Source organism: Bufo gargarizans, chromosome 1 (assembly GCF_014858855.1).
Source record: "Bufo gargarizans isolate SCDJY-AF-19 chromosome 1, ASM1485885v1, whole genome shotgun sequence".
In the NCBI taxonomy this organism is placed as follows: Eukaryota; Metazoa; Chordata; class Amphibia; order Anura; family Bufonidae; genus Bufo; species Bufo gargarizans.
The window spans coordinates 466242169-466314257 of record NC_058080.1 but is presented as its reverse complement, the minus strand read 5'-3'; positions in this window follow the sequence as shown (position 1 = coordinate 466314257).

Here is a 72089-nt window from a genome sequence, read left to right as displayed (position 1 = left end):
TTACCATCCGTCTTGCAAGGGGGGAGAGGGCTGCCTTGTGTAACCAAGAACTGCTTGCGGTGAAATGGAGAGACAAGCGTGACGTTTACATGCTCTCCTCCATTCACGCAGACACGACAATCCAAATTGAGCAAGCAACCAGTGTCATTGAAAAGCCCCTCTCAGTCCACGACTATAACCTTCACATGGGAGGGGTGGACTTCAATGACCAGATGTTGGCTCCGTATTTAGTTTCCCGACGCACCAGACGCTGGTATTGATCGATGTGAATGAAGAAATCTGTGCCGTTCATTTTTTTCTTTCAGCCCAGAGGCTGAACGGAAAAAAAAAATCTCATTACTTGTGTGCTCAATATAAGGAGAATAGCAGAAACTCCTAATGCTGGCCATACATGTATTGATTGCGGAGACCCTCAAATGCCAGGGCAGTACAAACACCCCACAAATGACCCCATTTTGGAAAGAAGACACCCCAAGGTATTCGCTGAGAGGCATATTGAGTCCATGAAAGATTGAAATTTTTGTCCCAAGTTAGCGGAAAGTGAGACTTTGTGAGAAAAAACAAAAAAAAAATCAATTTCCGCTAACTTATGCCCAAATTTTTTTTATATGAACTCGCCAGGCCCCTCATTGAATACCTTGGAGTGTCTTCTTTCCAAAATGAGGTCACATGTGGGGTATTTATACTGCCCTGGCTTTTTAGGGGCCCTAAAGCGTGAGAAGAAGTCTGGGATCCAAATGTCTAAAAATGCCCTCCTAAAAGGAATTTGGGCACCTTTGGGCATCTAGGCTGCAAAAAAGTGTCACACATGTGGTATCGCCGTACTCAGGAGAAGTTGGGGATTGTGTTTTGTGGTGTCATTTTACATATACCCATGCTGGGTGAGATAAATATCTTGGTCAAATGCCACCTTTGTATAAAAAAATGGGAAAAGTTGTCATTTGCCGAGATATTTCTCTCACCCAGCATGGGTATATGTAAAATGGCACCCCAAAACACATTGCCCAACTTCTCCTGAGTACGGCGATACCACATGTGTGACACTTTTTTGCAGCCTAGGTGGGCAAAGAGCACCTTTCGGATTTCACAGGGCATTTTTTACAGATTTTGATTTCAAACTACTTCTCACGCATCTGGGCCCCTTAAATGCCAGGGCAGTATAACTACCCCACAAGTGACCCCATTTTGGAAAGAAGACACCCCAAGGTATTCTGTGAGGGGCATGGCGAGTTCCTAGAATTTTTTATTTTTTTTCACAAGTTAGAGGAAAATGATGATTTTTTTAAATTTTTTATTACAAAGTCTCATATTCCACTAACTTGTGACAAAAAATAAAAACTTCCATGAACTCACTATGCCCATCATGAAATACCTTGGGGTGTCTTCTTTCCAAAATGGGGTCACTTGTGGGGTAGTTATACTGCCCTGGCATTTTAGGGGCCCAAATGCGTGCGAAGTAGTTTGCAATCAAAATGTGTAAAAAATAGCCTGTGAAATCCGAAAGGTGCTCTTTGGAATGTGGGCCCCTTTGCCCACCTAGGCTGCAAAAAAGTGTCACACATGTGGTATCGCCGTACTCAGGAGAAGTTGGGGATTGTGTTTTGTGGTGTCATTTTACATATACCCATGCTGGGTGAGATAAATATCTTGGTCAAATGCCACCTTTGTATAAAAAAATGGGAAAAGTTGTCATTTGCCGAGATATTTCTCTCACCCAGCATGGGTATATGTAAAATGGCACCCCAAAACACATTGCCCAACTTCTCCTGAGTACGGCGATACCACATGTGTGACACTTTTTTGCAGCCTAGGTGGGAAAAGGGGCCCACATTCCAAAGAGCACCTTTTGGATTTCACAGGCCATTTTTTACACATTTTGATTGCAAACTACTTCGCACGCATTTGGGCCCCTAAAATGCCAGGGCAGTACAGTATAACTACCCCACAAGTGACCCCATTTTGGAAAGAAGACACCCCAAGGTATTTCATGATGGGCATAGTGAGTTCATGGAAGTTTTTATTTTTTGTCACAAGTTAGTGGAATATGAGACTTTGTAAAAAAATAAATAAAAAAAATCATCATTTTCCGCTAACTTGTGACAAAAAATAAAAAGCTCTATGAACTCACTATGCCCATCAGCGAATACCTTAGGGTGTCTACTTTCCGAAATGGGGTCATTTGTGGGGTTTTTCCACTGTCTGGGCATTGTACAACCTCAGGAAACATGACAGGTGCTCAGAAAGTCAGAGCTGCTTTAAAAAGCGGAAATTCACATTTTTGTACCATAGTTTGTAAATGCTATAACTTTTACCCAAACCATTTTTTTTTTACCCAAACATTTTTTTTTATCAAAGACATGTAGAACAATAAATTTAGCAAAAAATATATATATGGATGTCGTTTAGTTTAAAAAAAATTACAACTGAAAGTGAAAAATGTCATTTTTTTGCAAAAAAATCGTTAAATTTTGATTACTAACAAAAAAAAGTAAAAATGTCAGCAGCAATGAAATACCACCAAATGAAAGCTCTATTAGTGAGAAGAAAAGGAGGTAAACTTCATTTGGGTGGTAAGTTGCAGGACCGAGCAATAAACGGTGAAAGTAGTGTAGTGCAGAAGTGTAAAAAGTGGCCTGGTCAGTAAGGGTGTTTGAGCTAGGGGGGCTGAAGTGGTTAAAGCCCTTTTTGGCGTGTATTAGTGGGGGGGGGGGGGGGAGGCTTATTAGATGTTGTGTAGTGAAGTGAGAAAATTACAGTCCTTTTTGGCGTGTATTAATGGCAAAAAAAATAATTATTATTTGCCGTTCACGGCCGCAGTTATATGTTCTAAAGACTCTTTTGGTGTGTATTGGGGGAAAATGAAAAAGGGCTTATTAGCCGTTGTGTGGTGTAGTGAGAAAATCAACGCCCTTTTTAGCGTGTATAAGTGGGGGGGGAGGCTTATTAGCTGTTGTGTAGTGAAGTGAGAAAATTACAGCCCTTTTTGGCGTGTATTAGTGGCAAAAAAAATTATGAATATTTGCCATTCACGGCCACAGTTATATGTTCTAAAGCTTTTTTTTTCTTGGCGTGTATTAGTGGGGAAAAAGAAAAAGGGCTTATTAGTAGTGTTGATTGAGCACCAAAGTGCTCGGGTGCTCCTGTGTTCTGGCCGAACACATCGGGATGCTCGGGTGCTCTACCGGGCACCCGAGTATATTAGAAGTCAATAGGAGAACCTGAGCATTAAACCAGGCAGCCCCTGCTTTGAAGAGGGGAGTGTGCCTGGTTAATAGAAAAAGGTCAGAAAATGATGAAAACACCACCTAAATGGTTCGGGAACAGCATGCGGAGGATGTCTGGATGCATCTTGGACTCCCAGGTTGCTGCTGGGAACGATGTTGTCCAATTAGTACGGCACTTTTACAGACTGACAATAATACGCATCAAACCGAAGATAAAATCGATTTTAGAGGAAAAATTGTTAGGAAACACTCTTTCCTGTATATTTACTTGTATAGAAAGTGCAAGTGCTGGCAAAAATTACAAGAAGGACCTATATATCACATAAAGGAGGGCCTCATTCACATTGTGGTACAATTTTTCAGGTAGTGGGGCTCCTACACTCATAAAGCCTATGCACTAAGTGAAAGGGCTGCCAAAAATTACAAAGTGAAAGGGCACTCCAATACACCCTTTGTTACACATAAAGGAGGGCATCATACACAGCTTGAAACATTATGATTGATGGTCTGTTGATGACCCTCAAAAACATTTGGAGCAAGAGCCTGCTTATCTGACCGTTCTAAAACATTATGGGCAAGGGCCTGCTGCCACTTTGCTGACTCTAGATAACCTGGGGCCGATCACACGTCCCCGTGACGGGGACGATTCATTTGGATGTCTGCCCTACTAACTTTCGATGTTATTTTCAGCCCAAACCATGTAGACCATGGATAACGGGGAAATCATGGTTCTATTCCGGAGAAGTTGCCTGAGAAACAGCTATGACTACCACATGCGTGCAAATTACCAATTAGGTATAATTAGGTGAGGGCCTGCAGGTGAGCTGATCCTGTAAAAGATTGTAGGTGAAGGCCTGCTGGTGACCCTCCAAAAAACTTGGCGCAAGGGCCTGCTGATCTGACCATCTAAAACATTATGGGCGAGGGCCTGTTGCCGCTTTGGTGACTGTCAAGGAACCATGAACCAGACGTACAACAAGAGATGAGTGGAAATAAGAAGGCTTTATTGAAAATAAAGCTGTAAGGCAAAAGTCCAAACGGATGGCTAAACCGAAGCAGGGTCTTGCGAAACCAGAGATCAGGAACCAGAAGGGTAGTCAGATGAAGCCAGGATCAGGAACCAACAGGGTAGTCAGACGAAGCCAGGATCAGGAATCAGCAGGGTAGTCAGACGAAGCCAGGATCAGGAACCAGAAGCAGCAGCAGTCTTAGAAGCATGTGAGCACAGGAGGACCAAGCAGGGAACTGAAGCCACAGACCTCCTATATATATGAGCTGGGCATCCAGCTCCTCCCAGTGGGAAGGAGGAGCCGCAGGGTGGGAGGCTACAAGAAACCCAGAAACCAAGATGGCCGCCAGCACATGTCAAACGAAGGAGAACAGCAAGGAGGTAAGACCATGACAGTACCTCCCCCTCAAGGGCCCCTCCTCCGCGGAGTAAGGAACGGTTTCTGAGGGAAGCGTGCGTGGAAGGCTCGGAGCAAGGCAGGAGCATGGACATCTGCGGAGGGAACCCAGGAACGCTCCTCTGGACCATAACCACGCCAATGGACCAAAAACTGCACCCGGCCGCGGACCAGGCGTGAGTCCAGGATATTGCTCACCTCATACTCCTCACGATTGCCCACTTGGACCGGACGAGGCCGAGGAATCGAGGAAGTGAAACGATTACACACCAGTGGCTTCAAGAGGGAGACATGAAACACGTTGGAGATCCGCATGCCAGGAGGAAGCGCAAGGGCATAGGCTACCGGGTTTACCCTGCGAAGCACTCGGAAGGGACCAACAAAGCGAGGCGCCAGCTTGGGAGTGGGCACTCGAAGGTTGAGGTTGCGGGTGGACAACTATACGCGGTCTCCGACCTGGTAGGAAGGAGCGGGCGCTCGTCTGCGATCAGCCTGGAGTCTCTGGCGCTGCGCAGAGACCTCAAGGGACCTCTGGATCTGTACCCAAGAAGCACGTAGGACGGAAAGGTGATCCTCCACAGCCGGAATATCCTGGGGAGAGAATACCTCCGGTAACACGGCAGGTTGGAACCCATAATTGGCCATGAAGGGAGACGTCCCAGAGGAAGAGTTCACCGCCGTGTTCCTGGCAAACTCAGCCCAAGGCAGAAGGTCAACCCAATTGTCTTGGTGATCGGAGACATAGCAACGAAGGAATTGCTCCAAGGCCTGATTGGATCGTTCTGCGGCCCCATTGGACTGAGGGTGGTAGGCCGATGAGAAAGAGAGATGAATCCCCAACTGGGAGCAAAAGGCGCGCCAGAACCTGGACACAAACTGACTCCCCCGATCCGACACAATCTCCTTGGGCAAACCGTGCAACCGGAAGACCTCCCTGGCAAAAATCGAGGCCAACTCTTGTGCAGAGGGTAACTTCTTGAGAGGTACACAGTGGCACATTTTGGAAAACCGATCCACTATCATGAGAATGACTGTATGGCCTCGGGATGCAGGGAGGTCCACAATGAAATCCATCCCCAGGTGTGACCATGGACGCTCCCCGGTGGCTATGGGTTGCAAAAGGCCCAACGGAAGGTGCCGAGGGGACTTACTCTGGGCACAAACGGAGCATGCCGCTACATATGCGGCGATGTCGGAACGTAGAGAAGGCCACCAGAACAGACGTGAAACAGCCCAGGACAGCTGATTCTTTCCAGGATGCCCCGCGGCCTTGGAGTTATGGTAGGTTCGCAACAACCGAGTGCGCAACTCCTCAGGCACAAAACACCTGCCGTTGGGTCTCCCAGAGGGAGCACCAGATTGAGCCGCCAAAATCTGCTCACCCAGGGGAGAGGTCAGGCTGGTGCGAATGGCGGCCAGGATCTGATTTGGAGGTATGACCGAAGTCGGAATCGACTCCTCCCCGGACAGCTCGGAGTACTGCCGTGATAAGGCATCCGCTCTGATGTTCTTGGAACCGGGTAGGTAGGAGACCACGTAATTAAAACGTCACAAGAACAGAGCCCATCTGGCCTGACGTGGTGTCAATCTCTTGGCCTCAGAGAGGTAGGTCAGATTCTTGTGGTCCGTCAGGATGAGAACCGGAACCACCGAGCCCTCGAGCAAGTGCCTCCATTCTTTAAGGGCCTGCACGATGGCCAATAACTCCCTGTCACCAATCTGATAGTTGCACTCCGCGGAAGACAGTTTCCGGGAGTAAAACCCACAAGGAAGCAGAGGACCCTCTGGTGTTCTACGCTGAGACAGGAGGGCGCCTACTCCCGTCTCAGACGCGTCCACCTCGAGGACAAACGGCAACCCAGGATTGGGATGCGACAGAATCGGAGCCGACACAAAGGCGGACTTTAGAGCCTCAAAAGCTCGGATGGCCTCGGGCGGCCAGACCTGGGGATTACTGCCCTTCCTAGTCAGATCCGTGAGAGGCTTGGCTAGCATGGAAAAGTCCCTGATGAACTTCCGATAATAATTGGCGAAGCCCAAAAAGCGCTGCAGGGCACGAAGACCACTGGGCTGGGGCCACTGTAAGACAGCCGAAACCTCCTCAGGATCCATGGAGAACCCCTCAGCGGAAATGATGTAACCTAAGAAGGTTACCTGGGATCGGTGAAATTCGCATTTCTCAAGCTTACCGAACAGCTTGTTCTCTCGTAACCGTTGCAACACTCGTCTGACATCCAGAATGTGGGCCTCCATGGATTCAGAATATACCAAGATGTCATTCAAATAGACCACCACACACTGCTGCAACAGGTCACGGAAAACATCGTTGATGAATTCCTGGAAGACTGCGGGCGCATTGCACAACCCAAAGGGCATAACCAAGGATTCATAATGACCGGTCCTGGTGTTAAACGCGGTCTTCCACTCATCGCCCGCCTTGATCCTTACCAGGTTATATGCCGCCCTCCGGTCGAGTTTGGTAAAGACCGTGGCCCCTTTGAGGCGATTGAACAGCTCGGAAATCAAGGGTATCGGGTAAGCGTTCTTGATCGTGATGCGATTGAGACCCCTGTAATCGATGCAAGGCCTCAACTCACCGCCCTTCTTTTTCACAAAGAAAAATCCAGCCCCTGCCGGGGACGAGGATTTGCGAATGTGTCCACGTGAAAGCGCCTCCCTCACGTACTCCTCCATGGCCTCATTCTCCGCTACCGACAGTGGATAGACTTTGCCACGAGGAGGAACGGCACCAGATTGTAACTCTATGGCACAATCGTATGGGCGGTGCGGAGGTAGGGCAACCGCACGCACCTTATCGAATACATCCCGGTACTCCTCGTATTCAGGAGGCAACAGAGAGTCCGAGGAAGTACACAGCAACTTGACAGGCCCATGGATGCAACTAGCCCCACACTGCGGTGACCACGAGAGGATCTCGGCCGATTTCCAATCGAAAGTCGGATTATGCTTCTGGAGCCAGGGGTACCCCAAGACCACCGAGTAGTGTGGAGACGAAATAACCTGGAGACAGACCGACTCTCTGTGAACGGCACCAATGGTCATCTCCACTGGAAGGGTCTCATGAGTCACGTGTGGCGGCAGAAGGGGTCTGCCGTCTATCGCCTCAAGAGCCAGTGGGGAACCTCGAGGCTGCAGAGGAATGGAATTGGCGGCAGCGAACACACTATCAATGAACAAACCACCAGCACCAGAGTCCACCAACGCCTGGGTCGTCACCGAGCCCCCGACCCAGGAGAGGACAACAGTAATCAGTGGTTTGTCAACACGGGAAACCGGGGACGAGGAGACTCCACCCAAGATCTGCCCCCGACAGGATCTCAGGTGCGAGCGTTTCCCGGACGGTTCGGGCATGCCAACCGAAAATGCCCACCGAGACCACAGTACATGCATCGGCCCTCGCGTCTCCGGAGTACCCTCTCCCCCTCGGACAGGCGAGCAAACCCCAGCTGCATGGGTTAACCCCCAGACAAGTCATCCCCAGGAGGCGTGGGAGGAGAGGGAGGCACGGGTGGGACAGCAAACGTAGGCGCCAATCTGTTAGAAGGCCTCCGCAGGCTCTCCTGAAAGGAAGGTCTCTCCCTGAGTCTGGTGTCAATCAAAATCAGGAAAGAAATAAGAGACTTGAGCTCCACAGGTAGGTCCTTAGCTGCAACCTCATCCTTCAAGGCATCCGAGAGACCATGAGAGAAAGCAGCGACCAGAGCCTCATTATTCCAGCCCACCTCTGCTGCCAGGGTACGAAACTCAATGGCGTATTCAGCTACGGATCGTGAACCCTGTCTGATGGACATAAGGAGCTTCGCAGCAGAGGCAGCACGAGCCGGCACATCGAATACCTTCCGAAGAGAAGCAACAAAACCGGAAAACTCGGCAACCACCGGATTGTTGTTCTCCCATAAAGGGCTGGCCCAGGCCAAGGCCTTGTCCGAGAGCAGCGAGATCAAGAAGCCCACCTTTGATCTCTCAGTAGGAAAGGCATGTGGCAGCAACTCGAAGTAAATGCCCACCTGGTTAAGGAAACCTCGGCACTGAGTTGGCTCTCCCCCAAAGCGCTGTGGAAGGGGGGCAGAACCGGTCATACCCCGAAACACCGCAGGCGCAGCAACAGGTGTCGGGGTAGACTCTGGCGCAACAACCGGAGCGGCAGTAGGAGCGGGCCCAGGAGCGACAACCGACCCATCGGCAACGGAAGCTAAATGAGCCGTGCGTTCAAGCAGGGTTTGCAACGCCACAGCGAACCGACCCAACAGGTGATCCTGCTGATCAAGTCTGGCAACCAGCGTAGGTAGCGAGGATGGCCCTGTACCGTCAGAATTCATGGCTTGGTCCTAATGTCAAGGAACCATGAACCAGACGTACAACAAGAGATGAGTGGAAATAAGAAGGCTTTATTGAAAATAAAGCTGTAAGGCAAAAGTCCAAACGGATGGCTAAACCGAAGCAGGGTCTTGCGAAACCAGAGATCAGGAACCAGAAGGGTAGTCAGATGAAGCCAGGATCAGGAACCAACAGGGTAGTCAGACGAAGCCAGGATCAGGAATCAGCAGGGTAGTCAGACGAAGCCAGGATCAGGAACCAGAAGCAGCAGCAGTCTTAGAAGCATGTGAGCACAGGAGGACCAAGCAGGGAACTGAAGCCACAGACCTCCTATATATATGAGCTGGGCATCCAGCTCCTCCCAGTGGGAAGGAGGAGCCGCAGGGTGGGAGGCTACAAGAAACCCAGAAACCAAGATGGCCGCCAGCACATGTCAAACGAAGGAGAACAGCAAGGAGGTAAGACCATGACAGTGACTCTAGATAACCTGGGGCCAATTGCATGTCCCCATGACGGCAATGATCAATTCAGATATCTGCCCTATCAACTTTCGATGTTATTTTCAGCGCAAACCATGGTGACCATGCATAACGGGGGAATCATGGTTCTATTCCAGAGAGGGAGCCTGAGAAACAGCTATGGCTACCACATCAAGCAAGGCAGCATGCGTGCAAATTGCCTATTAGGTATAATTAGGCAGGGGCCTGCAGGCGAGCTGACCCTGTAAAAGATTGTAAGTGAAGGCCTGCCTTGTGAGCTGACCCTGTAAAAGATTGTAAGTGAAGGCCTGCTGGTGAGCTGACCCCGTAAAAAATTATATGCGAGGGCCTGCTGGGGAGCTGAGCCTGTAAAAGATTGTAAGTGAAGGCCTGCTGGTGAGCTGACCCTGTAAAAAATTATATGCAAGGGCCTGTTGGTGAGCTGACACTGTAAAAAAGGCAGCATGTGCGCAAATTACCTATTAGGTATAATTAGGTGAGGGCCTGCAGGTGAGCTGACCCTGTAAAAGATTTTAGGTGCAGGCCTGCTGGTGAGCTGACCCTGTAAAAGATTGTAAGTGAAGGACTGCTGGTGAGCTGACCCTGTAAAAAATTATTTGCGAGGGCCTGCTGGTGAGCTGACCCTGTAAAAATTATATGCGAGGGCCTGCTGGTGAGCTGACCCTGTAAAAGATTTTAGGTGCGGGCCTGCTGGTGAGCTGATCCTGTAAAAGATTTTAGGTGCGGGCCTGCTGGTTAGCTGACCCTCTAAAAGGTTGTAGGTGAGAGCCTGCAGGTGAGCTGACCTTCTAAAACATTATATGCGAGGGCCTTCAGGTGAGCTGACTTTGTAAAAGATTGTAGGTGAAGGCTTGCTGGTGAGCTGACCTTGTAAAACATTATATGTGAGGGCCTGCTGGTGAGCTGACCCTGTAAAACATTATATGCAAAGGGCATATATTCAAGGGCATTATATTCGACGAATAAGCATCTTTTGATATAATGGAAGAGGAGAAGGAGGATGAGAAAAGGAAGATTCAACCATATACCTTTATGTTCATCAGCTTTCCTCTGGTAGAGTCGAGAAGTCATAGTCAATCCAGGCGTTGTTCATTTTTATAAGAGTCAACCTGTCAGCATTTTCAGTTGACATGTGTATACAATTATCTGTTATAATGCCACCAGCAGCACTGAATACCCGCTCAGACAATTCACTGGCAGCAGGGCACCCAGTAGTTGTAAGGCACTGAGGGATCATTTAGGACGCTGACACGGTCTGCTATGTACTCCTTCACCATCTTCCAAAATGTTTCCCTCCTTGTGACACTAGGCCACGCATCAGGGTGAGGGTGCTGGCGGGGTGTCATGAAACTGTCCCAGACTTTGGAGAGTGTTGCCCTGCCTCTGTTGGAACTGCTGTGTGTTCCCCTTGTCTCCCCTCCTTGGTTGGCCAAGGAAGTACGGACTCTGCCGCCAGCGTTGTCAGATGGAAATTTTTGGAGCAACTTTTCAATAAGGATCTTCTGGTATTGCACCGTTTGCTCATCCTCTCCACCAGAGGAATGAGAGATGAGAAGATCTCTTTGTAGCAGGGGTCGAGAAGGGGGGACAACCAGAAATCCGTGTTATCTAAAATGCGTATAACGCACGGGTCGCTGGAAAGGCAGCCTAACATGAAGTCAGCCATGTGTGCCTGAGTACCAACAGGCAAGACTTCGCTGTCATCATCAGGAGGATCACTCTCAATCTCCTCTTCCTCCTCTTCTGCCCACCTACGCTGAACAGATGGAGTTAAACTTACATGGGTACTACCTTCTGTAGCAGAGGCAACCGTCTCCTGCTCCTCCTCCTAATCTTCATTATCCAATTCGCTCTGAGAAGACGAACTGAGGGTGTTCTGGCTATCACTCTGTGTAATGTCTTCCCCCATTTTCCACCTCTTCCACATGCAAAGTTTCGTCCTTAATTGTGAGCAGCGAGTGTTTGAGTAGACACAGAAGTGGGATGGTTACGCTGATAATAGCGTTATCGTCACTCACCATCTGTGTTGATGCCTCAAAGTTCCATAAAACCTCACAGAGGTCAGACATCCATGCCCACTCCTCGCTTGTGAATAGGGGAAGCTGACTGGAAAGGGGACGACCATGTTTCAGCTGGTATTCCACTACTGCCCTCTGCTGCTCACAAAGCCTGGCCAACATGTGGAACGTCGAGTTCCAGTGCGTGCTCACGTTACACAACAGCCGGTGAGCTGGCAATTTCAAGCGCTGCTGCAGCATTGACAGACCGGCTGAAGCTGCCGATGACTTGCGGAAATGTGCACACACGCGACGCACCTTCACCAGTAGCTCAGGCAAAATGGGGCAGGTTTTGAGAAACCGCTGAACCACAAGGTGGAACAAGTGTGCTAGGCATGTGATGTGTCTGAGCTTGCCAAGCTCTAAAGCCGCCACCAAGTTATGGCCATTATCAGACACAAGTATGCCTGGTTCTAGGTTGAGTGGCAAGAGCCACAGCTCAGTCTGGTCTCTTATCCCCTGCCACAGCTTTGTGGTGGTGTGCTGTTTGTCCCCTAAGCATTTCAGCTTCAGCACGGCCTGTTGCTGCTTCCCCACTGCAGAAGGGATGAGACAGAGGGGATATGATAGAAACTTTTAAATACATAAAGGGAATCAACAAGGTAAAAGAGGAGAGAATATTTAAAAGAAGAAAAACTGCTACAAGAGAACATAGTTTTAAATTAGAGGGGCAAAGGTTTAAAAGTAATATCAGGAAGTATTACTTTACTGAGAGAGTAGTGGATGGAATAGTCTTCCTGCAGAAGTGGTAGCTGCAAATACAGTGAAGGAGTTTAAGCATGCATGGGATAGGCATAAGGCCATCTTTCATATAAGATAGGGCCAAGGGCTATTCATAGTATTCAGTATATTGGGCAGACTAGATGGGCCAATCCTTGGTGTCGGTAGCATCTGTGCCATCCCAGCGTATGACTCGGGCCTCCACAACATTCACCCAGTGTGCCGTGAGGGAAATTAAGCGTCCCTGGCCGAATGCACTTGTCCATGTGTCCGTGGTTAAGTGGACCTTTCCAGTAACTGTGTTGGCCAGGGCATGTATGATGTTATGGGACACATGTTGGTGTAAGGCGGGCACGGCACACCTTGAAAAATAGTGGCGGCTGGGGACTGCGTAACGCAGGACAGCCGCCGACATCAGGCTGCGGAAGGCCTCAGTGTCCGTGGCAACATTTCCAGGGCCAGTAATTTGGAAAGCTGTGCATTTAGTGCTATGGCCTAGGGGGGGTATTTGTGCTTGCGTTCAAATGCTTGGGGTAAGGACATTTGTACGGTGCGCTGGGACATGGAAGTGGACGTGGTCGCTGATGGTGCTTGCGAAGGTCCAGGTGCAGGGCGGGAGGTATCCGGGCATGCGTCTTGGACAGGGGATTGGCCAGCACTTAACACAGGGGAAGAGGAGGCAGTGGTGTGACCCGCAGACACAGATTGTGATCCCAGGTGTTCGGCTTACCTATTACGGTGCTTTGATGCCATGTGGCGGATCTTTCTGGTGGTGGTGAGGTTGCTAATGTTCACGCCCCTGCTCATTTTTGTATGGCACAGGTAGCAAATGACAATTCTTTTGTCGTCTGCACTTTCCTCAAAAAATACCCAGACTGCGGAACACCTACCCCTTGGCAAGGTAGATATCACCAAGGGGGTGCTCTGTGGAACAGTTGCGGGCCTGTTTGGTGTGGCCCGCCTTCTTACTTTTGGTAGCCCATTGCCTTTTTCAGCCTGTTGCGGGGCTGCAGATCCCTCCCCATCTGTATTGCTATCCTCGCTCGGCTTTCCACCTTCTCAGGTTGGGTCAGTGACTTCATCGTCCACACCTCATCTTCCACTTCCTCACTCTGCTCATCCTCCTGACTTGTTGACCTAACCACAACCTCGGTCATTGACAACTGTGTCTCATCCTCTTCCTCAACCTCTTAAGATAGTAATTGCTGTTGAGTTATTGGCAACTGTGTCTCATCATCATCCACCTCAATAAACAGTAATTGCCGTTCCCCACCGTCATCTTCTTGTGACTGTGGATGCTCAAGAGTTTGGGAATCAGGGCACAAATCTGTCCCTCTTCAAGCATGCTTGGCAAGAGGGCCAAATCAAGAAATGGCGAGGAAAAGATCACTTGTTTAGTGGAAGACAGGGTGGTGCTTAACCGACAGGAAGCATTATCTGCTGCAATCCAACCGACCACCTGGTCGCACTGGTCTGACTTCAATAGTGGTGTCCTGTGCTGCCCTGCAAACTGGGACATGAAGCTAGGTATCGTGTATGATTGTTTTTCTTGTGCTTTGTTAGCAGGCACAGTTTTTAACCGCCCCCAGGGCCACAGTCTCTGCATGCACCATCAGCATCACAGCCACTTCTCCGTCTCTTACTGCTTGCCTTTTTCATTTTAAATGTGATATATGCTTGAAAGTATGTCACACGTATAGTAGCGTAGGATTTAGAAGTGTATGCGCAAAAAAATCTAAAAAGGTATTTGGGATGTGGAAACGTCACACATGAGATATCCCGCAGATAATGTCAATGCTGTCACCAGCGGCTAATAAAAAAATTACAGAGAATGTCACAGGTATTTGGGATGAGGAAATGTTATACAGGAGAAGTACCACCAGTAATGTCACTGTCCAAAGCGTCTACGTAAAAAGTACACTGTATGTCACAGATAAAAATTTTAGGCGCACAAGTTACAATGGAGATGTGGCACTGGAAATGTCACTGTCCGCAGCGGACACCGTCTACGGAAAAAGTACACTGGATGTCACAGATATTTTTTAGATGCGCAAACTTTACACTGAAGTTGTGACGCAGCTAATCTCACTGTCCGCAGCAGACACCGTCTTTTGAAAAAGTACACTGGATGTCACAGATATTTTTGGTATGCGCACACGTTACACTGGAGATGTGGCACAGCTAATCTCACTGTACGCAGCGGACACCGTCTATTGAAAAAGTACACTGGTTGTCAGAGATATTTTTGGGATGCGCACACTTTACAATGGAGATGTGGAGCAGCTAATCTCACTGTCCGCAGCGGACACCGTCTATTAAAAAAAGTACACTGGATGTCATAGATATTTTTTGGATGTGCACACTTTACACTAAAGATGTGGTGCATGTGGCAGATGCAGCACTATGAAGTGACTTTTGCGCTATGGCATTAGATGAATTTTGATATCTTGGACTTTTTAGTCTAACCAGACTGTCTATTGCTCTATAATTCCTCTAGTGCCATTCTATGGAAGCAGTAGGTTTAAAGAGCACACCAAATGCTTGAAATAACTTCTTTATTAACTTCAACTTTTCTTCATATATAACACTGCCGCCTCCGCAGCAGATAGTCCATGTACAAAACACGTGTTATATAAACTATCATAAAATGGCAGTATGCATAAGATGGTGGTTCAACTGTTAAATCTTGTCATTCAACATAAAATGGTGGCTATATTTCTCTCTTCAGTATCTGTACTCTCACTTTAAGTTATTTAAGCACTTTGTGATCTCTCTGAGAGGTATATCTGAGGTTAAAAAATACAAGTAGTGAATAGGATGCACAGAGGTGTTGGTCCCCCAAAAAAGGGTGCTCACAGTCCCACAGTGTCACCCCACTGTTAAATGGAATAGAAAGAATATTTAAATAAAAGGACTGGGCACACCTGGGATATTGGGTCGGTCACTTTAATTAAATAATGTAATTATGATATAATATCAAATATTGAAATAGCAATACAATAAAACCTTAAATACAACCTTAAATAAATAACTCAGTGTTAGACAAGAGCATCGAATCATCAATAATAGCAACTGCACAATATAAATAGGTTAAAAATGTTTGGCATACGAGATTATAGCAGCAAGTTGATAAAATGTATCCATGTAGCAACAAAGTTCATTAGATAAAGTTCATTAGATGCAATGAAACATATAAATAGCAGCACTGGTATGTCCACCTATAAAAAAGGTTCGATACTTTGTACGATGCACAGTTCTAAATTAACCCCAAATGTTCCATAAAAAAAAGGAGGGGGGGGGGGGGACTAGTTCTGGTGCGGTTTCATAAGAATGCGATTTTCCCCCACCAAGTTATTCCAAATGTCCTCAACGTTGATGTTAGGTCCTTTGGTCAGATTTTTTATAGATATGGGCAGCCAATACACATTATAGATGGCAGTAAATAGTCTGTAATTATGGTAAAAGGCGGCAAATACATGCAGTGTTCCTGGCCTGGCGGCGTCCCGCTTACGGTCAGTATTGAAGCTGAGCTGGTATTGCCGGCTTTTAAATTTTAACGGTCTTACCGGTGTAGGAGGTCTCCGGTCTTTAGTGTTGGCGGTTTCTTCTGTCCAAGAGAAGCTTGCTCAGGTCCCTTCCTTCAGTCGGGAGGGTGACGTGTCCACAGCGCTCTGTGTTCACTCCACATGAGATCGCTTGTTTGAGTGTGGGCGCCGTCTATTTCTCACCTCTCGAGCTTAACCTCTCAAATGGCTTCCGCAATATTCGTTGGTGTATATCATGTGGTGCACTCACATATGTTCAGGGGTCTGACCAGACGCATTTCGGGGTTGGAGTATCCCCTTCCTCAGTGGTTACTCCAACCCCGAAACGCGTCTGGTCAGACCCCCGAACATATGTGAGTGCACCACATTATATACACCAACGAATATTGCGGAAGCCATTTGAGAGGTTAAGCTCGAGAGGTGAGAAATAGACAGCGCCCACACTCAAACAAGCTATCTCACGTGGAGTGAACACAGAGCGCTGTGGACACATCACCCTCCCGACTGAAGGAAGGGACCTGAGCAAGCTTCTCTTGGACAGAAGAAACCGCCAACACTAAAGACCGGAGACCTGCTACACCGGTAAGACCGTTAAAATTTAAAAGCCGGCAATACCAGCTCAGCTTCAATACTGCATGTATTTGCCGCCTTTTACCATAATTACAGACTATTTACTGCCATCTATAATGTGTATTGGTCGCCCATATCTATAAAAAATCTGACCAAAGGACCTAACATCAACGTTGAGGACATTTGGAATAACTTGGTGGGGGGAAATCGCATTCTTATGAAACCACACCAGAACTAGTCCACACCCCCTTTTTTTTATGGAACATTTGGGGTTAATTTAGAACTGTGCATCATACAAAGTATCGAACCTTTTTTATAGGTGGACATACCAGTGCTGCTATTTATATGTTTCATTGCATCTAATGAACTTTATCTAATGAACTTTGTTGCTACATGGATACATTTTATCAACTTGCTGCTATAATCTCGTATGCCAAACATTTTTAACCTATTTATATTGTGCAGTTCCTATTATTGATGATTCGATGCTCTTGTCTAACACTGAGTTATTTATTTAAGGTTGTATTTAAGGTTTTATTGTATTGCTATTTCAATATTTGATATTATATCATAATTACATTATTTAATTAAAGTGACCGACCCAATATCCCAGGTGTGCCCAGTCCTTTTATTTAAGTATCTGAGGTTAACCAATAGTTCACTTGCTCTACTTGGTTTGCAGTTTGCTCTATACAATTGTTTATGATCTGGTATGAGTAGTTCAAATTTTGGATTGTATGATGGTATGGCTCAGTAGTTCGTTTGTATGGTGGAACTGTAAGTAAACACACCTATAACTGGTTCAATATACAGTTCTAATTCCTATATTAGGAACAGTAGGAACATTATATAACTGTTTTAAATACCTATTTTGGCCCCTCTGCTTCCATAAAACACAGCTCTTAGTGGAGTGAATGTCTGTTCAGCTTCTCTCTCTGGTGAATAATGATTTCAGCAGCTCCTGCTAGGGGAATTTCCCACACAAGCTGTGTGTGAGGCTGGCTGTAATTGGTCAAAACTCCTGCTGTGTGTGAGGCTGGCTGTGATTGGTGTAGACTCCTGCCCAGCAACAACAGTTTAACTCTATGCTTTCTGTTGTTTCTGCGGTGTCATTGAGCTTACCTCACATTCATATAATGAATCTTAAAGGCATATTATCTTTTCTGCTTCTGTGAACACAATATATATATAACAGTTATATGACATCCAAACATAAAGTCACTGTAAATAACTCTGCTTTTGACTTTAACACACAAACATAGGAACTGTATTAATGTTATTGCAGTCTAGCTGTATAAACATATAAGCTATATTAGCAACCTAGGACAGGCCTATTGAAAAACTACACTGGATGTCACAGATATCTGTGGGATGCGCGCACTTTACACTGGAGATGTGGCACAGCTTATCTCACTGTCCGCAGTGGACACCGTCTATTGAAAAAGTACACTGGATGTCACAGATATTTTTTGGATGCGCACACTTTACACTGGATATGTGGTGCAGCTAATCTCACTGTCTGTACCGGATACCGTCTATTGAGAATGTACACTGGATGTCACTGATATTTTATTGATGCGCACACTTTACACGGAAGATGTGGAGCGGATAATTTAACTGTCCGCAGCGAACATCGTCTACGGAAAAAGTACACTGAATGACACTGATATTACAGGGATGCGCACACTTTACACAGGAGATGTGGCATGGATAATTTAACTGTCCGCAGCTGATACCATTTATTGAAAAAGTACACTGGATGTCACAGATATTTTTTGGATGCGCACACTTTGCACTGGAGATAAGTACACTGGATGTCACTGATATTTCAGGGATGTGCACACTTTACACCAAAGATGTGGTGCATGTGGCAGGCGCAGCACTATGAAATACCTTTTGCGCTATGGCATTAGATGAATTTTGATATCTCTGACTTTTTAGTCTAACCATACTGTCTATTGCTCTATAATTCCTCTAGCGCCATTCTATGGAAGCAGTAGGTTTAAAGAGCACACCAAATGCTTGAAATAACTTCTTTATTAACTTCAACTTTTCTTCATATATAACACTGCCGCCTCCGCAGCAGATATATTTTTTGGGATGCGCACACTTTACACTGGAGATGTGCGCAGCTAATCTCACTGTCCGCAGCGGAGACCGTCTATGGATAAAGTACACTGGATGTCACTGATATTTTAAGCATGCGCACATTTTACACAGGAGATGTGGCGCTGATAATTTCACTGTCCGCAGTGGCCTATTAGACGCTATTTAGCACAGGATGCGCTAAAAATATATATTGCTGCTGTCATACACAATAGTCCTTAAAATGACTTTTGGGTCTCTGAAAAGTTTTTCTAATAAAAATCTTTCAATAACACTCCCTACACTCTGTCCCTTCCTATGCACAGTTCTCTCTAAGACTGAGAAATTTAGCGCAGGTTGCGCTACAAACATATACAGTATTGCTGCTGTCACACACAATAGTCCTTAAAAGGACTTTTGGGTCTCTGAAAAGTTTTTGTAATAATAATCTTCCAATAACACTCCCTACACTGTCTTTCCCTTGCTATGCTCAGCTCTCCCTGACTAACACTGAGCCAAACACGTGTCATCGGGTGCTTTATAGCACCCGATGACGCGTTCCGGCCAGCCAATCACTGTAATGACAGTAGCAAACATGGCTACGGCATTACTGTGAAGTGCAGTACTTATCCGCACGTTTATTGGCTGCGTAGCATCCAAAAAAAACTGCGGGCAGGAGTCTCGAGCATTGCGCTCGAGCACATGCGGTACTCGGCCGAGTACCGCCACGTGCCATGCATCGAGATAATCGAGCCGAACCAGTGTTCGGCCGAGCATGTTCGATCATCACTACTTATTAGCCGTTGTGTGGTGATGTGAGAAAATTAAAGCCCTTTTTGCCGCGTATTAGTGGCTCAAAAAAATATTATTTGCCGTTCACAGCCGCAGTTATATGCTCTAAAGCTTTTTTTTGTGTGGATTAGTAGGGGGGGAAAATGGGCTTATTAGTAGGGTTGAGTGAACCCCTGTAAAGTTCGGGTTCGTACCAAACTTTAGGATTTTTGGCCCCCGGCCCCGAACCTGAACTTTTCAGTAACAGTTCGAGTTTGGTGTTCGGCGAGTTAATGGCACTTTTTAAAAGGCTGCAGAACAGCCAATCAAAAAGCATTTACCTCGTGTGCCCTTAGAAGCCATCACAGCCATGCCTACTAATGGCATGGCTGTGATTGGCCAGTGCAGCATGTGACCCAGCCTCTTTATAAGCTGGAGTCACTTAGCGCTGCTCGTCACTCTGCTATTACTAGTGTAGGGATAGGATGCTCCTGCTGTGAGGGAGAGAAAAGGAAAGAATCTGTCTGTTACAGAACTTGATGTTAGCTCTGCGATCTACAGCAATTTATTTTTGTGTGGGTGCAATGCAACATTTTTGTACCCTGCCCTGAGCCCAGTGACACAGAAAAATAAGTTTTATCCGTCTGTTAGTTAGGTGGGCGTCGGCGGCCATTTTGTGCAAGTTCAGTGTACCAGCACTGCATATGTGCCAGGGACAATAATTTAATCCTGTTCTTTTACGTCAGTGGGCAGCAAATACACATTTTTTAAGTGCACCTGCAGTGCATATGTGCCAGGGGAAGGGAAAATAACATAGGGAATCCGTCTGTGAGTTCAGGGACCCAGGGGGTGACATATTTACATTTTTTTCTGTAAAGTACAATCCAAGTAAATCCATATGTTAGATTCTGTTGGGACAAGTTATTATATTTTTTTCTAAAAAGTACATTTGCTCCCTGAAAGAAAATTAGTTAAATCCATCCGTTTAATTGTGGGTAAAAAAATCATATTTTTTTTTTCATAAAATACTTTGCGGCCTGCACTTCAAATCTGATAGTGAAATAGATTCAGTAAATTCATCTCTTTGACTGTGAGTGAAAAAATTATTATTTTTTGCCAGAAAATACCTTTGCCGTCTGCACTGCAAATCTGGGATTGAAATAAAATCAGTAAATCCATTTTTTTAACTGTTGGTGAAAAATATATCTGTAAAGAATAATTCAAGGCAACTGGACGTACTGTAGATTTCTTGAAAACGTTTCACTCGTTCTTCCAACGAGCTTTCTCAATTCTGAGTGATTGTACAAAAATTCTGGGAATAAATATGTAACTGAATCCACATCTGGTAATTATAGCATTGGGTCAAAGGTGTTGATTCCATTATCCTAATTGGAGTCAGTAGGTAATAAAGACTTCCCAGAAAAAGGTGTCAAGACAGCATTGTATGTGGCAGACAATAGATGTCTAACCCCCCCACCTCTATTCAAGCTTGGCTTCTCCATTTTTACGTAGATGGCCTCCTTCACGCCTCGTTTGTACCAATCGGCCTCCTTATCCAAAACACGTACTTGACTGTCTTCAAAGGTGTGACCTGTTCCTTTTAGATGTAAGTACACGGCTGAATCTTGACCAGAGGTTTTGGCTCTTCTATGCTGAGCCATACGCTGATGTAGTTGTTGTTTTGTTTTGCTGATATACAGTTCTGAGCATTCCTCATTGCACTGGACTGCGTACACAATGTTGTCCATCTTGTGTTTAGGCGTTGGGTCTTTGGGGTGAACCAGTTGTTGCCTCAGTGTGTTGCTGGGTTTAAAGCAAACAGGAATGTGATGTTTATTAAAAATCCTGTGGGTGAAAATTTTTTATTTTTTTTCCATAAAGTACCTTTGCAGTCTTTGCTGCATTTGTGACAGTCCAATACAAGCGTTAGATACCGCTGTTATATTCTGGTTTTAAAAAAACACCCATTTTGTGCAAGATAATACATTTGCGGCCTTTGCTGCATTTATGACAGTTCAATACAATCGTTAAATACTGCTGTTTTATTCTGGTTTAAAAAAAAACACCTATTTTGTGCAAGATAATACATTTGCGGCCTTTGCTGCCTTTGTGACAGTCCAATACAAGCGTTAGATACTGCTGTGATATTCTGGTTTTAAAAAAACACCCATTTTGTGCAAGATAATACATTTGCGGCCTTTGCTGCCTTTGTGACAGTCCAATACAAGCGTTAGATACTGCTGTTATATTCTGGTTTTAAAAATACACCCATTTTGTGCAAGACACTACATTTGGGGCCTTTGCTGCATTTCTGACAGTCCAATACAAGCTTTAGATACTGCTGTTATTTTCTGGTTTAACCCCTTAAGGATCGGGCTCATTTTCACCTTCAGGACCAGGCCATTTTTTGCAAATCCGACCAGTGTCACTTTATGTGGTGATAACTTTAAAACGCTTTGACTTATCCAGGCCATTCTCAGATAGTTTTTTCATCACATATTGTACTTGACATGACACTGGTAAAATAGAGTCAAAAAAAATCATTTTATTTATAAAAAATACCAAATTTAAAAAAAAAATGGAAAAATTAGCAAATTTTAAAGTTTCGATTTCTCTACTTCTGTAATACATAGTAATACCCCCAAAAAGTGTGATGACTTTACATTTCCCATATGTCTACTTCATGTTTGAATTGTTTTGGGAATGATATTTTATTTTTTGGGGATGTTATAAGGCTTAGAAGTTTAGAAGCAAATCTTGAAATTTTTCTGAAATTTACAAAAACTCAATTTTTAGGGACCAGTTCAGGTCTGAAGTCACTTTGCGAGGCTTACATAATAGAAACCACCCAAAAATGACCCCATCTAAGAAACGACACCCCTCAAGGTATTCAAAACAGATTTTACATACATTGTTAACCCTTTAGGTGTTGCACAAGAGTTATTGGCAAATGGGGATGAAATTTGAGAATTTAATTTTTTTGTCTAATTTTCCATTTTAACCCATTTTTTCCAGTAACAAAGCAAGGGTTAACAGCCAAACAAGACTGTATCTTTATTGCCCTGACTCTGCCGTTTACAGAAACACCCAATATGTGGCCGTAAACTACTGTACGGCCACACAGCGGGGCGTAGAGTGAAAGGTACTGCTGTTATATTCTGGTTTTAAAAAAAACACCCATTTTGTGCAAGATACTACATTTGCGGCCTTTCCTGCATTTATGACTGTTCAATACAAGCGTTAAATAATGCTGTTATATTCTGGTTTTAAAAAAACACCCATTTTGTGCAAGATACTACATTTGCGGCCTTTGCTTCCTTTGTGACAGTCCAATACAAGCGTTAGATACTTCTGTTATATTCTGGTTTTAAAAAAACACCTATTTTGTGCAAGATAATACATTTGCGGCCTTTGCTGCCTTTCTGACAGTCCAATACAAGCGTTAGATACTGCTGTTATATTCTGGTTTTAAAAAAACACTCATTTTGTGCAAGATACTACATTTGCTGCCTTTGTGACAGTCTAATGCAAGCGTTAGATACTGCTGTTATATTCAGGTTTTTAAAAAAAAAAACATTTTGTGCAAGATACTACATTTGCTGCCTTTGTGACAGTCTAATGCAAGCGTTAAATAATGCTGTTATATTCTGGTTTTAAAAAAACACCCATTTTGTGCAAGATACTACATTTGCGGCCTTTGCTTCCTTTGTGACAGTCCAATACAAGCGTTAGATACTGCTGTTATATTCTGGTTTTAAAAAAACACCCATTTTGTGCAAGATAATACATTTGCGGCCTTTGCTGCCTTTGTGACAGTCCAATACAAGCATTAGATACTGCTGTTTTATTCTGGGTTTAAAAAAACACCCATTTTGTGCAAGATACTGCATTTGCGGCCTTTGCTGCATTTGTGACAGTCCAATACAAACGTTAGATACTGCTGTTATATTCTGGTTTTAAAATAACACTCATTTTGTGCAAGATACTACATTTGCGCCCTTTGCTGCCTTTGTGACAGTCTAATACAAGCGTTAGATACTGCTGTTATATTCTGGTTTTAAAAAAAACACCCATTTTGTGCAAGATACTACATTTGCGGCCTTTCCTGCATTTATGACTGTTCAATACAAGCGTTAAATAATGCTGTTATATTCTGGTTTTAAAAAAACACCCATTTTGTGCAAGATACTACATTTGCGGCCTTTGCTTCCTTTGTGACAGTCCAATACAAGCGTTAGATACTGCTGTTATATTCTGGTTTTAAAAAAACACCCTTTTTGTGCAAGATAATACATTTGCGGCCTTTGCTGCCTTTGTGACAGTCCAATACAAGCATTAGATACTGCTGTTTTATTCTGGGTTTAAAAAACACCCATTTTGTGCAAGATACTGCATTTGCGGCCTTTGCTGCATTTGTGACAGTCTAATACAAGCGTTAGATACTGCCGTTATATTCTGGTTTTGAAAAAACACCCATTTTGTGCAAGATACTACATTTGCAGCCTTTGCTGCATTTGTGACAGTCCAATACAAGCGTTAGATACTGCTGTTATATTCTGGTTTTAAAAAAACACCATTTTTGTGCAAGATAATACTTTTGCGGCCTTTGCTGCATTTCCGACAGTCCAATACAAGCTTTAAATACTACTGTTATATTCTGGTTAACAAAAAAACACCCATTTTGTGCAAGATACTACATTTGCGGCCTTTTTTTGCATTTGTGACAGTCCAATACAAGCGTTAGATACTGCTGTTTTATTCTGATTTAAAAAAACACCAATTTTATGCAAGATACTACATTTGCGGCCCTTGCTGCCTTTGTGACAGTTCAATACAAGCGTTAGATACTGCTGTTATATTCTGGTTTTAAAAAAACACCCATTTTGTGCAAAACACTACATTTGCGGCCTGTGCTGCATTTCTGACAGTTCAATACAAGCGTTCAATACTGCTGTTTTATTCTGGTTTAAAAAAAACACCCATTTTGTGCAACATAATACATTTGCGGCCTTTGCTGCCTTTGTGACAGTCCAATACAAGCGTTAGATACTGCTGTTATATTCTGGTTTTAAAAAAAACACCCATTTTGTGCAAGATAATACATTTGCGGCCTTTGCTACCTTTGTGACAGTCCAATACAAGCGTTAGATACTGCTGTTATATTCTTTTTTTTTTTTAAACACCCATTTTGTGCAAGATACTACATTTGCGGCCTTTGCTGCATTTCTGACTGTCTAATACAAGCGTTAGATACTGCTGTTATATTCTGGTTATAAAAAAACACCCATTTTGTGCAAAATACTACATTTGCGGCCTTTGCTGCCTTTGTGACAGTCCAATACAAGCATTAGATACTGCTGTTATATTCTGTTTTAAAATAACCCCCATTTTGTGCAAGATACTACATTTGCGGCCTTTGCTGCATTTGTGACAGTCCAATACAAGCGTTAGATACTGCTGTTATATTCTGGTTTTAAAAAAACACCAGTTTTGTGCAAGATAATACATTTGCGGCCTTTGCTGCATTTCCGACAGTCCAATACACGCTTTAAATACTACTATTATATTCATTTTTTTTTTTTTAAACCCATTTTTTGCTAGATACTACATTTGCGGCCTTTCTTGCATTTGTGACAGTCCAATGCAAGCGTTAAATACAGGTGTTTTATTCTGGTTTTAAAAAAACACCAATTTTATGCAAGATAAAAATTTGCGGTCTTTGCTTCCTTTGTGACAGTCCAATACAAGCGTTAGATACTGCTGTTATATTCTGTTTTAAAATAACACCCATTTTGTGCAAGATACTACATTTGCGGCCTTTGCTACAATTGTGACTGTCCAATACAAGTGTTAAATACTGCTGTTTTATTCTGGCTTAAAAAAAAACACCCATTTTGTGCAACATAATGCATTTGCGGCCTTTGCTGCCTTTGTGACAGTCCAATACAAGCGTTAGATACTGCTGTTATATTCTGGTTTTAAAAATACAACCATTTTGTGCAAGACACTACATTTGGGGCCTTTGCTGCATTTCTGACAGTCCAATACAAGCTTTAGATACTGCTGTTATTTTCTGGTTTAACCCCTTAAGGATCAGGCTCATTTTCACCTTCAGGACCAGGCCATTTTTTGCAAATCTGACCAGTGTCACTTTATGTGGTGATAACTTTAAAACGCTTTGACTTATCCAGGCCATTCTCTGATAGTTTTTTCATCACATATTGTACTTCATGACACTGGTAAAATAGAGTCAAAAAAATTCATTTTATTTATAAAAAATACCAAATTTTTTAAAAAAATTGAAAAATTAGCAAATTTTAAAGTTTCGATTTCTCTACTTCTGTAATACATAGTAATACCCCCAAAAAGTGTGATGACTTTACATTTCCCATATGTCTACTTCATGTTTGAATTGTTTTGGGAATGATATTTTATTTTTTGGGGATGTTATAAGGCTTAGAAGTTTAGAAGCAAATCTTGAAATTTTTCTGAAATTTTCAAAAACTCAATTTTTAGGGACCAGTTCAGGTCTGAAGTCACTTTGCGAGGCTTACATAATAGAAACCACCCAAAAATGACCCCATCTAAGAAACGACACCCCTCAAGGTATTCAAAACAGATTTTACATACATTGTTAACCCTTTAGGTGTTGCACAAGAGTTATTGGCAAATGGGGATGAAATTTGAGAATTTAATTTTTTTGTCTAATTTTCCATTTTAACCCATTTTTTCCAGTAACAAAGCAAGGGTTAACAGCCAAACAAGACTGTATCTTTATTGCCCTGACTCTGCCGTTTACAGAAACACCCAATATGTGGCCGTAAACTACTGTACGGCCACACAGCGGGGCGTAGAGTGAAAGGTGCGCCGTTTGGTTTTTGGAGGGCTGATTTTTATGGACCGGTTTATTTACACCGTGTCCTGTTTCAACCCCCCTGATGCACCCCTGGAGTAGAAACTCCATAAAAGTTACCCCATCTAAGAAAGTACACCCCTCAAGGTATTCAAAACTGATTTTACACACGTCGTTAACCCTTTAGGTGTTGCACAAGAGTTATTGGCAAATGGGGATGAAATTTGAAAAATTTATTTTTTTGCCAAATTTTCCATTTTAACCCATTTTTTCCACTAACAAAGCAAGGGTTAACAGCCAAACAAGACTGTATCTTTATTGCCCTGACTCTGCCGTTTACAGAAACACCCAATATGTGGCCGTAAACTACTGTACGGCCACACAGCGGGGCGTAGAGTGAAAGGTGCGCCGTTTGGTTTTGGGAGGGCTGATTTTTATGGACCGGTTTATTTACACCATGTCCTGTTTCAACCCCCCTGATGCACCCCTGGAGTCGAAACTCCCTAAAAGTGACCCCATTTTGGAAACTACGGGATAAGGTGGCATTTTTTGGGGGACTATTTTTAGGGTACATATGATTTTTGGTTGCTCTATATTACATTTTTGTGAGGCAAGGTTACCAAAAATTGAAATTCTGAAATTTCATCTCCATTTGCCATTAACTGTTGAGGAACACCTAAAGGGTTAATAAAGTTTGTATAATCAGTTTTGAATACCTTGAGGGGTGTAGTTTCTTAGATGGGGTCACTTTTAGGGAGTTTTTACTCTAGGGGGGCATCAGGGGGGCTTCAAAAGGAACATGGTGTCAATAAAAAAGGCCATCAAAATCGGCCTTCCAGAAACCATGTCGGTCCTTTCCTTTTGCGGCCTCCCTTTTACTGATACAGCAGTTTATGACCACAAATGTGGCATTTCTGTAAACTGCAGTATCAGGGTGATAAATATTAACTTTTGTTTGGTTGTTAACCCTTGCTTTGTTACCGGAAAAAACGGATTGAAATGGAAAAGTGCCAAAAATTGCGTTTTTGGCACCATTTTATTTTATTTTTTTAACCGTGTTAATCTGGGGGGTTAGGTCATGGGATATTTTTATAGAGGAGATTCTTACGGACGCGGCGATACCTAATAAGTCTACTTTTTTTTACAATTATTTAGGTTTTTGACTATATTATCCTTTTTGATACAAAAATAAAATTTTTGTATCTCTAAAGTCTAGGTGTCCTATTTTTATTTATTTTTTATCCGATTATCTTATGTGGGGGCTCATTTTTTGCGGGACAAGCGGACAGTTTTATTGGCACTATTTCGGGGGCTATATATCTTTATGATCGCTTGCTATTAAACTTTTTGTTATGTAAGGTGACCCAAAAAATATTTTTTTGCACCTTTTTTTTTTTTTTTTCCTTGACCGTGTTAATCTGGGGGGTTAGGTCATGGGGTATTTTTATAGAGGAGATTATTACCGACGCGGCGATACCTAATATGTCTACTTTTAATAAATTATTTTCGTTTTTTTGGGTGTCTCAAGTCTGAGAACCAGTTTTTTTATCCGATCTCAGTGCTAAATTGGGATATAAATTTAGTACTCCATGGAAGTGTGATACTCCCTGAAGCAACCAATAATGCAGAGGCCCGGATGATCGGGGCACGTGTCACATTGAGTAGTGGTGTCCTTCCGTATCCCCCTCCTGTGACACACTCTGCACCTTTTTTGGGTTTGTCCCTTCTTTCCAGTATGGGGGACCACACCTGGAAAGTGTTGGCCAGGGACGATCCGGGCACCTACAGTTCCCGAGGTACTCCGGCCTGCTCTTTCCCGGTCCGAAAAGATCAGGGCCAAGAGGACTGCCTCATAGAACTGGAGGAATGTCCCTGTGCTGCCAGCGCTTCGGGATAGTACAAAAGAGTTGTACATGGCAACCTGCACCAAGTAGACCGCAACTTTTTTGTACCATGCCCGGGTTTTGCGCATGGCGTTATATGGCTTGAGAACTTGATCCGAGAGATCAACTCCTCCCATATACCGATTGTAGGCGACGATACAATCGGGCTTGAGGACCGTTGCCGCGGTACCTCGCACAGGGACAGGGGTGATGCCGTTACCATGAATTGTGGACAGCATAAGGACATCCCTCTTGTCCTTATACCTGACCAGCAACAGGTTTCCAGTGGTAAGGGCACGGGTCTCACCCCTGGGGATAGGTACCTGGAGGGGGAGGGCAGGGAGGCCGCGTTGATTTTTCCGCATGGTCCCACAAGCGAACGTGGATCTGGCGGCAAGGGACTGGAACAAGGGGATACTGGTATAAAAGTTATCCACGTACAGGGGCCACTTCCGGTTCCGGCGCTGTGATGCAGGGCACGGAGGACTAGAGCTCCGGACACCGTTCACTGAAACCGAGCCCCTGCTCCAGCACCAAGGCATTTTTCAGGGGCTGGAACGTGAGAGGTCCAGTCTGCTGTACTCGTGCACAAAGTGGTCCATGGACCGATACCTTCTACGGAGCGGGAGCAGAATAATGACCGGAGGCAAAGGTGCGCGTGAGGTGACTACCCCGGACAAAATGGAGGATTCCCGCCCGATCGCATCGGAGACCCTGCCGCACTCACAAGCGGAGGTGCAAGCACCTACATCATCTCAGCCGGATGCCTCAGCAATCAACTACCAGATGCTGGCAATAGAAGTGGCAAGGTATTTGGCGCCGGATATTAGAGAGACGCTGGCAAAGACTCTAACGTAGTCCCTGCATGAATTCCGGGAGACATTGTCCCAGCATGAGTCGCGCATAGAAGAGGTGGAAAAGAGGTTAGTGCAGGTGGAAGAGGCGCTTGAGAGGAATGATGGTGAGGCCCAAGAACTGTTCAGGCAGAACATTATTTTAAAAGACCGCCTGGAAGACCTTGAGAATAGGTCTAGACGGAACAATGTTAGACTCCTGGGCCTACCTGAGAGCGTGAAACCTCAGGATCTGATGGAAATATGTGAGCAGGAGCTACCAGAGGCTCTTGGCCTTGTGGGCAAACATAAAGTGGAAAGGGCACACCGAATAGGCCCGATGCCAGATAATATTAATAACCACAGGGGAAGCAATAAAGCAACTGCGGGTGGCAGGCCGCGACAAGTGATAATGCGGTACTTAGATTACTGTGACAAAGAGGCAATCCTACGTGCCTTTCGCACCCGCAAAAGGCCACTTAAAATCCGGGGCCAGACGATCCTTTTATTTGCGGACTATTCAGCGGCGGTTGCTCGCCAACGCAGGGATTTCAGCCGAATATGCTCGGAACTTTATAAGCGGGAGATCCGCTTCCAACTGCAATATCCAGCCCGCTTGAAGGTGGTCATGCGTGATGGCTCAGTGCGTTTCTTCAGGGACCCTCAGGAAGCAGAACAGGTGTTATTGCGGTCCAGGGAGGGTCGGGACTATCAACGGGGGATGGAATATTCTGGACCTAGATCACCGAGCGCTCCCTCGGGAGGACAGGAAGGGGACCCATCCCGGGACCAGAACCGGGAAATGCAAGACGGAGGAAGCCCATCGAGGGATCAGAGTTCCCAGAGAGGCCGCAAAATGGCGGCGAGTAAAAGCTGATCATGTCAACAAGTGTTACACATGAGAAGCTGTGTGTTGAGATATGTCATACTATCGCTTTGTTTAGAGTGATGTGTTAAGTTTAAGGGACCTGACAGTTCACAGTCCTAAGTTTATTAATGGGAGTGGGATATGTTTGATATGAGAGCTGAGAGTTAACGGCCCATTAGGGGAATATTGAATATTGAAATTTGATGTTTAAACATAACCTAGGGTCGAGATACTGTCGAGAAGTGGCGGTTATGCTCCTGCAGCTCAGAAAAAAGGGAGTTATAAGTTACTGTGGTAAGGGAGGGAGAAGTGTAGTTTTAAGGGTGACATATTTCTACGCTTAGGACATTTTGTTACTCAGAGGTTAGGGGGAGTTTATTATAAGTTTAGTTTATCAGAACAGCCTAGGAGGTGCTCAGTCTAGATTACTCTAATTATCTTATTTTAGCTAGTTAAAATGAAGGTGGTCACTTGGAACGTCCATGGTTTACGTTCACCGCAGAAGCGTTGGAGAATACTTAGACATCTTAAGAAGATGAAACCCGATATAGCTCTAATTCAAGAATCGCATTTAGGCCAGGAGGATTTTTTTAGGATGAAGAAATTGTGGGTCATGGAGGTGCTAGGTTCACCAGCTATTGGCAAAAAGGCGGGGGTGTTGATCCTTATTAATGGGCAGTTTAACTGTCAAATTCTGAATTCTGAGTCGGATAATCAGGGCAGATGGGTTCATGTACTGCTGAAGGTTCAGGAGACCCAGTATAGCTTATATAATATATATGGCCCGATCCATAGCAACACACGATTTTACAGGGAACTTGAGGAACGAATTTTGCGTGATAATTGCCCCAACAAGATAATAGGGGGGGGACTTCAACGCGGTCCTCAGCACGCTAGAGGACAGAAAGAGTAATGCTGGTGGGAGGTTGGGCGTCAGTCATCGAGATGGAGTAATGTCAAAACTGATGCAAAATACTGGGATTGTGGACCCCTGGCGACAACTCCATCCTGATGAAAGATGTTATTCCTTCTATTCGCATGCAAAAGATTCATGGTCGCGAATAGATTACATCCTAGTACATGGCTCACTGAGAGGGAAGGTGGAACAGTCAACGATAGGAGACCTGGTGATAACGGACCATGCGCCTGTAGAACTAGTCTTGAGTGAGGATTATCCTAGGGGCCCGGATTACCTGTGGAGATTCCCTTCCCAGCTATTATCCCGAGAGGATTTCCAAAACAAGTTAGTAGGTTGGTGGGAGGAGTACCGGGAGGCTAATCAGGAACATATGGAGGACCCAGGGCTATTTTGGCGCGCCTCTAAGGCAGTGATGAGAGGAAGAATAATTAATTATATGTTTGGGATTAAGAAGAAGGTGGCCGGTCAACAGGAAAATGCAAGTGCAAAGGTCAGGTCCTCTTATACGTCTTTTTTAGGGAATCCCACTGAAGAAAATAGGAAAAATTGGATGGAAGCGAGACGTGATTTTGATGTGATCACTAGGGAGAGAGAATCATTACGGTTTGTGGCTTTTGAAGCTATCCTACACAAGTTTGGTAACAAATCGGGTCGTCTGTTAGCAAACCTGGCAAAGGGTAGGAGGCGCCTACAATTCATCTCGGCCCTCAAAGATTCTGATAGTAAGGTGATCACTGATCCGGAGGGAATTAGCAAATTGGTAGGGGAATATTACAAAAATCTATATGTGGACCAGACCAGGCCTAACCTGGTGGATACCCTTTTAGATAAGGTACAATTACCATTAGTTACAAAAGATCAGGTAGCACAGTTGAATGCTGAAATATCCAAAGAAGAACTCCAAGCGGTTATTAGCAATCTGAGTAACTCCAAAGCCCCAGGCCCTGATGGATATACAGGGGAGTACTATAAAGCGTTGCTCACTCAGGTATCTCCAGTCTTGCTAAAAAAATTTAACAAGGTGTTAGAGGGGAAAGAGCTTCCTGACAAAGAGAATATGTCCTATATAAAATTACTACCAAAGGCAGGGAAAGACACGCTACATCCAGGGTCATATAGGCCCATTTCCCTCATTAATGTGGACACAAAAATATTGTCAAAAGTAATGGCAAATCGTTTAGCGACCATACTGCCTACACTTATCGCCCCTGAACAAGTTGGATTTGTGCAGGGACGGTCTGCGGTCACAAATCTGCGGACTGTATTAACAGTATTAGATAGGGTGAGCCAGGTTCAGGAAAGGGGAGAGACTCCAGCCATGCTCACTATTGACGCGGAAAAGGCTTTTGATAATGTCAGGTGGGCATGGCTGGAGGCGGTGCTAGATAAAATGGGGTTTGTGGGCCATTTTAGGAATTTTATATCCAAATTATATGTTAATCCCAAAGCTAGAGTATACACACAGGGTTTTCTTTCAAGTCCTTTCTCTTTACAGAAAGGCACACGCCAGGGCTGCCCCTTATCCCCTCTCCTTTTCAATTTGGCTTTAGAGCCGTTAGCCAGAAGATTGAATCATTTGGATCTCTTCGAGGGGATCAGGGTGGGGAAAAAATGTATAAAGGCTGCCCTGTTTGCGGACGACATTATTCTTTTTTTAAATAAGCCCAAAGAACAGGTAATGACAATTTTTGAGGAACTCGAAAAGTTTGGTGCTTACTCAGGATACAGAGTTAATTTTGCAAAATGCGAATTGTTAATGTTGCGCCATGATGCGAGAAAAACCCAGCTCTGGATAGAAAAACTCCCGGTAACCAAGGCCAAATCACATATTACGTACTTGGGCATCAAGGTGGGAAAGCAGCCTCACTCGCTATATCAGCTGAACTTTCCGGCATTGATTGCTAAGATATTAGCAGATCTAGATAGATGGATCAACCTTCCGCTTTCCTTGATGGGGCGATGTCACCTCATAAAGATGATGGGGATGTCCAGATTACTTTATCCGCTGCAGACCATTCCCCTTCTGCTTAGACATGCTGATGTACAAAGATTGGAAAAGGGATTCACAAGGTTTTTGTGGAGAGGAAAAAGACCACGTATTTCTCTAGACAAGTTAAAGTTGAGAAAGGAGCATGGGGGACTGAATTTCCCTGATGTAAGGGGCTATAATCTGACATGCTTGAGCCGTCACCTGCTTGATTGGGCTAACAAAACCTCCTATTATTCTAATCTGAAATTGGAGGAGCAATTGGCCTCACCTTGGGACCTTATGGCTTTAGTGCTCACGAGTATACCCAAGCTCCCAATATTCATTAAGAGGTCACTTATGTTAAGGGACACTATCCTTACATGGAAAATTTTGAGGAAGCAGTTTCAGTTGTGCTATTAATTTTCCAAGCATTTTCCACTATCTCATAACCCAGGATTCCAAGCAGGTGACGGCAGCAGGTTAATAGGTATGTGGATCCAGAAGGGATTAACTAAGGCAGGGGACCTGTTCAGAGAAGGAGAGAATCGATGGGCCACCTTACAGGAACGAGAAGAGAAATGGGACCTACAGAAGTCAAATTTTCTGCCCTATTTACAGATTAGGAGGTATAGTGAAAGTCTAGTGAGGGATTTGACTAGGGAGTGGAATAAGAATGAGTTTGATATATTCCTCAAGCCCTCAGGCAGGCCCACAATTACTTCATTGTATCAGGCACTTAGGGACAAGTGGAGAGCGAAAGATAGGAAAAAGATATTCGATAAATGGAAAGTCTGGTTGGGGGGGGGGAAGATATATATCCTCACATATGTGCAGGTTTAGCTGACTTGTATCGAGCAGTTACTAACGAGCAGTGGCGTGAGACGCAGTTCAAAATACTTCACCATGCAATCTATGGTTTTAACATACCAGCTAGACAAGGTGATACGGACAGGTTGATAGCCTGCCCCAAATGTAAACTAGTGGGGTCAGATTTGTTTCATGGGCTTTGGATGTGCCCGTTGCTTGAGGATTTCTGGGTGCAGATGGGTAAAATTTTGAATGACATCAGCAGCTTTAAAGGGAAAATTTCTCCAAGGCTGGCCATCACCCACACAATCGCCCAATCTAGCCCGACAGCAGAGGAGGGCAGAGAGGGTGGAGCTTCACACCTAACTTTACTAGGCCATAAACTTCTGATGGTGGCAATTATGGTTAGAACCAAAAATGTGGCAGCACCCCTGGGGGGTCTAGGGTCACACAGTGGACCCCAGACACCCTAACTCAGGGTGATGTAATTAAAGTTCAGAAAAGTTCAGAAACTAACTTTCCCTTTTTTTTCCCTGCCTAAACCAAACTTTCCCTGTGCTGTCCCTATGTACCTGATGGGGGGTGCTGGGGCACAGATCGGGTCCTGGGGGCAGAGATGGGGTCCTGGGGGTGCTGGCAGCGATGGCGGACACACGTGCAGGCAGCTCCTCTCTCTTCCGGCTCCGGAACACAAAAGGAGGAGGAGAGGAGTGCCTGCCTCTTTTGAATCTGCCGCCCTACCGCCCACAGACCAATCAGAAAGCGATCCTGAGTGGTGATGTCACCATCACCACTTAGGATCGCTGGATGGTGATTGGTGGAGTGAAATCACACCACCATCACCATCCTGTTCCGGGTTATCGGGTCTTCAGAGACCCGAATATCCCGGAAACGCAGAAAACCGCAGGTCTGAATTGACCTGCGGTTTTCTGCGATCGCCGACATGGGGGGGTCACAGGACCCCCCGGCGCATTTGCCCCAGGTGCCTGCTCAATGATTTGAGCAGGCACCGGGTTCCGATCACCGCCCGCCGAGCGGCGGTGATCGGAACCATTCATGACGTACCGGTACGTCATGTGTCCTTAAGTACCAGGACTTCATGACGTACCGGTACGTCATGTGTCCTTAAGAGGTTAATGCCATGACGAGTATACTCACCATGGAGCGCTAAGTAGCAGTGCTCCATGACGAGTATACTCGTCATAGGTCCTTAACGTGTAAAAAAAAAACACCAATTTTGTGCAACATAATGCATTTGCGGCCTTTGCTGCCTCTGTGACAGTCCAATACAAGCGTTAGATACTGCTGTTATATTCTGGTTTTAGAAAAACACCTATTTTGTGCAAGATATTACATTTGCAGCCTTTTCTGCATTTCTGACATTCCAATACAAGCTTTAGATACTGCTGTTATATTCTGGTTTAAAAAAAAACAAACCATTTTGTGCAAGATAATACATTTGCGGCCTTTGTGACAGTCCAATACAATCAGTCAATACTGCTGTTACATTATTGGTTGACAAATTAAAAAAATTTGTGACCGTGAAGTAATTGTATAAAATTCACCTGACCTCAAGAAATTTTTCCTATTTATGACACAGGCACAGCCTTACTGTCAGTGAACTTAATTGTTGACTATTGGTGGTTACATTGTCGCCTGACATAAACCATCTGTTAGTTTGGTTGTTGAACGCAAAGAATGAGGAGAGCGTCAAATAAGGGACGTGGCCCCCGGTCATGGTGCTGCTGGTGTTGGTGGAGCTCCTGTTGCAGGGAGAGGACGTGGTCGATTTGTGCCAGCTACAGGCACAAATGAAACCCCTTCCTCAGGTGCGAGTAGGCGACAGAACCTTTAGCGTTATTTGGTAGGGCTCTATGAATAGTGAGGCCAGAACAAGTACAGGCGATAGTAGATTTTGTGGCTGACAGTGCCTCCAGTTCCTTTACATTGTCTCCAACCCAGTCTCCTGCTGAAAGATCAGAGTTGGCACCTACAGCCCATGGCCATCTGTCTTTCAACTCACCCCATTGCAAATCAGGCAAGCATTCTGAGCCCCAAGTCATGCAGCAGTCTCTTCTGCTTTTTGATGACTCTGCTGGCAGGGTTTCCGTGGGCCATCCACATAGCCCTGCCCCAGAAGTGGAAGAGATTGAGTGCACCGCCACTTCCACCTACACCGCCACATCCACCTTATCATGTTACACATGCATGGTTTGCCTTTTCATTATGTATGTCCCTTCTATCTTCCCCTAGCTTCTGCTCTCTCTCTTGTCTCCTCCCCTCTTCTTCCTCATCTCAGCTACTTGCTCTGTTAGCTGCTCACAGCATGATTTTTTGACCTATCCATTTGTTCATCGGTGTATAATCTGCACAGTTTGGAATAAATTTCTTCACGATCTACAAGGTGTCGTTTGGATCGAGTCACTGTCAGCCAATTCACCCAAGATTGATGGGTACCACTATCTCAGCAGAACTGTAAGTTACAGAGATCACACATTCAATGCTTAGATTGGAGAGGCAGAACACACCTCCTCCTAAACCTATTACTCCATATGGACCTCCTCCTCCAAGATCAAGATTATAATTTTTTACTTTTACATATTTTATGTTATTTGAAGTCATTTCCCAATCCTCATTTGTTTGCAGAGCACTTGCCATGCTGTTAAGGCTACTTTCACACTAGCGTTCATGGGTCCGTTCGTGAGCTCCGTTTGAAGGAGCTCACGAGCGGACCCAAACGCCTCCGTCCAGCCCTGATGCAGTCTGAATGGATGCGGATCCGCTCAGACTGCATCAGTCTGGCGGCGTTCAGCCTCCGCTCCGCTCGCCTCCGCACGGACAGGCGGACAGCTGAACGCTGCTTGCAGCGTTCAGCTGTCCGCCTGGCCGTGCGGAGGCGAGCGGATCCGTTCAGACTTACAATGTAAGTCAATGGGAACGGATCCGCTTGAAGATGAGCCCATATGCCTCAATCTTCAAGCGGATCCGTCCCCCATTGACTTTACATTGAAAGTCTGAACGGATCTGCTCAGGCTACTTGCGCACTTGCGAAATTTTTCTAAGTTATTAATGCAGACGGATCCGTACTGAACGGAGCCTCCGTCTGCATTAATATGATCGGATCCGTTTAGAACGGATCCGATCAAGCGCAAGTGTGAAAGTAGCCTAACCACATTTTGCTGCCCTTTGAAGCCCTCTAGACCTTTCCATAACTTTTTTATAGCCATTTTAGTGCTCCAAAGTTCGGGTCCCCATTTACTTCAATGGGGTTCGGGGTCAAGTTCGGGTCCCGAACTCAAACTTTTTTATGAAGTTTGGCCAAACCCGTCGAACCCGAACATCCCGAACTTATTAGCTGTTGTGTGGTGAAGTGAGAAATTTACAGCCCTTTTTGACGTGTATTAGTGGCATAAAAAAAGTATTATTTGTATTATTTGCTGTTAACGGCCGCAGTTATTTGTGTCACGAGGGTGTCAAGAGTTACGCCTGACTCCGTTGTACCCGGGGTCAGGAGGTCGCAGCGGTTGGCTGCACGCTCTATGTCAGATAGGGAAGTTTCCTTATTGTAGCTTTCTGGGTTTGCTTTACAAACCCTTTTGGCTCACTCAGGGATCCGTAGCTCCTTCTCTCAGCTGTTCCTTGTCCAGCACTCCCAATCCTCCTTATATTCCCCTCTCACACTTCTCTGGTTGCCAGATATAGAGCTTCCTGCCTGGACATCTATTCTGACCCACTGGAGCTGTGTTGCTGCGTTCTCTGAGTGTTGCCTTAGAACGCTACCCTCCGGATCCCTGTTGGACCTTTGTGGACATTGTTGCCGTCCACCTGGGTGTTTGTGTTTGTCTGTGTTTGTCTGTCCTCTCCCTGGTGTTTCCCTCTTAGTGCAGTGGTGAGGACTAGCGATCCCACCGGCCCGTTCATTATCTAGGGCTCATTTCAGGGAAAGCCAGGGTTTAGGCACATGATCGCCGCACGGGTGAGGAACCCGTCTAGGGACGTCAGGGCAGGCAGGTGCCAGCTGCAAGGTGAGTTAGGGGTCACCACCTTTCCCTCTCCCTTGGGCAGGGCTTTCCCTGTTTTCCTCCCTGTGCGTGTTGCCGGTCATTACATTATATCTGGCCCTTATTTTTGTGTAGGTAAAAAAAAAAAAAAATTTTTTACCTACTTAGAATCCAGTATGGATCCAATTGCTGCTCTGTCCGAACAATTTCATGGCCTGTCTTTGGAGGTGGCAGGATTGAAGGCGTCGGTCCTCCAGCAACAGCAGCAATTACAACAGACCACAAGCCCAGCGGTTGCTACTGGTAACCAGGTTGTTGCGGAACCCAAGGTCCCTCTCCCTGACAGATTTTCTGGGGGAAGGGACAAGTTTTTGACGTTCCGTGAGGCCTGTAAACTATACTTTAAACTGCGTCCTTACTCCTCTGGTAATGAAGAACAGCGGGTGGGTGTTGTTATTTCCCTGCTGCAGGGGGACCCGCAGTCCTGGGCGTTCTCTTTACCTACTGATTCCCAGGCTCTTCGGTCAGTGGATGAGTTTTTCGGGGCCTTGGGTCTCATATATGACGACCCTGACCGAGTAGCACTGGCTGAATCAAGATTACGGAGACTCTTACAAGGAGAGCGGCCGGTAGAGGAGTATTGCTCTGACTTCCGTAGGTGGGCTACGGATACCTTATGGAACGACCCGGCTCTCAGGAGTCAGTTCTGCTCTGGATTATCCGAAAGGGTTAAGGATGCGCTTGCATTGTATGAGACCCCCTTTTCCCTTGATGCAGTTATGTCCCTTTCTATCCGTATAGATAGACGCCTTAGGGACAGGTTGAAAAAACCGGAGCCATTGGTAACCCCTCCCAAGCAGCAGTTAGTCTGTACGGACTTAGACGAGCCTATGCAGCTAGGAGGAACTACTCGTCAGGTCCGTCCTCCTGAGGTTCGCCGTAGGCTTGGGGGTTGTTTTTTTTGTGGGGAGAGGGGTCATTTCATTAACGTCTGTCCTTCTTTCCTCAGAAACAAAAAAACCGTCGGAAAACTACTAACCCCAGGCTGTGTGGAGGATGTCAGCCGGGGGGTATACGTTTCCTCCATACGTACATCGCAATTTGTGTTGCCAGCGGTTATTGTTTTTGGTGATAAGACAGAGACTGTTTCTTTCTTTCTAGACAGTGGAGCAGGGGTAAATTTGATAGATGCCCATTTTGCCCGCACTATGGGTTTGTCTCTCTGTACGTTACAGAGACCTATTCCCATATTTGCTATAGATTCTGCTCCTCTGTCTCAGAGAAACCTCACCCACATCGTTCATAATTTACAATTTCGGGTAGGGGACCACCATAACGAGATGCTCTCATGTTATGTTCTGGAGGGGCTTCCCACTCCGGTGGTGCTGGGCCTTCCCTGGTTGGTAGCGCACAATCCAGTGGTGGATTGGCAGGCCAGGGAGATATTGGAGTGGAGTGAGCCGTGCAGAGAAAATTGCTTAAATAGCAATTGCTTAGTCGCCTCCATAACTACCCTACCTACATTTGTTTCGGACTTTGAGGACGTTTTTTCTGAAAAGGGTTGTCAGAAGTTACCACCTCATCGTCCTTATGATTGCCCGGTTAACCTTATTCCCGGCGCAAAATTACCCAAGACCAGGTTATATAATCTTTCAGGTCCAGAGAGACAAGCCATGAAGGATTATATCTCCGAGAGCTTGGCTAAGGGACACATCAGACCCTCTTCTTCACCCGTGGCTGCAGGGTTTTTCTTTGTTAAAAAGAAAGATGGGGGCCTGCGTCCTTGCCTAGATTTTCGTGAATTAAATCGGATAACCATCCGAGACCCATACCCTCTTCCTCTCATTCCTGACCTGTTTAACCAGATTGCGGGTGCTAGGTGGTTCTCCAAACTCGATCTTAGGGGGGCCTACAATCTGATTCGTATTAAAGAGGGGGATGAGTGGAAAACAGCTTTTAACACCCCTGAGGGGCATTATGAAAATCTAGTTATGCCTTTCGGCCTGACCAATGCTCCTGCCGTCTTTCAACATTTTGTTAATGACATTTTTAGTCATCTAATCGGCAGGTTTGTGGTAATATACCTAGATGATATCTTAATTTATTCGTCTGATCTGAAAACACATGAGGAGCATGTCAGACAAGTACTACAGGTCCTACGGACGAATGAATTATATGCTAAAATTGAAAAATGTGTTTTTGCCGTTCAGGAGATACAATTCCTAGGTTATTATTTATCTGCGTCAGGTTTCCGTATGGATCCTAGGAAGGTCCAGGCAATTTTGGATTGGGATCTTCCTGAGAACCTCAAAGCACTACAACGGTTCTTGGGCTTTGCGAATTTCTATAGGAAATTCATTAAAAATTATTCGGTGATCGTAAAACCCCTTACTGACATGACTAGGAAGGGGACTGATTTTTCTAAATGGTCTGACGCCGCTAAAGTTGCTTTTTCCTCTCTAAGGGTCTATTCACACGTCCGTTTTTTCTTTCCTGATCTGTTCCGTTTTTTGCTGAACAGATCTGGACCAGATCTGGACCCATTCATTTTCAATGGGTCCTGAAAAAAAATCAGACATTGTGCTGTCCGTTTTTTTTCAGGACCCATTGAAAATGAATGGGTCCAGATCTGGTCCAGATCTGTTCAGCAAAAAACGGAACAGATCAGGAAAGAAAAAACGGACGTGTGAATAGACCCTTAAAGAGAGGTTTACCTCAGCACCTGTACTAGTCCAACCTGATGTCTCTCAGCCTTTTATTGTTGAAGTCGATGCATCAGAGGTGGGAGTGGGGGCTGTGCTGTCTCAGGGTCCGTCTCCTGGCAAATGGCGTCCTTGTGCTTTCTTTTCTAAAAAACTATCTGCAGCAGAACAGAACTACGATATTGGCAATAGGGAACTGTTAGCTATTAAACTTGCGTTTGAGGAGTGGCGTCACTTTTTAGAGGGGGCAGTCCACCCCGTCACTGTGTTTACGGACCACAAAAATCTGCTGTACCTCGAATCAGCTAAGCGTCTCACCCCTAGACAGGCTAGGTGGTCGCTTTTTTTTACCAGGTTTAATTTTGTGATTACCTATCGTCCTGGGGTAAAGAATACCAAGGCTGATGCACTATCTCGTTGTTTCCCTGGAGGGGGTAATGTGAGTGATCCGGTACCCATTCTACAAAGAGGAGTGGTTGTCTCTGCGGTACACTCTGCTTTGGAGGGGAAGGTGTTAGAGGCCCAGGGGGACGCTCCGGTCTCTTGCCCCTCAGAGAAATTGTTTGTACCGTTGAACCTACGTCTCGAATTATTAAAGGAACATCATAATTCGGCACTTGCTGGGCACCCGGGTAGTAAAGCAACCTTAGAGCTATTGTCTCGTCGTTTTTGGTGGCCAAGGTTGCGTCAGGATGTATTGGATTTTGTGTCTTCTTGTTCTACCTGTGCGCGCGCAAAAGTTTCACATACACGTCCTGCAGGGTCTCTATTACCACTCGTCATTCCCAATAGACCATGGACACATCTGTCTATGGATTTTATCACTGACTTACCTTTGTCTGTGGGTAAAACAGTGATTTTGGTAGTAGTGGACAGGTTTAGCAAAATTGCACACTTTATTGCGTTACCCGCACTACCTAATGCTAAAACTCTTGCTCAGGTATTCGTCAGTGAGATCGTGAAGCTTCACGGGGTCCCCTCCGATGTTGTTTCGGATCGGGGAACCCAGTTTATTTCTAAATTTTGGAAAGCTTTTTGTTCCCGTTTGGGGGTTCACTTGTCCTTTTCCTCAGCTTTCCATCCTCAGTCGAATGGACAGACTGAGCGAACCAACCAAAACCTGGAGACATATCTAAGATGTTTTGTGTCTGAAAACCAAGAGTTGTGGTCGTCATATTTACCGTTAGCTGAGTTTGCCATAAATAATCGCCGTCAGGAATCCACTGGCAAGTCACCTTTTCTTGGTGCATATGGTTTTCATCCCCAATTCTGTACTTTCAAAGAGGGGGGGTCTTCTGGGGTTCCCGAAGAGGAACGGTTTTCGTCATCTCTTTCATCAGTATGGCAGAAGGTGCAAGCTAACTTGAAAAATATGGGAGGTAAATACAAATGCATGGCTGATAAGAGACGGTCGCCAGGTCCGGACCTAGGAGTGAATGACTATGTGTGGTTGTCTACTAGGAATATCAAGTTGAAGGTTCCCTCTTGGAAACTGGGTCCTAGGTTTATTGGTCCTTACAAGATTGTAGCCATCAAAATCCATAATGTCTTTCATAAGTCGTTACTCAAAAAATATGTTCCACCTCTAGAACCGTCACCGCTGCCACCCCCTCCTGTTGTCGTGGATGGTAGTTTGGAATTTCAGATATCCAAAATTGTTAATTCTCGTCGGGTCCGCCGCTCTCTCCAATATCTGGTGCACTGGAGAGGTTACGGTCCCGAGGAAAGAATGTGGGTTCCTGCGTCTGAGGTAAACGCCGACAGGCTAGTCCGGATTTTTCATGCCTCTCATCCTGAGAGACCTGGTCCTGAGTGTCCGGAGGCCCCTCGTAGAGAGGGGGGTACTGTCACGAGGGAGTCAAGAGCCACGCCTGACTCCGTTGTACCCGGGGTCAGGAGGTCGCAGCGGTTGGCTGCACGCTCTATGTCAGATAGGGAAGTTTCCTTATTGTAGCTTTCTGGGTTTGCTTTACAAACCCTTTTGGCTCACTCAGGGATCCGTAGCTCCTTCTCTCAGCTGTTCCTTGTCCAGCACTCCCAATCCTCCTTATATTCCCCTCTCACACTTCTCTGGTTGCCAGATATAGAGCTTCCTGCCTGGACATCTATTCTGACCCACTGGAGCTGTGTTGCTGCGTTCTCTGAGTGTTGCCTTAGAACGCTACCCTCCGGATCCCTGTTGGACCTTTGTGGACATTGTTTCCGTCCACCTGGGTGTTTGTGTTTGTCTGTGTTTGTCTGCCCTCTCCCTGGTGTTTCCCTCTTAGTGCAGTGGTGAGGACTAGCGATCCCACCGGCCCGTTCATTATCTAGGGCTCATTTCAGGGAAAGCCAGGGTTTAGGCACGTGATCGCCGCACGGGTGAGGAACCCGTCTAGGGACGTCAGGGCAGGCAGGTGCCAGCTGCAAGGTGAGTTAGGGGTCACCACCTTTCCCTCTCCCTTGGGCAGGGCTTTCCCTGTTTTCCTCCCTGTGCGTGTTGCCGGTCATTACAATTTGTTTCTAAAGCCCTTTTTGGCGTGTATTAGTGGGGAAAAAAAGGGCTTATTAGCCGTTGTGTGGTGAAGTGAGAAAATGACAGCCCTTTTTGGCGTGTATTAGTGGCAAAAAATATATATTATTTGCCGTTCATTGCCGCAGTTATATTTTCGAAAGCCTTTTTTTGTCTTGCATTAGTGGGGGAAAAAAATATTTATTAGCTGTTGTGTGGTGAAGTGAGAAAATTAAAGCCCTTTTTGAAGTGTATTCATTTCCTTTTTATTTAATTATTTGATCTAACAATATGTGAAATAGAGATGTGCCAGGCCCTGCACAGGGGAGGGGCACAGGCCTAAATGTTTCTGATGCAGGCACAGGTCGCAGTAGAGTAAGGGGGCGGGGCAGAGGGGGTCACTTTGAGAGGACTGAGCTTCCAGAGGCCGGCGTAGCGTGCGTATCTTGACCAGCAACCATCAGTGACGTGCAGACAGTACTTGATGATGATGTAGCCAATCGCAATTGAGAGCAGGGTGACGAAGGGGCTTCATCATCATCGGGAGAAGAGGGTGGAAGCTTGCGCGTGAGGTAGCGGTGGAGCCAGCAAGTCGGTAGCGTAGCCGGGAGACAGCGAGTGGCAGCAGTGGGAGGTCGAGAGCCAAGGCAGGTCCTGCCCAGGGTCGAGCCTACCGGCCCGGAAAGTTATGGTGCAGGGGTTCACGGAGGCAGTGGCAGTAGCAGTCAGTCAGTGCGGAGTGTTAGTGGTAAAATCACCTACTCGACAGTGTGGCAGTTTTTTGTTAAGTCGCCGGGGGAGGTGAACATGGCCATTTGTTGAATCTGTGGGCAGAAGGTGAAGCATGGCCAGAGTGCCAATGTTGGCACCACGGCCCTGCGTCAACATATGCAGTGTCACCATAAAGTGGCCTGGGAGAACCGTGGCTCCAATGTGGTGGTCCAGCCTGTCGCAGCAACCGCTGCATCACCCAATGGCACACAGCCGATTTCAGGCAGTCAAGGCTCCACCACCTCAGCCGAAGGAAGCTGTCTGTCCTTCCCATCATCTGCTGGTCCTGATGCTCCTGCTCCTCCTCCTCCTAGTCAGTCATCCCATCAGCAATCGATCACCGAAGCAAATGCCAAGAGACAACAGTATGCATGCACTCATCCAACGGCGCAGAAGCTAAACGTGCTCCTGTTGCTGCTACTGCAGTCCCTCCCTTTCCAAGTGGTGGACTCTGCACCTTTCAGAGAATTAATGGCTTGTGCCGAGCCGAGGTGGAGAGTCCCAAGCCATCATTTATTTGCCAAAAAGGCAGTAACAGCCCTGCATAAATATGTAGAACAGAAGGTGGGCCAGTCCTTGAGCCTGTCGCTGTCTGCCAAAGTGCATGGCAGCACCGACGTGTGGAGCTGTAACTACAGTCAAGGACAATATATGTCCTTTAGGGCCCACTGGGTAAATGTGATTCCTGCCCAGCCAAACCAGCAACTTGGCCAGGTGACGCCGCTTCCGCCTCCACGTTCTCACGTCGTTGGTACTTCGACAATGTCCACCTCTGCCTCCTCATCCTTCACCATGTCCTCAGCCTCCACTGCAGGGACAATTCACAGTGTCTCAATAGTATACCACATGTGCAGGGCATGGGGGTATCACGCTGTTCTGCACCTAGTTTGCCTGGGCGAACGGCGTCACACAGAGGAGGAACTGCTCCGTGTCCTTCATCAAGAAATCGTATCCTGGCTTTCTCCGCGACAACTTAAAATCGGAACCATGGTGACCGACAACGGGAAGAACGTGGTGCAGGTGCTGCATCAAGGAGAGCTGATCCATGCGCCCTGCATGGCGCACTTGTTCAATCTGGTTGTCAAGCGTTTCCTGAAGTCTTCCACCCATCTGCAAGACATCCTAAAAATGGCCAGGAAACTTTGCATGCACTTCAGCCACTCGTATACTGCCAAGCACACTCTCCTTGAGCTACAGTGGCAGAACGGCGTCCCCAACATAGCCTGATATGCGACGTTTCCACCAATTGGAATTCCACCCCCAATATGTTGGACCGACTGTACGAACAGAGAAAGGCCATAAACGATTTCTTGATGATACAGGCGGACAGAGGTACTCCCTTGTGTTCAATGTTAGTCAATGACAGCTCATGCGTGACATCTGCCGTTTGCTCGTGCCCTTTGAGGAGGCCACTTTATTTGTCAGTCACCAGGACTACGGGATGAACAACGTCATTCCACTGATTTATATCCTGGAAAAGATGCTGGTAAATCTGGCTGGTCGGGGGACTGGAGACGTGGTGCCTACATCCCACGGTCACATGAGCCCTGTGGGGGCTGAACTGGAGGAGGAGGACATTGGAGCACAAGCAATGTGTAGCAAAATGGGTGGTTTTTCTACAGAGGTGACAGGAGAGGAGGAGCAGGAGCAGCCGGAGGAGCAAGAGGGAGATGAGGAAGACGAGGCAGATGACCCAAACACACCGTGGCAGTATGCAGTGGATGGAGGCAGGGAGTACCTCTGAGTCACTTGTGCAAATGGCCCGATGCATGCTCACTTGCTTGCGTAGTGACAGCCGAATTGTCACCATTCGGCAGAGGGATGACTACTGGCTCTCCACCATGTTAGACCCTCGCTACCGGTCCAAAATTGGGGCCTTTTTTACACTCACTGAGAGGAAGGACAAACTGAACTACTATAAAGACATCCTATGTAGTCAGTTGGCCGCTGTCTACCTGCACCATCATCCATCCTCTCGCTGGGCCCTCTGCGCTCACGTTCCACTTCCATGGCTGCTTGGTGGGGGGGTAGCAGGAGCAGTACCAGCTCCATCAGCAGCAGCCTGAGTCTAGAGTCGCTGATGAGCAGCTTTCTTCACCCGCATAGTGAAGAAACTACTCACCAGCAGCTTGACATAGAGCAGAACCTGAACCAGCAGGTGGTGGAATACTAGGAGTGCACCCTGCCAGCCGTCATTAAAGATTGGCTGGACTACTGGGCAGCCAAACTGGATTTGTGTCCGCAACTGGCCAAGTTGGCCCTAGAGAAGTTGTCCTGCCCGGCCAGTAGTGTGGCATCAGAGCGGGTGTTTAGTGCGGCGGAGGCCATAGTTACCCCAAGGAGAACTCACCTGTCCACCCAAAATGTGGACAGACTGACCTATGTCAAGATGAATCAGGCGTGCATCAGCCAGGATTTCCACCCACCAATGCCTGAAGCATCAGATTAGATTATCCATGCTGCATCACAAATACCTGGACAAAAGAGGCTGGTTTCTTCTGGCTACCTGCCTCAGCTACTGTTCTGATTCTGCCACCCACCTGATGCCACACATCTGATGCCAAGTGCTCCTTCTTACATCGACCATTGTCAGCGGGTACTGTTATTGCCACCCACCTTCTCACTCTATCACTGGGTCACTCTGTGCTCCCCTGATGCTGCCATCTCCACACTATGTCACCTTGCCACTCTGTGACCTACTGATGCTGCTGCCACCTCCAAACTATGTCACCTTGCCAATCTGTGGTCTCCTGATGCTGCTGCCACCTCTACACTATGTCACCCTGCTATTCTGTGGTCTCCTGATGCTGCTGCCACCTCGACACTCTGTCATTGTGCCACTCCGTGGCCTCCTTATGCTGCTGCTGCCACCTCCACACTATGTCACCTTGCCACTCTGTTGTCTCCTGATGCTGATGCCACCTCCACACTATGTCACCTTTCCACTCTGTGGTCTCCTGATACTACTGCCACTTCCAAACTATGTCACCTTGCCACTCTGTGGTCTCCTGATGGTGCTGCTACCTCAACATTATGTCACCTTGCCACTCTGAGGTCTCTTCATGCTGCTGCTGCCACCTCCACACTCTGTCATTGTGCCACTCTGTGGCCTCCTGATGCTGCTGCTACCTGCACACTATGTCACCTTGCCACTCTGTGGTCTCCTGATGCTACTGCCACCTCCACACTATGTCACCTTAACACTCTGTGGTCGCCTGATGCTGCTGCTACCTCCACATTATGTCACTGGGTCACTCTGTGGTCCCCTGATGCTGCTGCCACCTCCACACTATGTCGTCACCTTGCCACTCTGTGGTCTCCTGATGGTGCTGCTACCTCAACATTATGTCACCTTGCCATTCTGGGGTCTCTTCATGCTGCTGCTGCCACCTCCACACTGTCATTGTGCCACTCTGTGGTCTCCTGATGCTGCTGCTACCTCCACATTATGTCACTGGGTCAAACTGTGGTCCCCTGATGCTGCTGCAACCTCCACACTATGTTTCCTTTCCAATCTGTGGTCTCTTGATGCTGCTGCCATCTCCACACTAAGTCACATTGCATTAGTGGGGAAAAAAAGGGCTTATTAGCCGTTGTGTGGTGAAGTGAGAAAATGACAGCCCTTTTTGGCGTGTATTAGTGGCAAAAAATATATATTATTTGCCGTTCATTGCCGCAGTTATATTTTCGAAAGCCTTTTTTTGTCTTGCATTAGTGGGGGAAAAAAATATTTATTAGCTGTTGTGTGGTGAAGTGAGAAAATTAAAGCCCTTTTTGAAGTGTATTCATTTCCTTTTTATTTAATTATTTGATCTAACAATATGTGAAATAGAGATGTGCCAGGCCCTGCACAGGGGAGGGGCACAGGCCTAAATGTTTCTGATGCAGGCACAGGTCGCAGTAGAGTAAGGGGGCGGGGCAGAGGGGGTCACTTTGAGAGGACTGAGCTTCCAGAGGCCGGCGTAGCGTGCGTATCTTGACCAGCAACCATCAGTGACGTGCAGACAGTACTTGATGATGATGTAGCCAATCGCAATTGAGAGCAGGGTGACGAAGGGGCTTCATCATCATCGGGAGAAGAGGGTGGAAGCTTGCGCGTGAGGTAGCGGTGGAGCCAGCAAGTCGGTAGCGTAGCCGGGAGACAGCGAGTGGCAGCAGTGGGAGGTCGAGAGCCAAGGCAGGTCCTGCCCAGGGTCGAGCCTACCGGCCCGGAAAGTTATGGTGCAGGGGTTCACGGAGGCAGTGGCAGTAGCAGTCAGTCAGTGCGGAGTGTTAGTGGTAAAATCACCTACTCGACAGTGTGGCAGTTTTTTGTTAAGTCGCCGGGGGAGGTGAACATGGCCATTTGTTGAATCTGTGGGCAGAAGGTGAAGCATGGCCAGAGTGCCAATGTTGGCACCACGGCCCTGCGTCAACATATGCAGTGTCACCATAAAGTGGCCTGGGAGAACCGTGGCTCCAATGTGGTGGTCCAGCCTGTCGCAGCAACCGCTGCATCACCCAATGGCACACAGCCGATTTCAGGCAGTCAAGGCTCCACCACCTCAGCCGAAGGAAGCTGTCTGTCCTTCCCATCATCTGCTGGTCCTGATGCTCCTGCTCCTCCTCCTCCTAGTCAGTCATCCCATCAGCAATCGATCACCGAAGCAAATGCCAAGAGACAACAGTATGCATGCACTCATCCAACGGCGCAGAAGCTAAACGTGCTCCTGTTGCTGCTACTGCAGTCCCTCCCTTTCCAAGTGGTGGACTCTGCACCTTTCAGAGAATTAATGGCTTGTGCCGAGCCAAGGTGGAGAGTCCCAAGCCATCATTTATTTGCCAAAAAGGCAGTAACAGCCCTGCATAAATATGTAGAACAGAAGGTGGGCCAGTCCTTGAGCCTGTCGCTGTCTGCCAAAGTGCATGGCAGCACCGACGTGTGGAGCTGTAACTACAGTCAAGGACAATATATGTCCTTTAGGGCCCACTGGGTAAATGTGATTCCTGCCCAGCCAAACCAGCAACTTGGCCAGGTGACGCCGCTTCCACCTCCACGTTCTCACGTCGTTGGTACTTCAACAATGTCCACCTCTGCCTCCTCATCCTTCACCATGTCCTCAGCCTCCACTGCAGGGACAATTCACAGTGTCTCAATAGTATACCACATGTGCAGGGCATGGGGGTATCACGCTGTTCTGCACCTAGTTTGCCTGGGCGAACGGCGTCACACAGAGGAGGAACTGCTCCGTGTCCTTCATCAAGAAATCGTATCCTGGCTTTCTCCGCGACAACTTAAAATCGGAACCATGGTGACCGACAACGGGAAGAACGTGGTGCAGGTGCTGCATCAAGGAGAGCTGATCCATGCGCCCTGCATGGCGCACTTGTTCAATCTGGTTGTCAAGCGTTTCCTGAAGTCTTCCACCCATCTGCAAGACATCCTAAAAATGGCCAGGAAACTTTGCATGCACTTCAGCCACTCGTATACTGCCAAGCACACTCTCCTTGAGCTACAGTGGCAGAACGGCGTCCCCAACATAGCCTGATATGCGACGTTTCCACCAATTGGAATTCCACCCCCAATATGTTGGACCGACTGTACGAACAGAGAAAGGCCATAAACGATTTCTTGATGATACAGGCGGACAGAGGTACTCCCTTGTGTTCAATGTTAGTCAATGACAGCTCATGCGTGACATCTGCCGTTTGCTCGTGCCCTTTGAGGAGGCCACTTTATTTGTCAGTCACCAGGACTACGGGATGAACAACGTCATTCCACTGATTTATATCCTGGAAAAGATGCTGGTAAATCTGGCTGGTCGGGGGACTGGAGACGTGGTGCCTACATCCCACGGTCACATGAGCCCTGTGGGGGCTGAACTGGAGGAGGAGGACATTGGAGCACAAGCAATGTGTAGCAAAATGGGTGGTTTTTCTACAGAGGTGACAGGAGAGGAGGAGCAGGAGCAGCCGGAGGAGCAAGAGGGAGATGAGGAAGACGAGGCAGATGACCCAAACACACCGTGGCAGTATGCAGTGGATGGAGGCAGGGAGTACCTCTGAGTCACTTGTGCAAATGGCCCGATGCATGCTCACTTGCTTGCGTAGTGACAGCCGAATTGTCACCATTCGGCAGAGGGATGACTACTGGCTCTCCACCATGTTAGACCCTCGCTACCGGTCCAAAATTGGGGCCTTTTTTACACTCACTGAGAGGAAGGACAAACTGAACTACTATAAAGACATCCTATGTAGTCAGTTGGCCGCTGTCTACCTGCACCATCATCCATCCTCTCGCTGGGCCCTCTGCGCTCACGTTCCACTTCCATGGCTGCTTGGTGGGGGGGTAGCAGGAGCAGTACCAGCTCCATCAGCAGCAGCCTGAGTCTAGAGTCGCTGATGAGCAGCTTTCTTCACCCGCATAGTGAAGAAACTACTCACCAGCAGCTTGACATAGAGCAGAACCTGAACCAGCAGGTGGTGGAATACTAGGAGTGCACCCTGCCAGCCGTCATTAAAGATTGGCTGGACTACTGGGCAGCCAAACTGGATTTGTGTCCGCAACTGGCCAAGTTGGCCCTAGAGAAGTTGTCCTGCCCGGCCAGTAGTGTGGCATCAGAGCGGGTGTTTAGTGCGGCGGAGGCCATAGTTACCCCAAGGAGAACTCACCTGTCCACCCAAAATGTGGACAGACTGACCTATGTCAAGATGAATCAGGCGTGCATCAGCCAGGATTTCCACCCACCAATGCCTGAAGCATCAGATTAGATTATCCATGCTGCATCACAAATACCTGGACAAAAGAGGCTGGTTTCTTCTGGCTACCTGCCTCAGCTACTGTTCTGATTCTGCCACCCACCTGATGCCACACATCTGATGCCAAGTGCTCCTTCTTACATCGACCATTGTCAGCGGGTACTGTTATTGCCACCCACCTTCTCACTCTATCACTGGGTCACTCTGTGCTCCCCTGATGCTGCCATCTCCACACTATGTCACCTTGCCACTCTGTGACCTACTGATGCTGCTGCCACCTCCAAACTATGTCACCTTGCCAATCTGTGGTCTCCTGATGCTGCTGCCACCTCTACACTATGTCACCCTGCCATTCTGTGGTCTCCTGATGCTGCTGCCACCTCGACACTCTGTCATTGTGCCACTCCGTGGCCTCCTTATGCTGCTGCTGCCACCTCCACACTATGTCACCTTGCCACTCTGTTGTCTCCTGATGCTGATGCCACCTCCACACTATGTCACCTTTCCACTCTGTGGTCTCCTGATACTACTGCCACTTCCAAACTATGTCACCTTGCCACTCTGTGGTCTCCTGATGGTGCTGCTACCTCAACATTATGTCACCTTGCCACTCTGAGGTCTCTTCATGCTGCTGCTGCCACCTCCACACTCTGTCATTGTGCCACTCTGTGGCCTCCTGATGCTGCTGCTACCTGCACACTATGTCACCTTGCCACTCTGTGGTCTCCTGATGCTACTGCCACCTCCACACTATGTCACCTTAACACTCTGTGGTCGCCTGATGCTGCTGCTACCTCCACATTATGTCACTGGGTCACTCTGTGGTCCCCTGATGCTGCTGCCACCTCCACACTATGTCGTCACCTTGCCACTCTGTGGTCTCCTGATGGTGCTGCTACCTCAACATTATGTCACCTTGCCATTCTGGGGTCTCTTCATGCTGCTGCTGCCACCTCCACACTGTCATTGTGCCACTCTGTGGTCTCCTGATGCTGCTGCTACCTCCACATTATGTCACTGGGTCAAACTGTGGTCCCCTGATGCTGCTGCAACCTCCACACTATGTTTCCTTTCCAATCTGTGGTCTCTTGATGCTGCTGCCATCTCCACACTAAGTCACATTGCCACTCTGTGGTCTCCTGATGCTGCTGCAACCTCCACACTATGTCACCTTGCCATTCTGTGGTCTCCTGATGCTGCTGCTACCTCAACACTGTCACCTTGCCACTCTGGCGCCTCTTTATGCTGCTGCTGCCACCTCCACACTATGTCACCTTGCCACTCTGTGGTCTCTTGATGCTGATGCCCCCTCCACACTATTTCACCTTGCCACTCTGTGGTCTCCTGATGCTACTACCACCTCCAAACTATATCACCTTGCTAATCTGTGGTCTTATGTTGCTGCTGCCACCTCCACACTGTCACCTTGCCACTCTGTGGTCTCCTGATGCTGCTGCTACCTCAACATTATGTCACCTTGCCACTCTGGGGTCTCTTCATGCTGCTGCTGCCACCTCCACACTCTGTCATTGTGCCACTCTGTGGTCTCCTGATGTTGCTGCTACCTCCACATTATGTCACTGGGTCAATCTGTGGTCCCCTGATGCTGCTGCAACCTCCACACTATGTTTCCTTTCCAATCTGTGGTCTCCTGAAGCTGCTGCCATCTCCACACTAAGTCACATTGCCACTCTGTGGTCTTCTGATGCTGCTGCAACCTCCACACTATGTTTCCTTTCCAATCTGTGGTCTCCTGAAGCTGCTGCCATCTCCACACTAAGTCACATTGCCACTCTGTGGTCTTCTGATGCTGCTGCCACCTCCACACTATGTCACCTTGCCATTCTGTGATCTCCTGATGCTGCTGCTACCTCAACACTATGTCTCCTTGCCACTCTGTGGCCTCCTTGTGCTGCTGCTGCCACCTCCACACTCTGTCATTGTGCCACTCTGTGGCCTTCTCATGCTGCTGCTGCTGCCTCCTCCACACTGTCACCTTGCCACTCTATGGTCTCCTGATGCTGCTGCCACCTCAACACTATGTCGCCTTGCCACTCTGGGGTCTATTCATGCTGCTGCTGCCACCTCCACACTATGTCATTGTGCCACTCTGTGGTCTCCTGATGCTGCTGCTACCTGCACACTATGTCACCTTGCCACTGTGTGGTCTCCTGATACTGCTGCCACCTCAACACTATATCACCTTGCCACTCTGTGGTCTCCTTATGCTGCTGCCACCTCCACACTAAAAAAAATACCAATCATATATTGTGGGCTAAACCATTGCTCAGGCACATGCCCTAATATACAGGTAAAACTCGAAAAATTAGAATATCGTGCAAAGTTAATTTATTTCAGTAATGCAACTTAAACTGTGAAACTAACATATGAGATAAACTCATTACATGCAAAGCTAGATATTTCAAGCCTTTATTTGTTATCATTTGGATGATTATGGCTTACAGCTTACGAAAGTCACAATTTTAAGGCACCCTTTGCTCAGGGGATATGGACTAATTAGCTGACTAGAGTGTGATACTTTGAGCCTAGAATATTGAAACTTTTCACAAAATTCTAATTTTAAGCTGCATTAATGCAATTCTTTTTAATTTTCATTACTGAAATAAATGGACTTTTGCACGATATTCACCTGTAAACACCAAAAATAGCTGCCAGAGTCTCAAAATCATATACGCAAAACTCTTTATTATGATACAATATTAAAATATACATAAAACACAATAGTTAATGGTGAAGAAAATCAAGGATAAGATGCCCTGTTGAGGCACAGGACACAGTGCTGGTATGATATGTTTATATGCTGTTAATCTTGTTACTGATACGGCTGCTGCTGGGATGACATAGCCATTGGCGTTATTATCTGTTTGCACTAAACACTTTATATCCAGTATATATGTATATACGCTATGTTTTCAATATGTGTAGCCTGTAATATTTGATTACCCTTATAATTGATCCACGTGACAGGGCATCTTATCCTTGATTTTCTTCACCACCATTAACAATTCTGTTTTATGTATATTTTAATATTGTATCAGAATAAAGAATTTTGCGCATATAATATTGATACTCTGGCAGCTATTTTTGGTGTTCACCTCCACACTATGTCACCTTGCCACTCTGTGGTTTCTTGATGCTGCTGCCACCTCCACACTATAGCGTTTGTTGGCAACAAAGAGAGAAAGGCACTCATAGGGTGAATATGTAGAGTACTATTTTTCTTCACCTAGGGGAGGTAATTTGCTCACCTGTTGGGGTTGCACCTAATTGGGTGCAAATACAATGAGGGCTGAGAAACAGTGGGGATTGGTTGGTGCAGCCATTCTTGTCCAATCACCCTTAGGTCCGGGCCAAACTGCCAATTGGGTGGATGTGAAAACTGTAGAATTACTGGACCATAGAAGTCCAATAGATATGCGGACAAAGTTCAGGGCGCAGAATCACAACCAAGGTCAAGATAACTTCCATTTAATCCAAGTCTTGGATTAAATTGAAGTTATCTTGACCTTGGTTATGATTCTGCGCCCTCCACTTTGTCCGCATATCTATTGGACTTCTATGGTCCAGTAATTCTACAGACCTCCACACTATGTCACCTTGCCACTCTTTGGTCTCCTGATGTTGCTGCTACCTCAAAACTATGTCACCTTGCCACTCTGTGGTCTCCTCATGCTGCTGCTGCCACCTCCACAATATGTCACCTTGCCACTCTGTGGTCTTTTGATGCTGCTTACACCTCCACACTATGTCAAATTGCCACTCTGTTGTCTCCTGATGCTGCTGCCACATCCACACTATGTCATTGGGCCACTCTGTGGACTTCTCATGCTGTCCCCACCCTCCCCACTTCATGACTGGGCCACTATTTTGCCTTTTTGGCCTGGTTGACATCATCATTTATTTGACCCTTCTTCTGATCTGTTAGAAGGAAGCAAACATGAGACACACAATGGATCCTGTCTGTGTAGCAGCTGTAAGGCCTGTATGTCCCATCAGAATTGGCTAATGATTTGGTAGCCAAAAGCAGGAGTGGGTACAAAACACAGAAAATATGCAAATATTCCATTCACGTGTCATCTCAGTTTTGGATCCACTCCTGTTTTTTTGGGGGGGATTAGCAATACTGATGGATTACTGACCAAATGCTGACCGAGTGAAGGCGGATGCTCAACAGACAGGATCAATTTTATGAGGGTTATTGTTTTGACGGATCAGAGGGAGGGATAAATAATCAGTGACGTCAACACAAATTTACTGCTGACACCCTCTCCACTCTGTCAGGGGGGCTTTACTTGTATAAGCGTTTAATAGAACAGATTCTGTAGACATCTATGTGGAATTAGCTGATGACGGTGTAAAAGAAGTGTGCTCTTTCACGCTATAGTAGGATCTTGGGCCTCTGCACGTTTTTCTATACCTGATGCTAACATCGACCTGCAAGGCTGAGTTCACACTTGAGTAATTTGGTCATTTTTAGACCCGTAACTGCCCAAAGAAGTGAAGTGTGCAGTGATTCTAAGAGCGACGCCTGTCATCTGCGTGTCATACTGACTCACAGTATAATTTCACTAGCACAGCAGTGTGTTGCTGCGAGGCACAGTGTCCTACACCACTATACAGGCTCTCTGCGGCCAGGAAATGCAGTTGCAAGAAAAAGTATGTGAACCCATTGGAATGATATGGATTTCTGCACAAATTGGTCATAAAATGTGATCTTCATTTAAGTCACAATAGACAATCATAGTCTGCTTAAACTAATACACAAAGAAAGAAATGTTACCATGTTTTTATTGAACACACAATGTAAACATTCACAGTGCAGGTGGAAAAAGTATGTGAACCCCTAGACTAATGACATCTCTAAGAGCTAATTGGAGTGAGGTGTCAGCCAACTGGAGTCCAATCAATGAGATGAGATTGGAGGTGTTGGTTACAGCTGCCCTATAAAAAACACACACCAGTTCTGGGTTTGCTTTTCACAAGAAGCATTGCCTGATGTGAATGATGCCTCGCACAAAAGAGCTCTCAGAAGACCTACAATTAAGAATTGTTGATTTGCATAAAGCTGGAAAGGGTTATAAAAGTATCTCCAAAAGCCTTGTTGTTCATCAGTCTATGGTAAGACAAATTGTCTATACATGGAGAAAGTTCAGCACTGCTGCTATTCTCCCTAGGAGTGGCCGTTCTGTAACGATGACTGCAAGAGTACAGCACAGACTGCTCAATGAGGTGAAGAAGAATCCTAGAGTGTCAGCTAAATACTTACAAAAGTCTTTGGCATATGCTAACATCCCTGTTAGCAAATCTACAGTACATAAAATAGTAAACAAGAATGGATTTCATGGGAGGATACCACAGAGGAAGCCACTGCTGTCCCAAAAAAACATTGCTGCACGTTTACAGTCTGCACAAGAGCACCTGGATGTTCCACAGCAGTACTGGCAAAATATTCTGTGGACAGATGAAACCAAAGTTGAGTTGTTTGGAAGAAACACACAACACTATGTGTGGAGAAAAAGAGGCACATCACACCAACATCAAAACCTCATCCCAACTGTGAAGTATGGTGGTGGGAGCATCATGGTTTGGGGCTGCTTTGCTGCGTCAGGGCCTGGACGGATTGCTATAATCGAAGGAAAAATAAATTCCCAAGTTTATCAAGACATTTTGCAGGAGAACTTAAGGCCATCTGTCCATCAGCTGAAGCTCAACAAAAGATGGATGTTGCAACAGGACAACAACCCAAAGCATAGAAGTCAATGAACAACAGAATGGCTTAAACAGAAGAAATACGCCTTCTGGAGTGGGCCAGTCACAGTCCTGACCTCAATCCGATTGAGATGCTGAGGCATGACCTCAAGAAAGCGATTCACACCAGACATCCCAAGAATATTGCTGAACTGAAATAGTTCTGTAAAGAGAAATGGTCAAAAATTACTACTGACCATTGTGCACATCTGATCTGCAACTACAGGAAACGTTAGGTTGAAGTTATGGAGGTTTAAAGGAGGTTCCACCAGTTATTAAATCCAAGGGTTCACATACTTTGTCCACCTGCACAAGTAGCCAGAAGTGTTTCGAGGTGTTCTGACCTCTTCCTCAGTGGCTACTGAGGAAGAGGTCGGAACACCTCCAAACGCGTCTGGCTACCTGGCATCATCCTTGAGACTACCCACCAATACCCATGCCTTTGCTAAGGAGCCTTGCAAAATTGCCGCACCACCAGAAGAAACCTATGTGACCAACACATCATACGAGAGAGGTATCAGCTGATCGGCAACGAAGGAACCACGTGCTAGATCACGTGAGACGCCGAATCAGCTACACAGAGCGCGCAACACACAGCTTAAGGAAGCAGGCCACTGGAGGATTACACTCACCTCACTCACACACAGCAGAGACTGGACCGCGGGGTGAGTACAAGCTAGTTGCCGTGTGGGACACCACCGACAATAAGCAAACACTAAACTTTGGATACTGTACCAATAACCCCTCTGCTGGCATATAACATCTGCTGTATTAACGAGCGCCATATTACCCAACACTACTAAGTGACATTGGATCAATCCACCACCTTTTTGGACTACTATATATATTTTTGTGTGTGTGTGTGTTTTTGGACTATTATTTTTGGGGATTGTTACATTTGCTATTCCTTTATATCTATATTTTTACCTATTCATACTCATACTTTATTTTACTTACATTTTTTAATTAATATTATCACCACTACTCCCTTCACCATCATCCTAATTTTTTCAACATCACGCACAATTACATTGTTCTTATTCCCATGGATTATTACTTTTAAACCAATTGTAGTACGAATATTTACCGTCACTAACCACGCCCTAATACCCTAATCCACGCTTTTAAATAACCAAGACCACCATCTTAATTGCCGATTTTAATAAAATATTAATAAAAGATTAAATCCACCTTTTTATTAATTAACTACAAATAAATATCCTATGAAACCAGATATAGAGTGCCTGCCTATTTTTTACTTTCACTATTCCTTTACCTACTAGTGGTTGGGTGAACCACTACAGACAGAGCACCACCCCAGGGTGAGATCCGGGTGAGCCACTATTATCCTTCTATAACACCCATCTTCTGTTGAGCTTCAGCTGGTGGACAGATGGCCTTAAGTTCTCCTGCAAAATGTCTTGATAAACTTGGGAATTTATTTTTCCTTCGATGATAGCAATCCGTCCAGGCCCTGACACAGCAACGCAACCCCAAACCATGATGCCCCCACCACCATACTTCACAGTTGGGATGAGGTTTTGATATTGGTGTGCTGTGCCTCTTTTTCTCCACACATAGTGTTGTGTGTTTCTTCCAAACAACTCAACTTTGGTTTCATCTGTCCACAGAATGAATATTTTACCAGTACTGCTGTGGAACATCCAGGTGCTCTTGTGCAAACTGTAAACATGCAGCAATGTTTTTTTTGGACAGCAATGGCTTCCTCTGTGGTATACTCCCATGAAATCCATTCTCTTTTAGTGTTTTACGTATCGTAGATTCCCTAACAGGGATGTTAGCATATGCCAGAGACTTTTGTAAGTCTTTAGCTGACACTCTAGGATTCTTCTTCACCTCATTGAGAAGTCTGCGCTGTGCTCTTGCAGTCATCTTTACAGGACGGCCACTCCTAGGGAGAGTAGCAACAGTGCTGAACTTTCTCCATTTATAGACAATTTGTCTTACCATGGACTGATGAACAACAAGGCTTTTGGAGATACTTTTGTTATGACTTAGATAAAAATCAGATCACATTTTGTGACCAATTTGTGCAGAAATCCATATCATTCCAATGGGTTCATATACTTTTTCTTGCAACTGTATATCTAGCAGTATTTTTACTCCCAATCTAGGTGAGTAACTGGTTGGCATTGCCTTGTAAAAATAACTGAATTGAAGAGAATGGCGAAGCCACTCATTGTATCTCCCTCTGTGCTGCCACAGGAAAAGCAGTAACATGCATCATCCACAATACAGTTGCATTGGAAAAAAGTGGTCCATAATATAATGGCTCTAAATATATCTAGAAACATGCAATTCTGCAGTGTCTTATGTTTGAATGTACACTAATTGCTATGGAAATACTGGCATCTTCAATGGTGACATGCATCTTTTTGTGGAATTTTATATGAATAGCTGATGAGGTTTTGCCCATTGATGAGATCAGGGCCTTTGTAACATTTGTTAATTGTGGCTATGTTCCAATTCCTCTGCACTGGGCTGATCAAACACCTCATCTGTTACTATTGGCTCCTGACATATTGCATAAACAGAAATTGGTTCTTGATTCATAGGCTGCCGTCTTGTTGAATAAATCTATTATTTATTGTATGTCTGGAAACCGGGATTCTTCAATCTAAGTGCCAACATTTACAAACACATCTGGCTAATAATAAAAGAAAAAATAGAACTTTGATTATATTTGTAGCAGCATGTACGCTTTTTGTAAGAGAATGACATATGTATAAACCCTAAATGATCTGCCTTCGGATTAGGAAAAGGAACACAATGCAGCCAGAGATATTTTGTATTAACCGCACCAATCCTGCACAAGTTATAGTATAAGAAACTAACACATGGAAACTAAAAATGGCACTTATCTCATCCGTGCTCCTATTCTGAAGACACAGCCAAGGACAGAACAGAAGTTCACACCTGGGTTCACACAGGGCATTTGTGTTGCAATTGGGCATCTGTGGTAGCTCCACACAACAGACTCCACTGTGTAGATTGTGTGCCAGTTTACTGCAGCTCAGCTATCACTCACTTCTATGGGAGCTGAGTTCCCTGACATGGTCCCTACACAGTGGGCAGAGCTGTTGTTTCCAGTGCCACCTGCAGTCACAAATGACTGATCGTGGGTGTGCTGGGTGATATTAATGACCTATCCTGAGGATTGAACATTATAGAAATGGGAAAACCCTTTAATGCCTCATTCACACAGTGAGTGTTTGGTCAGTGATTTCTAAAGATGAGCGAATCGAAGCTGACGAAGTGGAATTCTTTCCGAATTTCAGGAAAAATTTGATTCTCACCGAATGCGAATTTCCTCGTCCTTCGTAGTAACGAATCGCATTTATCTTAAAATGGCTGCTGCACGTGTGAGGACATGAAGAAAGGAAGTCTGGGAAGGCGGGACCACCCATACTGACATGCATGCAGCCAGTCAGCAGCCAGCCCTGGGATGTCACAGCCCTATAAATACGGCAGCCATCTTGGATTCTGCCATTCAATAGCGTACTTAGTGCAGGGAGAAATGTGTCTGCAGGCGCTGGGGGACAGTGATAGAAAAAATGTCATTGTGCAAAAAAAAAAAAAAAAAATGAAAGATTATTCAAGGCGTAGGGAAAGGATAGGAAGGAACCATTCCACAGCATTTCTGTTGAACAGAGTTCGCCTCTACCCCCTGTCATTGTGCCACTCTGTGGTCTCCTGATGCTGCTGCTACCTGCACACTATGTTAACTTGCCACTCTGTGGTCTCCTGATGCTGCTGCCACCTCCACACTATGTCATTGTGCCACTCTTAGGCTACTTTCACACTGGCGTTTCTGGGTCCGCATGTGAGATCCGTTTCAGGGCTCTCACAAGCGGCCCAAAACAGATCAGTTTAGCCCTAATGCATTCTGAATGCATCAGTTTGCCTCTGTTTGCAGCGTTTTGATGTCCGCCTGACGATGCGGAGCCAAACGGATCCATCCTGACTTACAATGTAAGTCAATGGGGACGGATCCGTTTTCACTGACACAATATGGTGCAATTGAAGACTGATCCGCCTCCCATTGACTTTCAATGTAAGTCAAAACGGATCCATTTGCATTATCATTTCTTCATTATCCGTTTGTTCATGGTAATGCAAACGGATCCGTTCTGAACGGATACAAGCGTTTGCATTATAGGTGCGGATCCGTCTGTGCAGATACCAGGCGGATCCGCACCTAATGCAGGTGTGAAAGTAGCCTTAGCCTTCTGATACTGCCACCAACTACAGACTCTGTGTAGCAGCTGTAAGGCCTGTATGGTCCCATCAGAATGGGCTTATGATTTGGTAGCCAAAAGCAGGAGTGGGTACAAAAGACAGAAGACATGCAACTATTCCGTTCACGTGTCATCTCTGTTTTGGATCCACTCCTTTTTTTTGGGCATTAGCAATACTGATGGATTACTGACCAAATGCTGACCGAGTGAAGGCGGATTGCACCCGCTCGGAATACTCGCTCGTGTGAAAGGGGCCTAAGGCCTCTTGCACACAAAGGGTTTTTTTCAGTTTCTGTTCCGTTTTTGCGGATTCAGTTTGCGATCCATATGCAAAACCATTTATTCCAATGGTTCTGCAAAAAAAAAAAGGAATGTACTCCGTGTGCATTCCGTTTCGGTATTTCCGTATATCCGTTCCGCTGAAAGATAGAACTTGTCCTATTATTGCCCACAAATAACGATTCGTGTCTCCATTCAAGTCAATGGGTTCGCAAAAAATTTGGAATGCATACGGAACACATCCGTATGTCATCAGTTTTTTTTCGGATCTATGCCCACTTTGTCCATGTGTATACTGTTAAAACACATTACTGTACATTACATTAATGATTAAAAATGTTATGTTTCTTTTTGCAACGGATCGCATACGGAAACCATGCGAAAATTTTTTGCGGAACTACGGAACGGAAACACAATGGAAACAAAAAACTGATCCATGAAAAACGGACCTCAAAATACAGAAAAAGCCCTCCGAGATATATGGTCCGTGAGCGGGTCATATGTCCCGGAGCGGCATTGATCATGCGCACAGGAGCACACAGCATGATAGATTACAATGATGCTGTGCATGCCAGGCCGCCCACGGGACTATTGTCCTGCACTCGTAAGATCAACGACCACAGCATCATTGTAATCTATGAAAATTAAAATAAATAAATACATTTGGTCCTATTTGGGCTTTCAATAATGATATATATGACATGATTAGTTCATATATAAGGAGGCAAGGGGCATTTGTAGTAATTCCTCTAGCATTTAGCTCTATAGCCCATAGTTGGGGATCTTCCTTTAACGTAGATGGTTGTGAGTTCATATCATCAAAGCCACATTTACGGTGTTTCTCCTGCTGGAGACTATGGTACTGGTCTGCCGGACCAAGGTTCCGTCGGTATGGTTAATAACTGGGCACTTCGGCCGGGCTTCTAACAGGTCTATGCAGGCTGGCAGCTTGGTGGTAATGCACTTTCTTCATGTTCAGTGTTACAGGTGTTACAGTGTGGTGGGATCCAGTAGGGCCGAATCCAAGGGAGATGTCCACGATGTAAGCAGTACAAGTGACTTTATTCTAGTGTTGCTGGGTTAGTCACCAAGGAGGGCGGTATTGGGATACAGCTGCCGCAAGGTTTGTACGAAGCGGGACTGCCCCTAGTTGAGTGGATTTTGCGGGATCAGTAGTCGCAGGTATAATCAAATCGTAAGCTAGAAGTGGATAACCAGGTCCGTTAGTAGATGTTGCTCAGGATAGATCCTTGATACAAACACAATTCAGGGTGTGACACAGTAAAAATGCAGCCTTTCATTCTCCATTCAGATCTAGGTTTTGATGCGGGTCAGACACACTGGCTGGTCCCTTGGCAGGACTTCACGGGTTGCCATGGTGACCCTCCAAGGATCATGTTGCGCATATCATTCCGTTGTACGGTAGGCGATATGGGTATAGTAGGGAGTAATTAGTCTGGAAAGCCATGTCTCGTCTCCTTCAGGCTTCTTTTTTGGCTGATTGATATTTCCTCCAGGGTGTTTGTTTCTTCATTCAAGGCCGCACTGTGTGGGGGGTTGTTATTCCAGAATTTTTTACGGGGTAATAGTATTCTTGGGAGGGGTCCGTCTATACATGACAATCCGGTTAATGTAAAGGGGTGTGTACCTTCCCTCCGTCCGGTTTCGGTCCGGTCTGGCCGGTTCGTTTGGTATTCGGTTATGAATTTCACGCATGGTGGTGCTCCAATTCTTTTCTCATCAGCATGTTTTCCCCTTTGCGGTTTTACGATGTACCTTGGTTTAAAAAAATAAAAAAATAAAATTTTGGATGAAATATAAGTATTTTATGGCTAGTTATATGATCCTCTTTTGTGTGTTGGGCCTCGGGTTAATTGTTTTTTCTTCCAGGTTCGTGGCGTTCAGCGATTGGATGGTTGGCTCTTCGTATATCTTCTGTGCGGGGCGGAGAGAGGACCACAGGTCCGGTGGGCACTCTTTGGTCTTCAGGAGGCGGAAGTCTTGTGGAAAAGGATCCAGAAATTCAGGTGGTCATAACTTCTTCTGGAGGTTGTTGGTATAGAGTTGCACCAGGGGCGCGGTGATGCTGATGACCCGCGCTGTGGTAATGCCCCTTGTCTTTTCTGGAGCTCCGGCCCTCATGTGTCCTTACATATGATGATCCCGGTCTTTTCAGGAAGTTGGTAGTAGGGTGATTGGTGGTTATTTCCCGGGTGGGTTGTTCCAGCAAAAAAGCAAAAACAAAACTGGGTCATATATGGGAAGGCGTTATGAATGCAATACAAGGGTATAGATCAAGGGGTGGTAGTTTGTCACCGTTATTGGGAAGATGCAGCTATTTAGCGTAGTGGTTACAGTCCTCTGGATCAACGACTCCTCTCTAGTAGCTATAGCCTGAAATACTATTATACTCCAGTAATACATCCAGGCCCCTCTTGAGCTTTTTGGTGAACTCACCATTACCACCTCCTCAGGCAGAGATTTCTATAATCTCGCTGCTCTTACCGTAGAGAATCCTCTTCTATGTTTGTGTAGAAACCTTCTTCCTCCAGCCACTGAGGATGTCCCCTTGTCACAGTCCTGGGGATTAATGGATGATGGGAGTGATCTTTGTACTGACCCCTGATATATTTATATCTCCCCTCTGTGATGTTTTTCTAAAGTGAATACCCCTAACTTGATAATCTTTCAGGGTCCTGTAGTTTCCTCATCCCAGTCATTACTGTAGTTGCCCTCCTCTGAACGCTCTCCAGCTCTGCTATGTCTGCCTTGTTCACAGGAGACCAGAACTGTACACAGTACTCCATGTGTGGTCTGACCAGTGATTTTAAAAGTGGTTGGACTATGTTCTCATCACGGGCCTCTATGCCCTTTTCATGCAACCCGTTATCTTATTGGCCTTGGTTTTTAACCACTTCAGCCCCGCTAGGTGAAACCCCCTTCATGACCAGGCCACTTTTTACACTTCGGCACTACACTACTTTCACCGTTTATCGCTCGGTCATGCAACTTACCACCCAAATGAATTTTACCTCCTTTTCTTCTCACTAATGGAGCTTTCATTTGGTGGTATTTTATTGCTGCTGACATTTTTACTTTTTTTGTTATTAATCAAAATGTAACGATTTTTTTGCAAAAAAATGACATTTTTCACTTTCAGCTGTGAAATTTTGCAAAAAAAACGACATCCATATATAAATTTTTCGCTAAATTTATAGTTCTACATGTCTTTGATAAAAAAAAAATGTTTGGGCAAAAAAAAAATGGTTTGGGTAAAAGTTATAGCATTTACAAACTATGGTACAAAAATGTGAATTTCCGCTTTTTGAAACGGCTCTGATTTTCTGAGCACCTGTCATGTTTCCTGAGGTTCTACAATGCCCAAACAGTAGAAAAACCCCACAAATGACCCCATTTCGGAAAGTAGACACCCTAAGGTATTCGCTGATGGGCATAGTGAGTTCATAGAACTTTTTATTTTTTGTCACAAGTTAGCGGAAAATGATGATGATTTTTTATTTTTATTTTTTTTCTTACAAAGTCTCATATTCCACTAACTTGCGACAAAAAATAAAAAATTCTAGGAACTCACCATGCCCCTCACAGAATACCTTGGGGTGTCTTCTTTCCAAAATGGGGTCACTTGTGGCGTAGTTATACTGCCCTGGCAATTTAGGGGCCCAAATGTGTGAGAAGAACTTTGCAATCAAAATGTGTAAGAAATGACCGGTGAAATCTGAAAGGTGCACTTTGGAATATGCGCCCCTTTGCCCACCTTGGCAGCAAAAAAGTGTCACACATGTGGTATCGCCGTACTCAGGAGAAGTTGGGGAATGTGTTTTGGGGTGTCATTTTACATATACCCATGCTGGGTGAGAGAAATATCTTGGCAAAAGACAACTTTTCCCATTTTTTTTATACAAAGTTGGCATTTGACCAAGATATTTTTCTCACCCAGCATGGGTATATGTAAAATGACACCCCAAAACACATTGCCCAACTTCTCCTGAGTACGGCGATAGCAGATGTGTCACACTTTTTTGCTGCCAAGGTGGGCAAAGGGGCACATATTCCAAAGTGCACCTTTCGGATTTTGCAGGGCATTTTTTACACATTTTGATTGCAAAGTTCTTCTCACACATTTGGGCCCCTAAATTGCCAGGGCAGTATAACTACGCCACAAGTGACCCCATTTTGGAAAGAAGACACCCTAAGGTATTCCGTGAGGGGCACTGCGAGTTCCTAGAATTTTTTATTTTTTGTCACAAGTTAGCGGAAAATGATGATTTATTTTTTTTTTCTCTTTTTTCCTTACAAAGTCTCATATTCCACTAACTTGCGACAAAAAATAAAAAATTCTAGGAACTCGCCATGCCCCTCACGGAATACCATGGGGTGTCTTCTTTCCAAAATGGGGTCACTTGTGGCGTAGTTATACTGCCCTGGCAATTTAGGGGCCCAAATGTGTGAGAAGTACTTTGCAATCAAAATCTGTAAAAAATGACCGGTGAAATCCGAAAGGTGCACTTTGGAATATGTGCCCCTTTGCCCACCTTGGCATCAAAAAAGTGTCACACATCTGGTATCGCCGTACTCAGGAGAAGTTGGGGAATGTGTTTTGGGCTGTCATTTTACATATACCCATGCTGGGTGAGAGAAATATCTTGGCAAAAGACAACTTTTCCAATTTTTTTATACAAAGTTGGCATTTGACCAAGATATTTTTCTCACCCAGCATGGGTATATGTAAAATGACACCCCAAAACACATTGCCCAACTTCTCCTGAGTACGGCGATACCAGATGTGTCACACTTTTTTGCTGCCAAGGTGGGCAAAGGGGCACATATTCCAAAGTGCACCTTTCGGATTTTGCAGGGCATTTTTTACACATTTTGATTGCAAAGTTCTTCTCACACATTTGGGCCCCTAAATTGCCAGGGCAGTATAACTACGCCACAAGTGACCCCATTTTGGAAAGAAGACACCCCAAGGTATTCCGTGAGGGGCACTGCGAGTTCCTAGAATTTTTATTTTTGTCGCAAGTTAGTGGAATATGAGACTTTGTAAGGAAAAAAGAAAAAAAAAAGAAAAATCATCATTTTCCGCTAAATTGTGACAAAAAATAAAAAATTCTAGGAACTCGCCGTGCCCCCCACGGAATACCTTGGGGTGTCTTCTTTCCAAAATGGGGTCACTTGTGGCGTAGTTATACTGCCCTGGCAATTTAGGGGCCCAAATGTGTAAGAAGTACCTTGAAATCAAAATGTGTAAAAAATGGCCTGCGAAATCTGAAAGGTGCCCCTTTGCCCACCTTGGCTGCAAAAAAGTGTCACACATCTGGTATCGCCGTACTCAGGAGAAGTTGGGGAATGTGTTTTGGGGGGTCATTTTACATATACCCATGCTGGGTGAGAGAAATATCTTGGCAAAAGACAACTTTTCCCATTTTTTTTATACAAAGTTGGCATTTGACCAAGATACTTTTCTCACCCAGCATGGGTATATGTAAAATGACACCCCAAAACACATTCCCCAACTTCTCCTGAGTACGGCGATACCAGATGTGTGACACTTTTTTGCAGCCTAGATGCGCAAAGGGGCCAAAATTCCTTTTAGGAGGGCATTTTTAGACATTTGGATCCCAGACTTCTTCTCACACTTTCGGGCCCCTAAAAAGCCAGGGCAGTATAAATACCCCACATGTGACCCCACTTTGGAAAGAAGACACCCCGAGGTATTCAATGAGGGGCCTGGCGAGTTCCTAGAATTTTTTTTTTTTTGCATAAGTTAGCGGATATTGATTTTTTTTGTTTTTTTTCTCACAAAGTCTCACTTTCCGCTAACTTAGGACAAAAATTTCAATCTTTCATGGACTCAATATGCCCCTCACGGAATACCTTGGGGTGTCTTCTTTCCGAAATGGGGTCACATGTGGGGTATTTATACTGCCCTGGCTTTTTAGGGGCCCTAAAGCGTGAGAAGTCTGGAATATAAATGTCTAAAAATGTTTACGCATTTGGATTCCGTGAGGGGTATGGTGCGTCCATGTGAGATTTTATTTTTTGACACAAGTTAGTGGAATATGAGACTTTGTAAGAAAAAACGAAAACAAAAACAAACAAAAAATTTCCGCTAACTTGTGCCAAAAAAAATGGCTGAATGGAGCCTTACCAGGGGGGGAGTGATCAATGACAGGGGGGTGATCAATGACAGGGGGGTGATCACCCATATAGACTCCCTGATCACCCCCTGTCATTGATCACCCCCCCCTGTAAGGCTCCATTCAGACATCCGCATGATTTTTTTACGGATCCATGGATACATGGATCGGATCCACAAAACGCATGCGGACGTCTGAATGGAGCCTTACAGGGGGGTTATCAATGACAGGGGGTGATCAGGGTAATCACCCCCCTGTCACTGATCACCCCCCCTGTAAGGCTCCATTCAGACGTCCGCATGATTTTTACGGATCCATGGATACATGGATCGGATCCACAGAACGCATGCGGACGTCTGAATGGAGCCTTACAGGGGGGTTATCAATGACAGGGGGTGATCAGGGTAATCAGGGTGATCACCCCCCTGTCACTGATCACCCCCCCTGTAAGGCTCCATTCAGACATCCGCATGATTTTTTACGGATCCATGGATACATGGATCGGATCCACAAAACGCATGCGGACGTCTGAATGGAGCCTTACAGGGGGGTTATCAATGACAGGGGGTGATCAGGGTAATCAGGGTGATCACCCCCCTGTCACTGATCACCCCCCTGTAAGGCTCCATTCAGACATCCGCATGATTTTTTACGGATCCATGGATACATGGATCGGATCCACAGAACGCATGCGGACGTCTGAATGGAGCCTTACAGGGGGGTTATCAATGACAGGGGGTGATCAGGGTAATCAGGGTGATCACCCCCCTGTCACTGATCACCCCCCCTGTAAGGCTCCATTCAGACATCCGCATGATTTTTTACGGATCCATGGATACATGGATCGGATCCACAGAACGCATGCAGACGTCTGAATGGAGCCTTACAGGGGGGTTATCAATGACAGGGGGTGATCAGGGTAATCAGGGTGATCACCCCCCTGTCACTGATCACCCCCCCTGTAAGGCTCCATTCAGACATCCGCATGATTTTTTACGGATCCATGGATACATGGATCGGATCCACAAAACGCATGCGGACGTCTGAATGGAGCCTTACAGGGGGGTTATCAATGACAGGGGGTGATCAGGGTAATCAGGGTGATCACCCCCCTGTCACTGATCACCCCCCTGTAAGGCTCCATTCAGACATCCGCATGATTTTTTACGGATCCATGGATACATGGATCGGATCCACAGAACGCATGCGGACGTCTGAATGGAGCCTTACAGGGGGGTTATCAATGACAGGGGGTGATCAGGGTAATCAGGGTGATCACCCCCCTGTCACTGATCACCCCCCCTGTAAGGCTCCATTCAGACATCCGCATGATTTTTTACGGATCCATGGATACATGGATCGGATCCACAGAACGCATGCGGACGTCTGAATGGAGCCTTACAGGGGGGTTATCAATGACAGGGGGTGATCAGGGTAATCAGGGTGATCACCCCCCTGTCACTGATCACCCCCCCTGTAAGGCTCCATTCAGACATCCGCATGATTTTTTACGGATCCATGGATACATGGATCGGATCCACAGAACGCATGCGGACGTCTGAATGGAGCCTTACAGGGGGGTTATCAATGACAGGGGGTGATCAGGGTAATCAGGGTGATCACCCCCCTGTCACTGATCACCCCCCCTGTAAGGCTCCATTCAGACGTCCGCATGATTTTTACGGATCCATGGATCCATGGATCGGATCCGTAAAAATCATGCGGACGTCTGAATGGAGCCTGACAGGGGGGTGATCAATGACAGGGGGTGATCAGGGAGTGTATATGGGTGATCACCCCCCTGTAAGGCTCCATTCAGACGTCCGCATGATTTTTACGGATCCATGGATACATGGATCGGATCCGTAAAAATCATGCGGACGTCTGAATGGAGCCTGACAGGGCGGTGATCAATGACAGGGGGTGATCAGGGAGTGTATATGGGTGATCACCCGCCTGTCATTGATCACCCCCCTGTAAGGCTCCATTCAGACGTCCGCATGATTTTTACGGATCCATGGATACATGGATCGGATCCGTAAAAATCATGCGGACGTCTGAACGGAGCCTGACAGGGGGGTGATCAATGACAGGGCGGTGATCAATGACAGGGGGGTGATCAGGGAGTTTATATGGGGTGATCAGGGGTTTATAAGGGGTTAATAAGTGACCGGGGGGGGGGGGTGTAGTGTAGTGTAGTGTGGTGTTTGGTGGGACTGTACTGACCTACCTGAGTCCTCTGGTGGTCGATCCTAACAAAAGGGACCACCAGAGGACCAGGTAGGAGGTATATTAGACGCTGTTATGAAAACAGCGTCTAATATACCTGTTAGGGGTTAAAAAATTCGGATCTCCAGCCTGCCAGCGAGCGATCGCCGCTGGCAGGCTGGAGATCCACTCGCTTACCTTCCGTTCCTGTGAGCGCGCGCGCCTGTGTGCGCGCGTTCACAGGAAATCTCGCGTCTCGCGAGATGACGCGCCGATGCGTCCAGGAGGAGAAAAGCAACCACCTTCCGGACGCATCGGCGCGTTAGGCGGTCCGGAGGTGGTTAATGGGACCTGATGGCGTCTTCCGCTTGGATGTTAGTCGGGACAATTCCTTTTCCGGCCTGTAAGAAGGGTTTAAACAGACTCGGTTCTGCTGGGTGGTGGTCGGAACCGGTCTCCTCTGTTTGCGGCATTTGAGTACAGAGGAGATATGGTGGTAGCAGATGGCGTACTTGCCTGTTGGGAGTCCAGCAGTTGGCATAACGCTCTGATGATTACAGTTTAACTTGCCCGCTGGGAGTCCAGCTTTTGGCATACCACTCTTATATTATGGTTTATTAAGGTTTGCCGCCTTAATAAAGAAGCTGTGGCCGATCACCACCCAGCAATAGTGACACAGTTATCAGTGTTGTTTGTTATGGGTCAAGGTTGGGTAAAGAGGCCATAGGTGAGTTAAAGGTGGTACCCCCTCCCCTGTTTACCTGAATACCAGCAGTCTCAGAGGAAGCATGGGCTGGGCTAGGAACAAGGCACCATAAGCACAATGAAAAACAAAAAGGGAGGTCCAGCTTCCAAAAAACATGAGAGCTTTTATTCAATGTGCTAATATAAAATCCAATTCAGACACCACCTCTATGTGTTTCGGATCACACATCCTTACTCATGACTCTGCAGTTTTTCCGCAAGAAAATCTATGCGAAAAACAAAACAAAGCCGTGTGCAGCCACCCTAAGACCACTACAGTACAGGATGTACTGTATATGCAGTTCATATCACAATAGATATAGGCTGCTTCTGGATCCCTAATTGTAGCCTGTGAGTGCTATAAATCATTGTGCAGTTATTATCCATTCATGTTTACCCGGATATAATAAAGAATGACAAATCATTTTATAACATCATCAATATAATTTTATTGAATGCAAAATATAATATTTTATTATTTATAATAATAAATACAATAAAAAAACAACAGACATAATACATTTTCCTTTATGCACCCTTGTCTTATTTGTGTCCAGTTTGTAATAAAGAGGTGTTACATTTGTTACATTTTACTGTCATAGTAATGAGGTCTATTTTAATTCACCTGTATGTACTTACTAGAAATGAGCAAATTTCATGTTATGAAATTTGTTCACGCTTCGTTTGGTGGTAAATGCAGAATTGCGTTATGGATTCAGTTACCACGGACCATAACGCAATTCTATGACGGAATGCATAACGGAATGCCTTTAGAGGCATTTCATCATAATAAAAGTCTATGGCCTGCATAACGTATCCGTCCCGCTTCCGTTATGCAGGAGAGGCCTCCCTGCATAGATTTATATTATAGCGGGATGAATGCATTCCGTCATAGAATTGCGTTATGGTCCATGGTAACGGAATCCATAACGCAATTTTTCTTTTAACACCAAACGAAGCATGAACGAATTTCAAAATATGAAATTCGCTCATCTCTAGTATTTACCTAAACTGAATAATTATTAACTAGTTCCAGGAAACTGTTTAAAGACCACAGCACTGATAGATATAGGGAATTATTTTCAGAAACACCAGCTGGCATCTGCATGTTCACCACTCCTGGGTGATTAACATTGTAATCAGAATAGTTATGTAATGAGGTCAACTGACCTCATTAGCTTTTATACAGTGCATGAAGTACTTCCCATTTTAAAGCCAATTTACAGTTCTCATAAAACTTATTTAAAGGGGTTTTGTCATTTCAGCAAACAGCATTTATGATGTAGACAAAGTTACTACAAGGCAGTTACTAATGTATTGTTATTATCCATATTGCTTCCTTTGCTGGTTAGACTAATTTTTCCATCACATTATACACTGCTCGTTTCCATGGTTATGACTTGAGATGAGCGAATCGAAGTTCACGAAGTGGAATTTGATCCCAATTTCAGGAAAAATTTGATTTGCATCGAATCCGAATTTCCTCACGGTTCATGGTAACGAATCGCATTTTTTCCTAAAATGGCTGCTGCACGTGTGGTAGGACATGGAGCAAAGAACTCTGGGAACGAGGGATCACCCACAGTGCCATGCATGCAGCCAATCCGCAGCCAGCCAGCCCTGTGATGTATAAATAGCCTCAGCCCAGTGGCGTGCCTAGGGGGTGGCGGGAGGGGGGATGGCGGACCGCCACAGGTCCCGGCTCTCAGGGGGGTGCAATGAGCGCTTCCATCAATACAGATGGAAGCGCTCATTGCTGGAGGGCTGACGTGCCCACATACTGCGGCGTGGCACGAGAGCGCATAGTTCCCTGCCCCGCCGCCGATCACCGCCATAGGCTTCAGGCCTAGTAGGCCTGAGGCCTATGCGGTAGTGAAATCCCAGCGCAGGCGTTCGTGATGATGTCATCAGTGAAATTAAATGAAGTGAAGTATGCGCGCCTTCCTCTGCGAGCAAGCGCAGGTGAGTATTTAGCTTTTATTTTATTTATTTTTTATTTTATCTTTTTTTTTTTAAGTGCCAACTTTGGGGGACATGGGGGACACACAGGAGGACATGTGGGGGGAAAATATGGTGGGATACTGTGTGGGGCAAATTATTATGGGAGGGATTACTATGTGGAGACAAATTATTATGGGAGGGATTAATATGTGGGGGGAAATAATTATGGGAGGGATTACTATGTGGGGGAAAAAAATACTATATGGGGCAATGTAGGGGGAATTACTGTGGGGGAAGTGTGGGGGCAGTGTGGGTAAACTACTATGTGGGGGCAGTGTGGGGGGAAACTACTGTGTGTGGGAAATTATGTGTGGGGGAAATTACTGTGGGGGAGCAGTGTGGGGGAAACTACTGTGTGGGGGCAATGTGGGGGAAACTACTGTGTAGGGGAAACTACTGTGTGGGGGGAAATACTGTGTGGGGGAAATTACTGTATGGGAGCAGTGTGGGGAAAATACTGTGGGGGGGACAGTGTGGGGGAAACTACTGTATGGGGGCAGTGTAGGGAATCTACTGTGTGGGGCAAATTTCTATATAGGGCAGTGTGGGGGAAACTACTGTATGAGGTCAGTGTAGGGGAAATTACTGTGTGGGGCAAATTACTATATGGGGCAGTG